This window comes from Typha angustifolia, chromosome 14, assembly GCF_048772165.1.
Source record: "Typha angustifolia cultivar Huaian chromosome 14, ASM4877216v1, whole genome shotgun sequence".
In the NCBI taxonomy this organism is placed as follows: domain Eukaryota; kingdom Viridiplantae; phylum Streptophyta; class Magnoliopsida; order Poales; family Typhaceae; genus Typha; species Typha angustifolia.
In genome coordinates this window covers 3183186-3247199 of record NC_133252.1, presented here as the reverse complement: position 1 = coordinate 3247199, position 64014 = coordinate 3183186, and the positions used below count along the sequence as shown (strand labels likewise).

The 64014-nt window shown below is 34.9% G+C and overlaps 6 protein-coding genes across 6 annotated transcripts; 2 read left to right on the top strand and 4 right to left on the bottom strand.

The window, feature by feature from the left end:
- Positions 1-6842: 6842 nt before the first annotated feature.
- LOC140775489 (CBL-interacting protein kinase 29-like) lies at positions 6843-8325 on the top strand. The gene has a single exon (XM_073118825.1). It carries the CDS (start codon positions 6940-6942, stop codon positions 8170-8172), a length of 1233 nt encoding a protein of 410 aa, XP_072974926.1. The 5' UTR covers positions 6843-6939; the 3' UTR covers positions 8173-8325.
- Positions 8326-16740: 8415 nt separating this feature from the next.
- On the bottom strand, positions 16741-19149 carry LOC140775488 (CBL-interacting protein kinase 18-like). Its single transcript, XM_073118824.1, has 2 exons — positions 18979-19149; positions 16741-18584 (listed from the first exon to the last, which is right to left on the bottom strand). Exon 2 carries the CDS (start codon positions 18254-18256, stop codon positions 16916-16918), a length of 1341 nt encoding a protein of 446 aa, XP_072974925.1. The 5' UTR covers positions 18257-18584; positions 18979-19149; the 3' UTR covers positions 16741-16915.
- A 6408-nt stretch (positions 19150-25557) lies between these two features.
- Positions 25558-33044, bottom strand: LOC140775840 (uroporphyrinogen decarboxylase). Its single transcript, XM_073119298.1, has 6 exons — positions 32754-33044; positions 32063-32184; positions 29755-29865; positions 29162-29350; positions 27844-27969; positions 25558-26401 (listed from the first exon to the last, which is right to left on the bottom strand). The coding sequence occupies exons 1-6, from the start codon at positions 32860-32862 to the stop codon at positions 25886-25888; spliced, it is 1173 nt and encodes a 390-aa protein (XP_072975399.1). The 5' UTR covers positions 32863-33044; the 3' UTR covers positions 25558-25885.
- Positions 33045-33944: 900 nt separating this feature from the next.
- LOC140776810 (5-amino-6-(5-phospho-D-ribitylamino)uracil phosphatase, chloroplastic) lies at positions 33945-40142 on the bottom strand. Its single transcript, XM_073120673.1, has 11 exons — positions 40009-40142; positions 39796-39909; positions 39525-39593; positions 39292-39396; positions 37760-37814; positions 35957-36030; positions 35307-35390; positions 35091-35231; positions 34845-34910; positions 34640-34749; positions 33945-34256 (listed from the first exon to the last, which is right to left on the bottom strand). The coding sequence occupies exons 1-11, from the start codon at positions 40099-40101 to the stop codon at positions 34091-34093; spliced, it is 1077 nt and encodes a 358-aa protein (XP_072976774.1). The 5' UTR covers positions 40102-40142; the 3' UTR covers positions 33945-34090.
- Positions 40143-44801: 4659 nt separating this feature from the next.
- Positions 44802-45870, bottom strand: LOC140775651 (transcription repressor OFP17-like). The gene is made up of 2 exons (XM_073119036.1): positions 45429-45870; positions 44802-44863 (listed from the first exon to the last, which is right to left on the bottom strand). Exons 1-2 carry the CDS (start codon positions 45868-45870, stop codon positions 44802-44804), a joined length of 504 nt encoding a protein of 167 aa, XP_072975137.1.
- A 16275-nt stretch (positions 45871-62145) lies between these two features.
- Positions 62146-63466, top strand: LOC140776369 (transcription repressor OFP3-like). The gene has a single exon (XM_073120047.1). It carries the CDS (start codon positions 62507-62509, stop codon positions 63416-63418), a length of 912 nt encoding a protein of 303 aa, XP_072976148.1. The 5' UTR covers positions 62146-62506; the 3' UTR covers positions 63419-63466.
- The last annotated feature ends 548 nt before the right edge of the window (positions 63467-64014 follow it).

The following is a 64014-nucleotide window of genomic DNA, read 5'->3' as shown; positions in this document are numbered from 1 at the left end:
GAGTCTTTAGCTTGGCTAGGATCTCATCTAGTATTTGTCTAAAAGGGACACTAGTGTTTTGCACACCCATCGCAACTGAGGCCTAAGACTTTTGCGTCCCTTCCAAGCGCTACTTTGAGGAGGAAGCCTGACACTATTGGACATCCTCACCTCTTGTCGTTAAGGGTGTAAATGAACTTGAGCGAGCTATGCCCAGCTCGGCTCAACTCGAAAGGAAGAAAATCTCAATTCAGCTCGAGCTCGATTTGAGCCGGAAAAGTTTGGCTTGGCTCGACGAGACTCAAGCTCCGCTCGATAGCTCGTGGGCGTAACAGGCTTAATGGGCTAGTTTCGATATGTGACTAACATCTAATAGTCTTTATGGAAAAAAATAACATTTAGTAGGTAGGATTTGGACCCAAATCAGTTGGGTTTATAAAAGCAATCTCAACCAACTATGCTATCTAATATTTATACATTTATTTTCGTATATTATCTCACATATTATATATCGAGCCAACTCGAGTCGAGCTAACTCTAGCTTAGGTCGGCTTGATTAGCTTTTCGAGCTCAAAAATCCAACTCGGCTCATTTAGAGCTCAAGTCGAGCTCACGAGCCTCACAAGCTGACAAGATTTCTTGATAGCCCTACCTGCTGACGTAAGAGGCTCTTTTACTTCTAACATGTTATTCTTCCTTTCTCTCTCTCATAAAAAAAAGAGATTATTATTTTTTCTTAAAGTTTAGAATGTAAAATATTTATCGACAGTTTTTATCTCGCATAAAAGAAGATATTTGTTATTATGATATCAAGTATAATATTTAATAACTTTTAAATCATTTTAATAATTTCTACAAGAGAAAACTAATCATTTTTAATATAAATTATATTTAATTATGATTAATTAGATTTAACTAAGAGAATGATATTTTTGGAAGAAAAGAAGAACACAATGATATTTCCAAGTGGTAATCATAGAAAATTCCATTTTTCTTTTTCTTTTTTTCACTCTGGATATCAAAAGGGCAAATCCATATCACTGTGAATAACTCAACCAGCCCATTAGCATCCAGCTCCTGCTCCAAATTAGTCATATTATATTATATTAGTTATACATACTAAGTGTGAAAACCGTATGATTTGATTAAAAGACGCAATGGCATGTCAGCTTCCCAGGAGTACAATAACACACATAATAATTGCATGTAAAAGCTCCATCTTATTCTCAATCATTAGCATCGAACAAAATGATGACTGTTTGAAGGTATTGTTCGTCTACCTGTTTGATGGAAATAAATCTCTTTTCCGCGTATCCAGATCGATCATAAACTATAAATAATAATACCAATTAAGAAAAAAAATGCATGCAACTCCATCTTGTTTGTTTTGAGTTAAAAGGATCCCTCGGAACTAATTTAAGGATTTTTAAACTGGTTCGATAACTTAAACATCTTTTTTTTTTATCTTTTTAATATCTAATTAAGTTTACTTTTCAAAAAATTAAGATTAAAAAATAAAATTAATTAATTGAGTTTAGGAATAAGTTTCAATCCAAACAAGGACTAATAATTTTAAAAAGGGATGTGCCACAAAAGGAATAAGACTCAAACCTAATCACTTAGTAATCAATGACGAGTATGATTGTTGAACCAATCCTAAGATTGATGTAAACTTGATAACGTGAAGTGGACTCAAAGAAGATAATTGTGGAATTTTTTGGTTCTTCGTGAAGAAGGTCATGTCATTCTATTAGCTTCAATAATTAAGTATAACTTGGTACACAAGAAAAAGATAAGGCAAGAATCCTAAGCAAACTGAATTATAAGGAAGCAAAGTATCAAGTACAAGTACTCATACATAATAAGAGATGGAGAGAATAAGATAATAATCGTAAAAGTAAGTCTCCCGCTTGGCCAACTGTGATATTATAACAAATCATAACATCAAGAGTCTTGAATGGCAAAGTTCAATAGAGCTAACCGAGGCATGATAATAGGCTCATAAGGGACCGTGTTAGCGGCCACAATGAAACCACAAAAAAGACCCAACACGCACAAACTAAAAGAAGACGATAAAGAGAGGAGATAGGAAGAACGGATCCGATGTTAAGGTCTACATACAACACATACTAGCACTAATGCAAAAAAAAAAAAGAATAGCCTTTTGCATCTAAAAACGTTCTTTAACCGTGTTCAAACATTATTTTCACACCACAACATCAAAATTAACAAAAAATTTCTATATTTACTTGTAAACAAATGCCATAAACTAAAATCCTTAACTTCAAAGTCAATGTTCCACTTAAATTTTTACTGAACATTTTATAACTCTTGCATATGCTTATACATGAAATTTAGTCATATTATATTAATAAAATTCTATTTAGAATATAATTTGTCAATTACATGAATATATCCTTACAATGGTAAAAATTATAATATGAAAACCTAACATATTGAAATGAATTCCTACCTATTTCTAAACAACAAGATAAAATAGAATTCATTTTAAATTCTACTATTTGCAGAACAGTAGAATATTTCCGAAATAAAATCAATTGAATTCTAATCAAATGAAATTAATAAAAGTCCATTTGGATTTGGTTCTGAACATAGCTTTAGTAATTAGGATGACACTTCACCACCTGATTAGTCCTTAATGTATCAGCCAACATTTTTATTACTTTATCAAGTTGGGCCAACTTCTTGTTTTGTTATTGGACTATTCACACCATGTTGGGCCTTTTAGCTTTGGTCGACAGATTATATATATATATATATATATATATATATATATATATATATCAACTCTCTCTAAGTTAAACAATTTATGAATTTCTCTCTCACCGACCACCGTCCGGCATGGCCCGACCATCACCGTTGAGGAAACCCAGCTGATGCCGAACCATCTGTTTGATGATGCTTATCGTTTCCGATGTCATTTATATATTATTATTTTTTTATTCATGAAACTTTTCTTATTATAACAACTTCTCAAGTTTTTAATATTTATATTTCATTTTAGTTTTTCATTGCTAAGTTGGTTGTGAGAAACTTTAGAAAAAAAAGGACAAATAGATGAATTAATTCCATCTCAAAAGTGGTACTTGGTAAACATTTTACTAGTAATGATAAGAATATGACAATAAGTTCACAGAAAAAAAAGAAAATCTAATATGTAAGTAAACAATTCTCTAACAAGGAAATAATAAAGCAATTATAGAGGATGATTATAATATGGAAAATATTTCTAGTATTGAAGAACCTATTGCTATAAAAATTTATGATCCGGCATGAGATTGATCTAAAATTAAGAGACTTATTAGTAGAAAATGGATCAATACAAATTTCAAGACAAAAACAGTAGGCATTTTTCAACTAATTATTATATATAAAAATGATCAAATGGTGAAAACTTTGATAGGAGATGATTAGTGTATCCAAAGGACTCCAATTGAAGTATTAAATTATATATATATATATATATATATATATATATAAAGATAGTTTCTTTTCCAAATGTATATATTGCATATAGAATATTATTTGAGATGAACAATGTCAAAATAAAATTTTAAAAAGAGAGAGAGAGAGAGAGAGAGATTGAACTATATTAATAATATCATCATATACTAGAAATTAAAAAAAAAAATTAGTAATTTTGCAACTCAAAGACAAAGATAAACTCCAAAATGGAAGACAAAGAGAATTTGACTGTAACCCAAGTGAAGGTGTTCTCCACATGAGCTCATTGTACCCCCCCAACCCCATAGATTAAAGGAAGACTTTTCCTGACAGAGAATCTAAGAGTATATAATGTTTGAAAACAATAGTTTAGTCTGTGATTAGCTGCAATAATGGAGTACTTTTTATTCTTTTTCCACCAAGATGCCACCAATTGCTCATCACAAAAAGACACCAACTTTTTCCCTCCTGTGTTGCTTGCTGGCTTGGAGTTGATGATCTTATAATTCACATAAACAATTACATTACCCAACCATGAAACACGACACCATCAACTCAATGAGAAGTAGTCCAGGCTGAGAGATTTACAAGAAACCAAAGAAGGAACATGGAAACTTGATAATGATGCTGATGATGTAGTAGTGAAAGGCAATACAGTTCATTTATTATTATTATTATCATCACCATTTTATTAGTTTGGAAAGAATTCTCTCTCTCTCTCTCTCTCTCTCTCTCTCTCTATCTTTCTTTCACTCATCTCATTAAATTAAACAAGTTGGATGAAGATTTGTGCCACTTTTTACATGTGTCTTTTTGATTTTAGAACAATTACTTGCGTGTTCAAATGATTTTTGACAACGATTTGGTATGTGGGATGAATTATTGAAAGAAGACTATACCAAGATAAAAATTATTACCTATTAATTTAATTTCAAAACTTTGGAGGTTTCATTTAAAAATGTCACATATCTTATGGAGAGATAAAAAATTTGGTTAATGGAACAAAAAATTTGTTTTAATTTAACCCTTTAACAGTGAAAAGGTTAGTATAGTTTTGATCATGTTTAAAATTAAATAAAGTGGGACTATAGAATTATAACGATACAATTAGAATGGTAGGATGTGGTCAATGTTTTGAAGCACATCTGAAAAATATTTCAAACTTAATTAAGAAAAGATCGACTTAAAACCTTAGTCTATATTAATCTAATTTTATATTTAAAAAATAAAATAAATATTATTTAATATAAAAATAAAAAATTAAGGAATTCTGGCCTAGACATCGGAGCGTGTTGCTGAATAGCACAGTCATTCGACACTTCTATGTGAGAACTATATTCCTCTAATTCGATCAAAATAATAGATAAACAAATTGAGAGAAAAAAATAACTAAACTTGACTTAAAATTTTGTGTAATATAGTTTTTTTTTTATAATAAAGAAGTTATTTATACATAATTGACGCTTTTGATATCTCCAACATTTGTAACCTCTCAAATAAATTCATCGCGTTATAGTCGTTATAAAATTATTAAAATTCTTATAATCATTGAGTTTTAAATTTCTATAATTACTAATTTTAGATTTAATTAAAATTATAAAATTAATAATAATCTCAAGAAAATATGAAAAAAATATCTTTAGATGAGCTAACCCCTTTTTTTCATAAACTTTTGTGCAAGATAATGAAAGCTATAGAAAAATAGAAGAGAAATTATTATTCTCTTCAAAGACCCCAATAAGGAGTTGATACCCAAAATTCAATTCAATTCAATTCTTCCACCCAATAAGTAGAAAATAGGTAAACATAGGAATGGAATTAAACCTTGGCCATCTTTTACGAACGTGCAGGATCCACCAACTAAATTCAGTTCTTCCACCCAAATCAATGGAATACATCTTTAAATCCAAGAAAATATTCCAATGTTATGTTTCAAATTCAAAATCTCCCTTTTGTTGACCTATAGCTTTCATCATCAGCTATTCGACCACTTCTAAGCAACTTCTCATCCATAATTTCAAAGTGAAAGAAGAAAAGAAAAAGAAAAAGAACCTTAGAAATCCCTCCAATTTCATTGCACTTTAAGCAGTCGTTGGATTCTTCTTCTTATGCCAAGCATATTCCAACTCTAAAGAGAGTAGTGAAAGGACCTACCTAAAGGCCTTCAACAGTTAGCAGCCACACACTTGCAAGATAAATAGAAACATATCTTATCCTTTAGTTTATTCCTCATGCCTTATTTTAATATAAAAATAATCCAGCATCCCGGTCCATTCGATTGTGTCATAAAAAAACTTATAAATGGAATAGAATGAGGATTCATTTTAAATATATATTATAATTTTTCGTTAGACATTTGACTGTAGGAAAAGCGGTAGGTGCCGAAATAAAAATATAGAATAAGACGGTGATCGGTGGTGATAGTTGAAATAAAGAATTAAAATAATTTAATTGAGTTTATTACTCTTTTTACTACTTCAATGTAAATAGATATTTATTGTCTAGATATGTTATAGTCATATTATATTAAGAATCTAAAGAGCATTTGCATTTTTAGATAAATGGGCGAGATATTCTTAATTTTTATTCCAGCTAAAATATGTAATAAAATATTAGGAATAAGAGGTTTTATTCAATTTTCGTATTCTAAATCCGTATTGAGGTGTTTGCATGAATTATTTCACATAATTAATTTTTAAAAGGTAGTGTTTAGCAGAAATTAAATTTAAAAAAAAAAGATAAATCAAAGATAAAATCGATACCATCCACGTGTCCCGTGGGCGGTGGACAAAACCATGCAATCCGCCTCTGTGGGCGGTACACCGTAGCTGCCTGTGGTCCGAACCGCCGTATACGGAAGTCTCAGCGGGACCCACGAGATGTACGGTTTCCGGGAACCCTGATATGCACCCTCCCCTATCTGATAACCGTCCAAGTGAGTATCAACGGCCGAGTGTGGATAGGAGCTCACATCGTAGCGCGTATGATCTCTCTCGGATCTGGGCCGTCTGATCCCTAACATGAAGACTGACTGGCTGCCAATTTCCAGGAAGCAGCAGAGAAACTTCATAAATGAACATGTGGTCAAGACCACTCTTGCTCCACAGCCATGTTCAAAATAATTAGGATAATTAATTAATTAATTAATTAATTTTTTTTTTAATTTATAAATTTATGTACTAAAAGATGAATCTTTATTTTTAGACGCTCCATTAAGTCTCTAACCCCTACTTCTTGAAACTTGTCAATTTTCTAATTATAAGACTCCTATACTTCTTTAATCTCAGCCGACCCTTTGGACTCACTAGCTTTTGTCTTATCTATCAGCTCGCTGTAACCTAAAAGCTCACGAGGGTACAACTGAACGCAATAGTACCCATTTATATCTCCAGCCCGCGTTCCCGTATAGCATCGTTACCTTTTCGAAAGGCGGAAAGTTCGAACTACTTACCAAAATAGCTCCCCCAAAAAGACTAGCATCTCCACTACTACGCGATGGAGCCAGCGACTGTTCCGGGCTCCGGCACCGGAAAGCTCATTGCTGGGCGCTACGAGATAATCCGTCTCCTCGGCCGCGGTGCGACAGCAAAGGTTTACCTTGCTGCCGACCTCCACACCGGCGGGTCCGTCGCCGTCAAGTCCATCTCCAAGCATTCCTGCGCCTCCCCCTCGTCGATCGTGCGAGAGGTAGCTATCATGCGCCGGCTGCGTCATCCCCACATCGTGCGCCTCCTTGAGGTCGTCGCCTCCCGCTCCCGGATCCACTTCGTCCTCGAGCTCGCAGCTGGAGGCGAGCTCTTCCACCGCCTCGAATCCCAAGGCAGGTTCCCGGAGGACCTCGCCCGCCGCTACTTCCAGCAATTGATCTCCGCCGTCGGATTCTGCCACGCGCGCGGCGTCTTCCACCGTGATCTCAAGCTCGAGAACCTCCTCCTCGACGAGAAGGGTGATCTCAAGGTCACGGATTTCGGGTTGAGCGCCCAAGCCGACCAGATCCGAAACGACGGGCTATTCCACACTCTATGCGGGACGCCCGCATACGTCGCCCCGGATATCCTATCCAAGAAGGGATATGACGCCGATAAGGTGGATATCTGGTCCTGCGGAGTTATCCTATTCCTGCTCATCGCCGGATATCTCCCCTTCAACGACCCCAATCTCATGGCCATGTACAAAAAGATATACCGCGGAGAATTCCGCTGCCCAAGCTGGACTTCTCCGGAGCTCCGCAACTTAATCGAGCGGATCCTAGACCCGAATCCGAAGACGAGGATCTCCTTGGCTGGGATTATTAACCACCCATGGTTCAAGAAGGGGCTCGATGAGGAGAAATGGACGGCTAAGATGCGGTTCCGCGACGAGGAGTTAGTGAAGGAGGAAGCGGGTCGGGTCTTGAACGCCTTCGATATCATATCGTTCTCGTCCGGGTGCGACCTATCAGGTCTGTTCGATGTCGCCCCGGACCGGGAGCGGTTCGTCTCCGGCGAACCGGCCGAGTCGGTAGTGAACCGGGTCGAGGAGGTGGGGAGAATAGAGGGGTTGAGAATCCGGAGGGGGAAGAAGAAGGCTTTGCTGGAGTGGCAAAACGGTAATCTGGTGGCCAGGGTGGAGGTTCACCGGCTGACCGACGACCTATCGGTGGTGGAGGTGGTGAAGGGGGAAGGCCCCAAGGAGAGACGACTATGGCGGGAGAGAATCGGACCGGCCCTTAAAGTCCCGGCTTTTTAGTTGAACCCGGTTTTGTTCATACAATTTCAATTTAGATTATCTATAATTAGTTTTCATTAATCTTTTACCGGCGGCACTTCCGGTATATAAGCTGGTGTTTTTATAGTCACCAGCACAAATTATGTACAGACTTACCAATAATAATTGAATTCATTTCTCTATGTTTGTTGTGTTGTCATATAATATTTCTATGATTTATATAGTCCATACATAGTCATAGTCATAGTCTAGTGTGATAAGATGACAGTCAAATAGCCTGCAATTAGCCAGCTAAAGTGACATCTTAAAAACGATAGGTGTCAACAACCACCACCACCTTCACTTTAGTTCTTCTAATTCCAGCTACGAACTCAAATTGGTAGACTCTTTTGATGACTCAGTCCACTTGAGGAAGTCAAAACCTTTCTATTAGGGATGGATGCATCTGGCTACTTAATTAAAATGCAAGTAATTTCGTCTCAACTTCTTAAATAACCTGAGAGATAATATTATAATGGAGTGATAAGAAGATGGCACATGGGGAGAGATACGTCGGTTGTTAGATCTGATAGCGAAGGGTATTTATAAGGTTAAGAATGATAAGAGAGAGAGAGAGATGGGGGGGTAAAATGATGTGCATTTTTATATGGCTGGAACTTTGGAGAAATGTTGTGAGTAATGTTGTCAGAGGTGACCAAACTGGAAGGCATGGAATACCATGTGTTCATAGGTTATCACATTCATCAAAGAGCTGTCAATGTACAGACTGCAGCCAAAATAATAATATTGGAGTGTTGTTTCTTAGGAATCTTTCTGGTACCTTGTCTTTGTGTCGGTAAAAATAGGTCATTTAACTAGACTAGTTAACTATATAAATCTAGGTGGAATGTAAGGCTTTGTTTATTTTATGAATAAGATTAATTTTAAAATAGTTATTATTTTAATTATTTTTTAAATGAGATTTTTATGTTCACTCGTATTCTGAAATAATAGTGTAATAATTATCTTCTGATGTAATATAAAGTGAAAGAGAAAGATGAGAAGTACACTTTGATTTGATATAGAATAAGTTGACGGGATTAATTTTAAAGAAGATAAATTAGTAATTTAGTTAGTTTGTAGTATAAGATATAGTTTTGATAAATAGTATTTATATTATACATTATTGAGCTGTTACTATAAAATAAGGCGTTGTATTTTAGAGTAAGAAAAAAATTTATTCCTGAATATAATAGGAGCTAGAAAAGAGATATTTAGCTAATAGAAAATGGAGAAAGTATTCACTTTTGATATTTTGTTAGAAAAATAAACTAAAAAAATGACTAACAAAACTAGTTCAATTTTCTCTTTTTTAACTTTCTTAAAAGAATAATTAATTTATTGTAGTGAGATACTTTATTAAATTTTATTTTTTAGCAACTAAACATATCCACAACGAGATAGGAAGATAACTATTAGTATTAAACTTATAACACACCATGGCTTTGAGTAGTAGAAATTTGGTTCAAAATATAACTTTGAGTTATATCTCCACTTGATCAGTGATTTCTAAGAAATATTTGTTATTTATGAAATAAATTTTTTATTACCCTTAAAGAGTGAAAGAGTGACTAATACTTACAATTAATTTTGCAAAATATTATATAATGCTTAATGTTGAATTATTTATCTTAATCTAACAGTGCCATTGTATATATATCCTATGAAGAGATTATCAGAATAGGGTAAAGACTGAACCTAAAAAACTCAAAGTCTGAAGCTATGATCAAACTTGAATATAAATTTTAATCCAATTATAAAGTTAGGCTTAAATTAAAATAATTTTAATTCAAGCTCAAACTTAAATGAGGCAATCAATAATTAATTTCAAACTTAAATTAATTCAAGCTCTTAAAATAAAGCCTAATTTAATGGTGAAGATATAGGAACTAATACAGTAATAATAAATATCATATTATGAATTTTGGGTTTTATTAAGCTGGCTCATGATCAAGTTTAAGTAGAAGTTAATCCCCATTCAATCTAGTCTCGGAAAGATAAGAATCTTTTGATTGCCGTAGCCCCCACTTCCTGTCGACCGTACGGTGCATCACGTGCAGCTGTGGACCACCTGATCCACAATGGACGGTCCACATCTCTCGGATGGTCCATCCCTTTTGTCTTTATAAACTTTGGCGCCTTTATATCGTCGTCTCAGTAGTCAAATCGGCGAAAAGATCACCGTACACGTCACATCAGGGGCCCCCACGGACGACTGGTGTGCAATCCTAAGCTGTCTTATAAGTTATAAGAGATGGTGGGGGGCAGATCAACCGTTGAAAGATAGGCTCACGCAATCCTGTCTACGGCACTGTGGGCCGTCTGATTTAATGCCAGGTTGCGGACTTTTGGATAAACCCCTCTTTATTAGCATTTTCTGGGATAAGAAAAATGTGATAAATGGGGGGCTATTCTACATTCCTTCTTATGATCTTATCACTTGGGATAAGAAATTTGGGATAAATGAAAAAGTTATCTCACTTTGGGCAAATGACATTTTTACCCTCAAAATCTCTCTCCAACTAGTATTTCATAATATGTGCTTGGTGAAAATGTTTTGATATTGTTCATCATTTAGTCACACATATTTGTAATAATATGTAAATTAAGGTGAATTTTATCAAATCGGTTTGGAGAATTCAAGAAATTTTTTTAATATGTAGAATATAAAATTATAAATATCTACTGTGCATAAAACCAAAGAAAGAAAATAAGGTCGAGAAAGAGCTGATTTTGGGAAAAAGAAATTTATCGTCTGCCTCTAGTTCTCTCAATCGTCACCTACACTAGTGGTCTATCCCTCTCCCCTACCCCTAGCCTCTTTGGCTAGAGAAGAAGGGGAAGACTAGTTTTTCCTCTCGTGAGGATTTTAATTGTTTTTCTCTTTATTTTCTTCCTTATCTTTTTGTCACTTACCATTTTTCCTCTCATTTCCTAATTTTTGTTATCGCCACTCCCTTTGTTGTTATTGCCAAGGTCAGCATTCGCTGTGTCATAGAGGTCGTTGCGTCCTTTTTCTTTGTTGCTGCCTCCCCTACAATATCATCATGCCTCTTATCGTCGTTACTGCTTCTACTCCCCTCTATGCCCCCACTCTTTTCCTTTGTTATCACTTCTCTATACCACAACCATTCCTCTCCTCTTCAATGCTTAGCCTCTTCGTTATCGCCATTCCCTTACTACTCTCCCTTGCTGCTGAACTTCTCCTTTTTGCCACCATTGAGCCTTAGGAGCCATCGTTAGACCGGCTATGGTCAAAGCTCATAAAATTAGGAGGAGAAACTTTTTTTTTTTCTATTTCTTTTCTTTAGATCTATTGCTTAGCTAGTGTGAATCCATAGTGATCATGATAGAATTGCCAAAGCTTGATCTTTCAAATGATATAGCGACTTGGGCAATACTTTTTGCTTTATTTAATGTGCCCGTCGGGGCTCGATGCTATGAAACAAATACTTGGGCAATTCTTTTTTCTTCTTGTATGAGACTTGTATTATTTAACTAAATAATAGAATAACTTACACTAGTAATAGCTATCTTTTTCTAGTACTAAAAATTAAAATACTTCTTTTAAAATTAGCCTTAAAGAAATCCTAGTTACGATAAAAGCATTATCCTTTAGCCAGTGATAAGTTCTTACTTTTATCACAATCGTTATTCATGTTCTTTATTTGGTTTAGATCCATTTAGGCATATATAACACGTCAAGGAAATAAGATTACAAACATCTAGTATGCATCAAATCAAAAGAGCCGAAAGATAACAAAATCAATTTGATCACCTCTTTTCCTTCCTTCATCCTAACTATTGTAATCAGGACGAAATTGATTACGTGTGATCACAAGTCCATCTTGTCATGCGGCTGCGGCTGTCTCAATTGATTGAGACGTATAATTAGGACCAAAGTTTGGTGGGTATGAGGAGTGTGGCATGTGGTTCTGGTCGAGTTCATGTTGAAGAATGAATCAAAGCTTAAGGTTATCCAAAGATGGTAGTAGTACATTGGTGATGAGGATGGATGCATTGGCCGACATATTTTCCATCGTATGACATAGAGTAGTGTGACATTATGCTGTTGTTTTTAGGTTAATTATATTTATATCTCTCTATATTTATCTTCGTTTTTCACATGCACATTCTAAACTTTATATATATATATATATTCACATAGATCTCCTAAATTTTTAAAATAATATATATATTTATATAATTCTCTTAATCTTTGCGATTTAAAAAAAAAATAAACCGAGCAGCAGTGAACTCAGTTTAGCCGACTTAAGCACTTAATTTACATATGGTTTAGGTTAAATTTATAACTATTAAATTTGTCGTGCAAAACTAATGGTGATTACTATAAGTAATTAAGATAAAATGACTAAATTGCCCCTCATCTTTAAATTAGAATGGACCATAAGAAAGTTTATTTACTAAAGTTTTTAAAGTATAAATGAGAAAATTGAAATCAAACCAAACAATTGAGAATGTATCTCAAACCACATAAAGGTCCAAAAGATTGATATTATATTCTTACAATAAAACACAAGAAATTTAAGTGAAAAATATAACTTATTAACAAATATTTAAAAGAAAAGTTGGAAATAAAATTGAGGGGGATAATTGCTCGTCCAGCTTATATGATTAGTCTGTGGATAAGTTATGATCTGTAAACCATTTTGAGAGAGGAAGACATACTAGATACTATTACTTAACTGTAGTTTATGAGCTAATCTTATAATGAGACAAATATAATAACTTAGTCAATTATATATGAAGTAAAGAATTCAAATTCGAAGTCTTCTTCAAATTTTCTTTGGGTTTTTTTTCTTTTTCTTCATCCTTTTCGTTGGAGGTAGCAAACACTGCTGCACTGGCAAAGATGAAGTGTTTCCTGGACATATGGGAGCCTTTGTCGTGTTCTTGGTAAAACTTAGATAATTAATAAAGATGATTACGTATTAATATGAGAGAGAGAGAGGATGCTTACATATAAGAATTTAGATTATGTAGCTTTATCGTCAATTTTTTTTCCTCAAGTGCAAAGTACCAAAATCAGTCGATGACATAAATATTTAACGAGAAAGAGGAAAAAAAAACAGATTAGATTTATAATAATTGATATAATAAGAAAATTATTCAAAAAATACTATGTATGTTACTATTGTGTAAATTTCTTATGTTTACTCCTGTATATATTTATATATTCTCTAGTCTTTTTTAAATGAACACTGCTATGCTTGTAAAAAAGGCCGTCGAAAAAGCCCGTGAGTTCATGAGGCTTGTGGGTCTGGCTTGTTTAGAGCATGGTCGAGCTTAGTTCGAGCTCTAAATGAGCCAAGCTGAGCTAATATATTAGGCTCGAATGTGTTATTGCGCCAAGCTCAAGCTCGGCTCGATTAGGCTTGACAATATAGCATTATATATACTTATATATATTATAGCAAACGAATTCTTAGACCCTAGATCCATCGATTAGACTCCCATGATCTCGTCCTCTCCTCTTCCCTCAGCCTCTTCCCTCAATTCTTTCCTATGTCGGTGACACTTAGTCACTGTCTCTGTCCACCTCCATGGCTTTGCCCTCCCTACCCTCTTACACCTTCATTAAGCTAGCGCGACCAGTGAGCGAGTCTCTTCACCTTCATGTAGCCTCATCTCACCTTCGCCGCCACGTGGGGCACCGTCGATACCACCGCTGAGGCCCTCTCCCTTGAGCTCTCTGCTCGATTCTTCGAGGACAAAATGAAGACAGGAACGACCCAAGGCCCTTTATCACTCTTCTTTCAAACAAGCTCTCCTAACCACTAGTCGACAAAGGAAAAGCTCATCGATGCAAAGGTCTTCTTCTTCAAGCTCTCTACTTGATGTCGAGTCCCTCTTCGGTAAGTCTCTACTCAATTTGACACTATTCGGGTCTAATCGGATCAAATCACGAGGATATCGGGTTTGATGAATCAAGTATATTCATCTTTTAGTTAATTCATGACGTAAGCCATTAAGACAAGTCTAATTATGTTTTGTAAATTCTTAAGATAAGTCTAGTTAAGTCATAAAACTACTAAGGCAAATTTGATTAAGTCATGTAAACCTCTAAAATAAGTCCTAGCTAGTTTTAATCGTATAAACCTTTAGAGTTATTCTCAATTATAAGTCATTATACCCCAACATCTATATTTAGAGGATGTGGACTTCTTTGTTTATTCATTCAAGCATCCAATAAAGAATTAATAATTATATTTTAGCCTAGACTATTTTACAAGTAAGACTAAGATAATTTAGAAGTAAAAGTAAATTAATTTTAACCATTTATCTTTTTAGAAATAAATCTAACTTTGAATCATAATTCTACCTTCAACTCATAGCCACCATCACATCTACAAACCACCCTACCTTACGACCGTCCACCACCATCGTCTGCCACTCTCCGACAACCGCTGCAACGTCGGATAATTATGAATATGTCTAATTCTCACATTTTTTCACTATTTAATTTTATCTTTTCATTCCAACTTCAAAATCATTTCTAAGGCTCCCTCTCATTAAAATATCATTTTTTATTTCTAGATCAATAAAGATATGGTTTATAATACTTTCTAATTAGGCTGAAATAAAGACGGCGATGATGCCAATGCCCTCTCACTCCTCATCGATGTCCGACCCCCAAATCCTTCCATTGAGTTAGAGATGAGTTGAGTCTAGCTAAGCTTTTCTAGCTCTAGCTGGGAAATTTAGCGGTCGAGCCGAGCTGTGTTGGGCTGGGCCAACAGTTCGATGTGATTTGAGTATTATCTTAGTTAAATCTTGTACGCCCTTTGAGCTTGAGGTTTGTTTCTTCATGCTGTGTTAGTAGTGGGGCTTTTCAAAACATCTCCCTTATGTATGTGCATCAAGCTCGTAACATCTTAGAATTAATGAAATTATCGGCCTACAGGTTTTTCATGTATTAAAAAAACAAAAACATTGAAGAGTATCTAAGATAGAACTCCTAGTTTAAACCCGAACCTTCCTGGACTAAAAGGACTGAGATCCAACATTGGGCCAAATTTCAACTTGAAAAATCCATTATAGAGTTTAAGGACAGCCTTAAACATATTCCAATTAATATTGATTTTAAATTTCTCCCTGACTCCACTTAATCAAGAAAATAGAAGAAAAAAATTGAGAGAAAAAAAAGATCACTGTTATCTATAAGCTTTAGATTTTAAAGTAGGTTGCGAGTTTAAATCCTGCCAAACATATTTATCAGTTAAAATATAAAAGCTCTGCTAATTAAAGTCAAATCCATCTATAAAAGCTTTAGATTTTAGAGCTTTTAGAGTAAGCTGTTAAGAGAACAAGAATGACTTCAAACTTGACATCTCAGCAACCATAGTCATTATTCCTTCAACCTAACAAAGCACTGATTTAATCAAGAAGATTAACAAAGGCACAGGTAAGGTGTTTTGATAACCTCCTATCATTCTAAAGGAATAGTGGGATCAGAAAGAGTTCAAAGTATGAGTACTCAACCTCTCAATCACATTTAAAAGTTGCTTAAGATGATGGTGATCACCAGTTGCATTCATCCTTATGCAGTTATGTGAAGAGCTCTGCCCTGAGATTGTGTGCATTGAAGCTCATCAAATGTTCTTTTTTCTCTGAGAGTTATCAAATGCTTTTCACAGTCTCAGTTAGGTGAGAGAGCAGGTAGGGATTCTTTGCCAGCAAGTTTACTCAGCCACAAATAAATCGAAGAATCTAATGATCACCAGTTACTTGCCAAAAGCAACCTGTTTCATCTCTTTGCATTACTCAAGTCACTGTTTCTCTTAACAGTTCTTCTTATGGACAGGTCATTGTTTACAGTTGCTCTTGGGCAGAGCAGCTCTCAAAACATCTCCAGTTTTGGTGGAATATTTTCATGAAAGCAAAGTTTGTCTAGAGACATTTATTCTCCATTTTAATGGGCCTAAACACAGATTGTCATTATCATTGATTAATCAAATGGGACATTATTTGATCGAAAAGGATGCTAAGCTCTTTAAAACAATTTATTGACCAGATTATTAATGAGAGAAGTGGCAAACTTGGATGTTCCAATCACCTGGAAACTAGTAGAAAAGTAATGGAGAAGAATCCAATAGTTGTCAATTTCACTCTCCTATTAGAGTATAAGAGGACACCTTTACCCCAGCTTTCTTTACTCAATCAATTTCTTATAACTTATAAACTGAAAATGGAATCACTCAGCTTCTTAAAAGATTAAAGGAAACAAAACAAAATAGATACAGAAAATGAACACCTAGTATGTTAATTGTTTTTTTACACGTAACACCATTCATGTATATCTAGACTACCTTCAGTAGAATTTTGATTATTCTAAATAAACACTTGCTGTAGGGTGACAAAATAGGAAACACTTTCTTCATGTATCAGGATGCTAGTTTTGCCACTTAATGCAAAAGTCTATGCCAAGATCTAACAATTCCTGGATGGGGTAAAACATCATTAACTAGAAAAAGAGGCGCGCCTCTCCTACGACAAACCCGTGCAACAGTTTGCTGGAAGATCAGACGGTTAAATATGATGAACATGTATTGAATTAAGCATCCTTCACGATCTCAGAACAAGTACACAAAGTTACAAGATAACAAGTACACCATGAAAATATGAACTAACATACATAAAGAGATTAGCTAAACAAGGAACAGTAATTCCCTCCAGTTACAGAATTTTGCCCTTCTCGCCATGTTTACGGTTGATGCTGTTGTTGCTGCTCACCTTGCCAAGCCCAAACAATGTCCTTAAGCGCTGGTCTTATGTCTTGATTCCACAACTTCTGATATTCAATTGTATCCCCATTGGTCTTTTTCATCTCCACCAAATGGAATGTAGGAGTTACCTCAAAAATCTCGGCATCCATAGCCAAAACCCCCTTTCTTCCTTCTCTTGAACCTTCAATTTTCAATACTCCTCCATCCTTCTTCTTCACTTTTAGCCTCAAACGCTTTGCAATATCCTCCAGCTTTGAGATAATTGTAGAGGCCGGCTTGCTTGATGTAAATCTTGCTTCTTGTTTGTGGTCGTTCTCCTCAAACAAGCCTGAAAGATCAAATCCTACTGAAAGGGAGATGATATCAAAAGCATTCAAGTTAGCAAGTTTCCCGGCCTCCTGCTTCACATCAAGTGTGCTACTATCGGTGGAGCTAATTACTGTACTAACATCAACAGGAACAATTTCTTTGGTTTCCATATTACGCCGGATTAACTTGCTATCAAGTCCTTTTCTGAACCAAGGATTTTCCATGATTTTTGCAATTGAGATCCTAGTAGTAGGGTTAGGATCAAGAATTCTAATTAGAAGTCTTCGGACATCCGCGGAAAACCAATTGGGACATCTGAATTCTGCTTTTCCAATCTTTCTGTACATCTCCATCAGATTTGAGTCATGGAAAGGGAGATAACCAGCCATAAGAACAAACAGGATCACCCCGCAAGACCAAATATCAGCTTTGACACCATCATATCCTTTCCTATTGATCACCTCAGGTGCAACATATGCAGGAGTACCACAAGTAGTGTGGAGCAAGCCGTCTAGCCTCTTGGACTCAGCAAGAGCACTCAGACCAAAATCAGAAATCTTCAAATTTCCATTTTCATCAAGGAGAAGGTTCTCCGGTTTTAGATCACGGTGATAAACCCCTCTACTGTGGCAGAAATCAACAGCACTAATCAGTTGTTGGAAATACTTGCGCGCAACATCTTCCTTGAGCTTGCCTTTGGAAATCTTGTTAAATAATTCTCCACCCCTAACGTACTCAAGGACAAAGTATATCTTAGATTTGGTAGCCATCACCTCATAAAGCTGCACAATATTAGGGTGCCTCACCAATTTCATCACCGAGATCTCTCTTTTGATCTGATCAATGAGCCCAACCTTCAAGACCTTCTCTTTGTCAATCACCTTTATAGCAACACTCTGAGAGGTTATAAGATTCCTACCATGGTAAACCTTCGCAAAGGTTCCTTGTCCTAACAATCTCCCTATCTCATACCTTTGCATCAAAATACTTCCTTTATTTTCTGTTCCCATTTTTATGGTATCTCTAGCACAGGACTAAATCCTACTAACTCCCGCTGAGATCTTTGCACAAGCGGGATTATCAGAAGAGAAGATTTCAACCGTCTTCACAGAGGTGGTCGTGATTTAACACAACCGTGTTTGTAAAATTACGAGCTCCATCGTGCGTTTGCACACGGAGCGAAGGCTGGCCATGTATTTGTGCTCCAATCTCATCAAGAATTAGCCAAGTCAAGCCAATTGGGGCTACACTATCATTTACATCAAAAGGGACTTTCCTCGCGTTTAAGCACATCTTTCAGCATTCCCTAATGTTTGTCTTCCAATTTCTAGCCCACGACTGCCAATAAAAGGAACAATTATATATCATATCTACGGATGGTAGACAAAAGATTTCAAACCAAGCAACAGTTAAATCTGAAAAGCTTAAAGATTCTATTCTTTCCAAGTTCAAAGCAAACTTTACAAGCTTACATCCTTAAATTTTTCACCGAATTAGCTCCAGGAGATTAAAATAAGAACATAGAAGACATTTGTGTTGTGTTAATAGATTTTCCACACTCAAATATGATCCAGAATCTAAATAAGGAACAACCCCTCAAGCTTCCAAAAATACATCAATATGTTCAAAGATGAGTCTTTTCTTGACAGAACAAAAAAAAAAAGGAGCTCATTTTCTTTTTCGACCCAGTACGAAGGAATAAAAATGGCGACAACTACAAGAATAAGAGTACCTATTCCCGGATACAGACGCTTATGAGGAATAACTCCTCCGTTGGCGAGGCGTTGATGCGATGCGATCCGAGAATGGAGGATTCTTGAAAGCTTGAAAAGGAGGAAGCAAAGTTGGAATACCCTTCGGAAAACTAAACGCTTTGCATCCCTTCTTATTCGCCTTCCGAATAGCATCAAACTATGCCCCCGGCTTATTCCAATTTGGAAGCATCCTACCTCTCCGCCAGTCCTCTCAAATTACCAAACTACCCCTAGCTTCCTCCAACGGTCCGTGGTGGGACCCCTGACAATAATTGTACTGCTACCAATCCAGGGCTCGGTAAACTTTAAATCAAACCTAGAAAAGAAGGAAATAAAATACATTTCAGATAGGTATTTTTCATATATAATTACTTATAATAACATCAGTTGTTCACAACGGGCCCCATTAAATCTGACCCATTTCAATAACATATCTCAGTATCGCTTAATATTAACCTTATTAAATTTGATTATTTTGTTTTTAATTAGTCATTGTAAAATAAAAAAGAACACTTTAATTGCTTCCAAATTAAAATTAATGTACGTCTGCGATGTATTTATATATAGATTAGGACCAACCACGTATTCATATCCAGGAAGCTGCTTCAATGGCTTAAGGGTATTTTCTTCTTATTTAATAAAAAAGAAAATTAATTAATTAATTAATTAAGGGTATTTTTTTTGTTAGCAAGGGAATCTGAACTTATAATAGTCACACATTGTATACTCATGTTGTCACATATATATATATATATATATATATATATATATATATATATATATATATATATATGGGGTTTGTTTTATAACTGGCGCGTGGTACCATCAACCAACATGTCCTAGCGCCTAAACCAGTAACATCCTGAAACGTGTCCAAGTCCGACCTCCCTTAGGTTGCACCACAAGCACAAGTAATCCGTGACGGCAGGACACTGCACCCCCCCTCCTTCCATGTAAATTTTCAAATAGCACCCTATTTATTAATACTTTTAATTAGCATCCTTTCTTTAAGTTATTTATAATTTCTCTACCCATTCATCTCCGAGATTAAGTTCTAAAATACGTAAAATAATACCTTTGTATGATTTCTCCAAAAACTTCCTCCCAAAGCTAAATTTGTCTTAAGGTAAATATTTAGATAAAGTTATTTCAGGTCGGTTATATTAGAAATTTTTCTCATAGTTATTAATTTAGTAATTTATTCACGTGCATATTTTTTTGCTTTTTTTGTCCTTTTCTACCTCGGAAGTAATTTTATGTAGGTTGTTTGTGGTATGAGCTTTAATGATAGTCTTGATCTATTGGAATCGTGATGGAAACATAGAAAGCCCTAGTATCGTGGTGTTTTTGTGTACTGCTTTATTTGTGTTTGGTACTATATGCTAACCGGCTAAATTATGGGATTAAATTATTTAAAATATTTTATGTGGATGAAATGAATAAAATCTCACATAAGAGTGATTTCTTAAATAAAATTTAAAAAAAAAGAATTTTTATAAATCACTCTCTATATTTTATCTATTTTATAGTTCGCACCCCATCTTTGAGGATTTTATAAATCGACCCTTCCTTTTTTCCTATAATTCTCATTTAACACCCTAATATTATTTTAGCTAACTAATATCGATCAAATTACTAAAATATCCCCGCCATTTTCTCTCATTTTCTACATCCTTCCACCATCTTCCCCACTACCTCCTCCACCGTCCGTTGTTGTTGTCGCCACCGCCGCCACTTTCTTTTCTCATCTTCCCCCTCCCCCTCTCCTCCTCTTTCTCCTCCTCCTTCTTTGGAAAGAGAAAAAAGAGAACAAAGAAGATAGGGGTAATATAGGCATTTAAAAAATAATTATATATATTACAATGGAATATTCTTTTTTTAGTACCGTCTAAATTAAACCAGGGTATTAAATGAGAATTATAATAGAAAATTAGGGGTCCGATTGTAAAATCATCAAAGACAAAGTATAAATAACAAAATAGATAAAAATATAAGGTGTAATTTATAAAAATATAAAAAAAAAAGAACAATTTTACTAGGGAGTTACTGTTGGAGAACACAGACAGACACCATGAGCTCCAAATCTCTCAAAATTCTTGTCCCCTTTGTTGGATTCCTTTGTTCTAATGCGACTTAGACATCTGATCAAAGTGATATCCTAATTGTGGATGGCTGGAATTCCATGTCATCACTCCACGGGCCCCTCTTGGACGAGCTTGTATCCATTATTGTACTTACCAAATACTAATTGAGGTTGGGATGTCTGCAATTAAGTGGATCTCAAGGATTTACCTGGAGCTTTCACCTTAAGATGTTGGACACGTCAAAGATGGTAGTTTGATCCAGGAGTTGGCTGACAAATGTCTTGTTTGGAGTGGTTGGTGTTTCCACGTCAACGTCGCCATTTAGTCACCACATTGTCGCACATCGGGAGTGTTTGTGGCTTCCACATGTCGTGCATCCGGAAGATGTCATTACTATTGGATGATAGTGATTAAGGAAATCTCGGAAGACTTGCAACCGACCCTTGTCCTTCCTAATTCACTTTTATCTTGTCTATTATGTAGTGGGTTATTACTAGTAATTTCAAAATTAATACTAGTCTAAGCTAGACCCATTTAAGACGTTAATTTTTGGGGAGTGATATCCTATCTTTTGCATTTTATTATCATCCCTATATTTTATTTTTATTGCTACAATTTATCCCTTTTTAAAATGTATATAAAAAAATCCCTCTTCTTGTTAACCTAAGTTAAGATCTCGTCCTTCGTTAACAGTTAAACATTATAAGAGCTATACATTAGAATACACATATTATTCATCAAAATTATATTTTATATCACACACCTATTTATTTATACTTAATATTTTTATCCCATCAATCTACTTAATATTAATCAAAGGCCTCACTTTGGAAATAACAAGTAGAAATAAATTTTCTAGAATTGCTCTTAATTCTGGCCTAGTTCACATAGGGAATAAAGCTGAAATAAGAATAGCAATTTCTATTTGTTATTACCAAAATAAGAGATTTATTTTATAAATAACTATTCATATGTTTATTTGTATTCTAGAATAAGAGTATAATAATTTTATTTGATGTGATATAAAATGAAGAAACAAATGAAAAAAATTATTTCATTTTTTATGAAATTATGATACATATTATTTGATTTGATATAAAGTAAACTGATGGGATAGATATCAAATTAAAGATAAATTCCTAATCGGATTAGTGTGTGATATAGTATATAATAAATAATATTTGTATTTAGAATATGAGTATTATGATTTTTAATTATTATTCTGAAATAAGAGTTTGTATTCTAAAATAAGAAAAAAAACTATTCCTCAAATAAACAATAGTTGAAAAGACTAATGATAAGATATTTTTGAGACAATAAAATAGAAAACATATGAATGGAATACTAAACACTCATATTGTAAGGTGCTAATGATACATAATAAGAGCAAAATGTAAACATAAATTACAAAACTCCGTAAAATAAATCGATAGGATATATATCAAAGGTAAATTTCTAATTGGACTTAGTGTATGGTATAGTATATAATGAGTAGTATTTGTATCCTAGAATATGATTATTATGGTTTATAACTATTATTTTAAAATAAGAGGTTTTATTCAAGAATAAGGAAAAAGCTATTCTTCAAGTGAACAGGAGTTAAAAGACTAATTGTAAAGATATTTTCAAGACAATAAAATAAAAATATAAGGATCGAATACTAAATACTCATATTGTATGGTGCTAATGATACATAATAAGAGCAAAATATAAACATAAATTGCAAAACTCCTTAAAAATAAAGGTTATAAGTATCATCTTTGGTATCGGAAAAAACGATACGTGTCGATTATACCATCTAACCTTTTTGGACGTTTTAAATCGGCTGATGTGCTTAAAATTTAAACCACCTACCATACGATATTAACTTCAACAAGGACAGGCACATCTCCATGCCATTGTTGGACAATTGTGCTGATAGAATATCACATGGGACCTGACCAAGTTTTAAACGAAAGGGACCTAAAACAACCACCAAGTGGCTCATGTGTGCCTGCTGCTAAATTCCTGCTACAAGTTCAGATCTCAAAGAAGGTGAGGTACACATCCAAACAAAGACAATGTGAGGCAAGGACTCAATAATTCTCTCCTTGGTGTAATTGCTTTTACCTGTCACAAGTCACCACTAGCTAGTTTTGGTTCATTGTTTGTATTTTCTGGACCAGTGGTCCCTTGAAAAAAAAAGAACTTTTGGTGCCAATTGATTCAATATTTTGGAGTAACATAGATTATTCTTTTGCGCCATTGGACAAATGTAAGAAGTTGTACATAGAAGTATTTACTTTGTTCAACCAGACGACAACGGTAGTCAAGTGGTTAAGTTCTTCTATACATGTATAATTAGCTTACGGACTCATGACTTATAATCAAAGAAAGTTACTTTGTTCTGGAAGACTAAAAGTTCACGAATAATGCACTAGTTTTAGGGTTTTGATGTATGCTTCTTGTATTACTAGTGATGACAATCAATGATGCTCTACTACTACATGTGGTTGTTGGTGGATCCAAGAATGTAAGATAATGTTCTATTTTTCATGTTTAATCTGGCTGTTTTGTCGTACAATCAAATATCATAAGCTGAGATCTATTAATGCGTGAGATAATTAAAATAGTACATTATGTACTCCTACCACTACCAGTAACTTGGAGTTTAGACCATGCACTGAGAATAACTACAAAGCCAGACATGATCCAGAATTTTAGGAGTAATTTTATTTTATTAAGATTTGTTACATGTATTAGATGTTATTGATAATTATAATCAATAGTCTTAACAATATTTCATCTATCAAGGCAGATGCATGCACCTCCTGAGTCAAATTAGTCTAATCTATCTAGATTAGATCGAATGTTACTGTTACTTTGTGATGAGGCATGGATATTTTCTCATGCAACATTAGATGAATACGTAGAAGATGACTGATAAGGTTTTATAATATATGTGACACATACTAATAACAAATAGTATGATCTATAAATATTTGGAAGTCATATTTGACTTGACTACAGATGTTTATAAATAAGAATTATAGCATTTTTTTTTTTGATGCATGAGTAGCCGCCCATGTTGAACAATAAGAATTGCATTATATCATGGGATACCACATGCAAGCTTGAATACTGTTATAAATTATTGTTCCTCTTTGTTAGTTTGCATGTATACATCTGTGAATGTGTTCTTTAAAATACTGCGATCTAATTGTGCAATATTTTAGATATTATTTCCATGTGATATTTATCAGCACGCATTTTTATTAGATATCATGCTTTCATAATGTTCTCTGTTGATGAATTTCATATACCAAAGTACTGGTTGAAGCATCCAAGGAAAAAAAAAATTTAAAAAGATGGCATTAATTTTTGTATCCAAGTTCAGTTGATTTTAGTTACTTCCTGGTGGCTTCATCTGAAAGAAGTGAACAATTGGTGTGTAAACCCTCCAAACTGAACAATAATAGAGTAGTTGAAATAATTAACTAAATTAAGAACATGAATGTGTTTGAAGATATTCTAGCTACAAAACCACATCCTCGTCTTATTCCCATGCAAATAAAGAATGTAATTATGATCAAGCTGCACAATTGATCTTTTTTAATACTTCTCTTGCATGCCTGACACCTGCTTTGTGCTCAGCTGCTAACTGGAGTAGGCCTGTACTGTTGTGTATTTAATGCATTCATTAATCAGAACTTTTGGCTGCATCATAGCTTTGTTGATTGTTCATTCTTTTCTTTTCTTTTTCAAATTCCTAATTAATTCTTTCATCTGGTTTAATAATAAAAGTGGTACAATTAATGGAGAAGTTAAAGCCTTTACAACATCACAACGACTTGGTTTCAATTTGCAAGATAACTCCAAGATTTACTGGCGTATCTTAAAATGCTTAGGTTGGAGAAAATCCCTCCATGATTTCTTCTTAATTTAGGCATTACTTTATGTTCAAATAGTCTTCATTGTAATTAGATCATGGCAGTACTTTTCAGTAGCCCTGGATCTAGCACTATAGGACAGTATATGCCAATTCATAAAAGATTAGCAACTGAACACAATAACAGCAGCAAGATATGGCCTTCTCCATCTTGTGCATCTTCTCTTCTCCTACTTGTTTTCCATAACTTGGTTAAGCTTACTGAAGTAGGAGGAGCATGCAAATGGGAGTTCATGATTGATAAGGAAACCAAAGGAATCAAAGAATACTGCTAATAAATAGACAATGTTCAGTACGACTACTCATTGAATCAAAAGCTTATCCTCACTATTCTTGATGGACCATATGTAAAATGTTAAAGAGAGGAATTGGAGGAACAAAACAAAGTTCGATGATAAGCTACAGTATGATCCTTCTTCCAAAACACACTTGATGTGTTTCCACTGTCACATTGCATCTTTGTAGATGAACCTAATGAAAAGTGTGACACTAGGAATTGAGATCATAAAATTTTAATAGTAAAACAAAGATACCGCTAAAGCATGTAATTAACTCTGGTTTCACCAATATCATCAGTTTCTTGAAACTCCGGCAAATTGAAGTCTTACATACAAGATACATCAAAAAGAGGATGGTCCTGATTCTCTGGATTTACAGAATTCTGCATGAATGTGTAAATTGTGAATCATCTTCTGTCAATAAATAGTGAGCCTAGATTACACCTAAATGCACTGAAAAAAGAAGGTAGAAAGTGATACAAAATCTTTCATTCTTGGTCCTCTCCAATGCTTCTCTCTTTTGGATCGATCCTGAAGAGAAGTGTCATCAACTATAGAGGCTAGGAAAGATAAAATCAACAAAGTGATAGGCTCCTCAGTATCGGATCCCTTTTGCAACTTCAAAGAAGTGTGCTACATTTTCCTCAGGGGTTCCTACTACAATGCCATGGCCGAGGTTCAATATATGCCTATGATTGCCTGCTTTTGTTACTGTATCATAAATACGCTGACTTATAAACTCTTTTGAGCCAAATAGGACACCAGGATCCACATTCCCCTGGACTGCTATATTGGTTCCCAATCTTCTACGACCTTCAGCCATATCAACCGACCAGTCCAAGCTCACAACATCGACACCTGTCAAGGGGAGTCTCTCTAATAAGCCCCCAGACCCACTCGCATAAAGTATTAATGGCAAATCTGGATGTGTCGCCTTAACAGTATCCACAATTTGTTTTAAGTAAGGCAGGCTAAATTCCTCAAAATCTACAGGGCTGAGTTCTGTTGCCCAGGAATCAAAAATCTGGACTGCTTGTGCCCCCTTATCTGCTTGATACTTTATGTACTTAGCCATAGAGCTTGTAAATTTCTGCAACAAAGCATGAAGAACCTGCGAAAAGAAAATTGAAAGTTACTAAATTTTGTTAATACAAGTGTACAAAATGATTCGAAAGGAGCACTGAGTAAAGGAGTTCTCTACAGCATGAAAGTGGGAAGTCTAAGGCATATATATGGAATACTTTGAAGCTTCCCCATTAGACTCGCTAACTATGGACTAAGTGATGCATTGATACACGTGCATCCTTTATTCAACATTCCATAGTACAAGGATACACACTCATATGATAAGCAATCAATTTGGACCAACTACATTCTTTTTACCCTCGCACCACTTGTTTCAGAAATTATGTGCAAGCACATAATCTACAACTTGCCTGCCTTTGAAATTTTCTTTTTGAGATTGCCTCTTTCCAACCTTGATCCATATATTTTCTCCTTCAAAATTCAGCCTTTGATTCTACTGTCTTTTTACTTGACTATCACATTTTTCCACAGCCTTGCACAATATTACAACACAAGCCAGGCCATCATCAGGATTGCTAGTTCATGCAACAATTTTACTTATCTCACATACTTTATACACATCTTCTTTGTATTCACTCATGAGACAATAGCATAGATTAGAAATGCTATATCTGCCCATTCTGCAGCATAAGATAATGCTTCAGATGTTTGAGATCATGCCACACAATGCTTCAGGCCTCATGTTTATTGACGACTCATTATGGATCTCCGAAATGACAATATTTCCTATTACATAAACCCTAACCCTCACAAGAAATTATTCATCTTCATTATAAAAGGAATATTTCCTCTTATCAAGCTCCGAATGACTTCTGCCACACAATTTCCCCATAATGTTTAAATGACATAAATAGTCTTTTACTCTTCAAGACAAATTGATCACTGAAAATTTTTGAAATGACCCCAGCCTTTCAGATTAAATTCTGAGAAGTGTCCGAAAATACAATATATGCTTTAGAAAATGGATCACATACCAGACCACACTTCAAATACAAGTAATCAGCCAGAAAATTGACAACTATTCCAACTTAAGAATAAGTGACCAGTGTAATTGACTATCTCAAGCTAATCTGACATTACAGTAATGGACAACAGCTGAAATAATTGAACAACACAATGCTTTATGCTTGTAATTGCTCTAGATATGTAATAGCAAAATGAAACTCCTCTACAGTAGATCTAAAAACAGAACCTTTCATTTAACCAATATATGAACCATACACAGTAGCCGATTTGTGATCACTAACTATATACCATATGTAGTAGCATATCCGTCAACATAAGTATTTCTATGACAAAATTTTCTTTTTCAAGTTGCCAAGCAGAGCATAATACTATAATAGAAATATAGTGTATGATACTGTATATGTCCCTGCTGACATGTAACTAATATATATATATAAGATTATCTCAAGTTTTAGATTATCTGGAGACCACTTTAATGAATAAAATAGTTACAACTTATACCTTTGGCTGAGAAAAAGCTAGTTTCTTGATCTTTGAGAAGTGCTTAGATGAACCGCCTTCTACCACATAAGATGCTAAGGTGAATGGAGCCCCAACAAATCCCAGTACAGCAGCTTCATTATTAACCTGAGAAGGCAACATGTCATATAGTGATGCATACTTTTCAGGAGAGTGAACTACACATACTATTCAAGGTACATATGGATTCGTTAATAGTATCTATAATAAATTAATTTGTTGAAATGCTAATCTCAGGATGGATCACAAGACAGCAATCCAAACTATATACACTGAAAAAACATAGCCCATATAGAGTACATTCTACATTCAACTAGTAAGAAGAAAATGAATCTGAGTGATGGATTCTCTTGGTTCCAGTTACTAATCAAATAACGTTCTTGCTTACTTTCAATCAGATAGTATAATTCTGAAGATTGTGCTACTAGAGTTGAGTGTTATAACAAGTAATAACTCTTATTAAAGGTCAGATAGAAGACATTTTCATGAAAGTTGTTTTCCCAATGACCTTCACCTGCGATATGAGCTTAAAATCCTTCAAATCTAAAAGCTAGAAAACTAGGATTAAGATGCATTTACATCTATACTTGGAATTAAATCAAATATTTGACATGAGTAGTAAACAGCTCTAGCATTGCAAGTAAGGAACACCAACGGAAAGCCCTTTAAGATGGTTCAGACACATCCAAAGAAAACCATATAGTGAATGAAGGATGTGTGCTCGACTTGTGTGACGTAATCCTAAGGCAAAAGGAAGACCAAAGGACCCAGTTAGATAAAGAAAGAACTTAGATGGCCTTTCTATTGAAAGACATTATCCCAGACAGAATTGGATACGGAGTAAGGACAATCCATTTAGCAACATCAAAGAAGGCTTTTTGTTTCATGTTCTCATTGCATCAGCTCTTCAGAGTAGATCGAGTGTCAGTGTGTTGCAATATGACATAGTTATCAAAGAGAAAATACTCGGTGCATAAACATAACAAATCATTAGACAAAGATCATCCTCCAAAGAAATAATGGATATTTATGTCTCATGACAAAATGATTAGTGACTGCAGACATGCTCAGGTAGTCCAGTGTGTCATGCTGGTTACTTCTGAGATAGGACTATACAGCATTCTGCAACTCTTTTTAGGAACTCTAACATATTTTTATAGAGGAACCAGACAGAAACCAACAACAGTTTGTACCTTGAGTAAGAGTACTCAAAATATTAAACACTATGCAATCAGCTCATAAATAAACAGTTATGAATTACATTTTCCGATGAGGGTAATGAAAAGGACAGCCTACCAACCTCTCCTCGCAAAATAGTCAACGCCTCCCCAACATATGGAACTGATTCCTCAGGAACAAACTCTGTCACTTGATCTACATCAGCAGCTGTTCTTAAAGGATTGTATATCACTGGTCCTTTTCCTTTCACAATGTCAAAAGATATGTTCATTCCAGGTAGAGGGGTAAGGATGTCTGAGAATAAGATAACCTAACAAAGTAAAAATGTAAAATAGAAGTTAATCACATAGACATCAACTGCAGCAAGTGCTACCACAGTTGTAAAATTTATTCTGAGAAGAATGAATAAACTTGAGATCATATAACTCTATTGGTAGTATATAACATAGATCCACCAGTATGGTGTTCAGTAACACTGTGATGCCTCAGACATGTTAGAAATAGTGCAAGGATATACTCTTCGCCACTACGTCATATTAATGATTTATGAGAACCAAGAGTTGTTGCATGCATATACTACAATTTATTTTTTAAGATTCATATAATAGACTAATGCAATTCCTTCAATATTCATCAATACAGAGTCATGCAAATGCAATTAGAAAGCAATGACAAGAAAAAAGAAAAATAGAAGACCATAAGTATGTATCTTACCCCGTCAGGCTTGAAAACTTTCCATGGTTGTAGAGAGATTTCAACAACGAGATCAACATTTTCTGATCTTTCACGGAAAGAAGGATGCTTCTCACAGAGTGTCTGATAACTCTGTAAGTAAAAATTCAAACCAATTATCAATCCAAAAAATGAACACACTTTGTGCACGACTACAAATAAGCTATCAACATGAGAAAGCAAATAAAATCATGTAATATTATATTGTCAGAACCACAAAGAAATAAGTGCATTAGATAATGAATCAAATAAACATTTAATGTAAGTGAAACTTTAGCTCAATGATGTGATAATTGAATGAGCGTGAACATAACATTCAATCTTAAGAAAGAATAAAGTGGGATATACATTTCCGCTAAAGAAATTGCCTTGATAGGAAGGAAAGAGTTGAATCTCCTGCTTTAATCTCATTAAAACAGATATAAAAGCTATCATCAAGTAATTTCTTGTTAGAAATCTTAAAGCTTTAACAGGAAAATATACGATGTTTACAAGTTGATGGCGTATGATAGATACAAGCATAGATGTATATGTTACAAATATTTTGTGAGTGAACAAAATAATATTTTGTCTAGTGCTACATTGCATAAACTGTGACAAGTGAATCATGAGAGGTTACACTGTTTTGCATAGAAGACTTGGTGATTGGACAATTACAGTAGGGGCACTTGAACGACCCTAATGGCGTTTGATGGTTGTTTGAACTTTGTATAACAGATTTTCCAAAGAGCAACCATTCAACATCCGTTTGAATGGGTTAGAATGGACCTCTGGGTACCAAACGATGTTCATATCACATTCGAACACATGAAGGAAAATTGGAGGGCATTCAATGCCCAACAAGCCATTTGACTGCCTTGCAGAATACAGCAAGAAGAAATCTGATTCGAAATGAGCTGATTTTGAGAAGAATGGAAGCCAATGCATTAAGGAAAGTTTTGGAGTCATTTATGTAAATATTTGAAGGATCACCTTTGGAAAGCTTCAAATGAGATTTAGGGAAGACCTAATTCTATTGGAAGAAGGGTTCATCTTTGAAAGAGATTTTGGTCGGACCTAGTCCTATTAGAAGAAAAGTTATCTATATAAGCAAGATGCAACTATTGTGTTTAACAAGCATTTGGATAAGCCATTTGGAGATCTTTTCCACATCAAAACTCTATGAGCTTTAATGGGAAAGAGGAGAGATTATTTTTGTCCAAGATCTTGGAAGTTTTACTATTGGTCATCTACATTAGCATCTTGCTGTAGTAAGATACGGGCTTTTCAATTTCATGAGTTTTAGAGGAGTTAGTGATCTAGTGCAAAGAAAGTAGTTCATCACAGAATCTAACGAGCAAAAACAACTTCAACCATTAACTGTAGGTGCCGAGAGGAAGGGTGGGTATATCTTGTATCTATATTTGATAGTGCATTAAGTTTGATCCGTGGAGGAGATTTATATTAGTTGATAGGGGTTTTTCCATGTTAAAAATTATGAGTGTGTTTTCCTTTCAATGTAAGACTCTTACATTGAACTTGTGTGGACTGACTTAGGAAAATTATAACCTAAATTCATCTTGTAAATTAAATTAATTTTTTTGGTATATATATGTATATGTACATGATGAGAAAAAAAGTAACTGAGAACTTGATCTTTCTATTGGATTGATTAAGAGTTGACTGAAGGACTATTAGCAAAGAAAAAATAAACCCTTATTGCAGTGAGAAAGAGGATAATTCACAGATGGCTCTGCAAATTCACCACAATCAATTTGTAGTTACAATATTTGAAATTATATATTCCAACTTGGTTGTTTGAAACTAACTCATCTCAAAGGAGCTCATGTCCAGCTCAAGAGGTGATTGCTTCATGACAAGCAAGTTCAGTTAGCAAGAAAACTGTGGTTAAAATATGATCGACTGGTTCTTGAATTCTTGCAACCAAGTTTTGTTGAAAGACATACATTATCCAATGTCCAACGATATATAAAGCAGCACTATCCCATATTTAGTTACATTCGACTAAAACCTTTTTTGTCATCCTTGCACCCTGAATTGGATTTATCGTCGTTTACGATCATTTAGTAATTTCTTCTACAGATATCATAGATATATCTTCTTCTGGTTAAAATAGATATAACTTCTGTACAGATATATCGTATGTTGATGACTTCAGAGAAAAAAATACCGTTAAAGGGGGGAAAAACTAAGGGATCTTTGTGTAAGATGCCTCTAATAGGAACTCCAATAGCAAGAAAAACTAGGTCGCTTAGGAAAATGGAAGAGGCGAAGCATGTATTAAACCTGCCTTCATGTACCTCCCCGCTTGCCTCATTAGCCAGACTGGTGGTCTTTCAACTTTTTCCCCTCGAACAGCATTTAGGAGGAGTGGCTCAGCTAAAGTTGCAACTTTCGGCTCCGCAATTACTTCTGAGATAAAAGTAAAAACGCTTTAGTTACACATAAATCACAAGTAGAACACTAAAGTAAACTGATTCAGCTAACTCAATTTAACAACTTTTCCCATCTTTACTGATAAATTAACTGCAAAACTTCCTAAACACATACATAATTTGGTGTGAGGAGGTGGAAAAGCACCACATTCATCACACCAAAACTTTTGGGCTTGAGCATCACTGACGGGTCGCATTCGTGTGGTCAACGAATTTGATTAAATTGAATCATCATGAACGATCACTAACCACCAGTGAGCTTAACCTTGCTTTGTAAATTCCTATCCATAACCTACATTCTTATTCCGATCCATAACCTACATTCTTATCTACAACCTTTTAAGGACATAATATAGATTCATCCATAAACCCAAAAATTGATAAATTACCATCGACCTTCATAATTATACGCACGCTTTCTACTCAGTAATCGTGGATAAAACTCAAACCCTAGCTCGAAAGTCGAAGCAAACTACTCTCAGATTATGTCAGATGGAGCACCAAAAACAAGGAAATCAAATTAGAACGAAACAGAGACGCGATTACCTCCAACAGTGCAGCGGATTGTGCTAACGCCAGATCTAGAACGAGAACAGGACGTAGATTTATAAACAACAGATGGAGAAGAGAGCGATAACGAGCTGCAGATAGACATCTTTCCCCCTCGAGCAAGAATTAGAACAACTCCTCTCCTTATCCGCCTCCGGAAGAAGCTTTAACTATTCTCCTTCAGGAAATTTTCTTTAAACCCCCTAAATTCCTCTGTAATTCGCCTTCCCTCTCGAGAGAAGTCCGTCGTTGGTCTTCGAGGGACGAACGGAGGGAAGACGGGATGAGGGGAATCCAAGGTGGATAACGTAATTCATTATTCCAAAATTACCCTCGGTGGAGCCATTGAATTCGCCATAGTGTAGCACGAAAAGGACTGAGAAGAGAAGGGTGTTTTGGGTAATTCGGCGAGAGCCTATCCGCTTCGATCTCCGGGATTGCGTTGCGGATAACTTATCGACGGACGGATTAATTCCTGGATAGATCTCCTTTGGCATCACACAAACAAGTGGGCCCCTATCGCTGTACATAGAATTGGAGTATGGGACCCAATTTTTGCACTGCTAATTGAGTATTGTAGTTGATCTGAGCATTAAACCAAGAGATTTTTTTTATCTTCAAAGTAACATAATTACAACATAAATTATTGAACCCTTTCAAAAATAGCACACCTTTAATTAGATCTAATTAATCACAATTAAAACTAAAGTTAGAGTAACAAAAGATCCTAACATAAATTACTTCCAATAGTTCTAGAGCTATAATATTACTGACATCACAGTAAAAAATCAGCGATAAATATTTTATGTATTGTACTTCAGAGAAGGGTAATTTAATTATTTATATGTATTTGTTAAAAATATTGTACGAAGATTCTATCAAAAATTAAGCAAGTTTAAAATAATTAAATTTTTTTAATAATTATTATTATATTTTTGAAAATGTAATAGCAATGCTCTGATATATGTGTCTCGGAACATATTTTAATATGTAGGTTGACTTTGAAATTCAAAATTATTTTTTAATGGATTCAAATAGCTTATTATATATCTTAACAAGAATACATCAGTATATTATTTAGATTATAAGTATTATTTTTTAATCTCTTCTCTACCTAGGCACTCGCCGAGCACCTAAGCGCTGCAAGATCCCTCATCAGCTCCACCTACCAACCGTGATCAGAACAGCTAAGAAATGAAAGATTTTAATTCATTTCACATGAGAAAGTGAAAATGTCTGAGGTCCATCCATTACATGGCGAATAAGAAGTTCTCTGCATTATGTACATGTAAACAGGTACAAAATGAAGGGTATGTAAAGAAGATGGAACAGTATCAGATGGTGTCTACTGTCAGCTTCCTCTTAGGAGGTGACTTCTCTATGATCTGCTTCTGCAAATCCATGAAACCTGATCCTCTGTGTGCAAACAGTCTTCTGAGGTTGATCACCGAGAGCTCGCGGAAGCTAGCAACCGCAAGGTCAGCCTGTACCAAATCATACCTGTAGAAATGAAATGGAAAGAAAGCTACAATCATCATATAGATAACATGGATATCACTTTGTCCAAATTTCCTCATCAAATCACATGCAGTAATTTAACATAAGAAATCACAACGGAAAACGGCCACTTTAAGAAGTTGCACTAAATCAGGAGTACCAGCTGAAACTCCTGTAGTACATTGACCGTAAGCAAAGCAATTCTCAAGGGATTAGATGAAAGGTACTTTAATGATGTAATGTCGAGTTAGAAAAAAAATCTCTTATTTAACAAAGCAGCAAACAAACTATGATTTAGCATAACCATATAATCATAATGATATGACAGTTCCTGAAATCTCTATGCAAAGTGAAGAAAAAAGTTAAGAGACAAAAGTAAGACATACGCAGGATGAACACCAATCAGAGCTACTGCCATCATTGTACAATTATGAGCAGCAGTGATGCCTCTAGGATCATCCTCAAATACCACACATTTGGAAGGTTTTCGGTCCAACTGTCACAAAAAGAATTTTCTTAGTTACATAGCATTGAAACCTAAAGCAGCAAAAAGTGGCAAGTATTGGAGGAAACTCGAAATCCTCTCCGGACCTTGATTGCAGCTGAGAGAAATCTATGAGCCATTGACTCCATCCCATCCTCCTCCGCTACAACAGCCTGCCACAAAGAGAAGGAATCATAATTGAACAAAATAGCAATATATATTAATATCATCATACTGCCGCTGAAGTGATACCAACAAGCGGGTGTGAGATGCAACATGATAATCCTCATAAATAGGTATAGGGGAAATCCCTTGTAGTAGATAACGGCGACTAGTAAAAGCAATGGACAAACCTGGAAATATTTCTTGAGCCCCATCCGTTGCAGAGCCTCGACCATATGTCTCCGCTCAAGGCAAGACACTATTGCGCAAGGAATGCCTGCTGTATGCAGCGCATCCAGCCATTCTCTTAATCCTTCCACTGGGCCATCAAGCTGGACAAGGGAGCTACTAATAAGCCGCTACAACTACCAGCATTCATAGAGATAATAACAAAAAAGATACAGAACTTTAAGAATGTTCTCATAATATATTTCTGAAAGCCGCAACTTCAATCTTTCCAATTCGCTTTCCTCTTTCACCCAGCGTAAAACCTGAACTCATACAAGAAACCAAAGGCATATAATGACAGGAATATGATTCATAAGAAGTGAACTCACAGCTGTGAAAGTGATACGAAGAATGAAATAGCATTATAGCACCACATAAGCACTTCATTTGTGTTAAATGCACAAATAAAAAAGAAAAATCAATATAAATTTCCTTCCAAGGAAACAAGTGGAAGGAACTTTAGTTACTTTACATGATTTCTGCAGATCAATAAGCAGATAGCTGCTAGATTCGCAAAATAAGTCTACAATAAAATTATAGGTTTCTTGATGGCCAAATACATTTCCATATTGCAAAGAAAAAACATTTGTTCTATTGGGTGGTTATGGAGTAACCAATTTAGATATTGATGGAAAGACATGAAAGATGGCTACTTAACTCAGCTCCAAATCACCACTGTGATTGGGTCGTACTAACCCACAATGGAGGATATGAATTCGGTTTCCCCTATAGCCTATGGACTCATACACCCAAAAAATAAATAAATAAATAATAAAATATTAATATTCCAAAGATATGTCCTGCTACTTCTATACAGTCAGATTCCAACCTTTATTAGGACATGATCAGCAGCCGCTTGAAGAATGGTCCTCTGCATATGATCATCACAAGGCATGTCCTTCCCTGCCAAGAAAAAATATTGAAAATAAAACATTGCGGTATATAAAAGTAATGGTTTTAACTTTTAAAATATTGCAATACATGGGAAAAGTAAGAGTGGCATCGAGCCATCAATTAATTAAAGGCAAAAATTAAGAGGCCAGAAGAAAACTTCTAGAAATATAGGACAAACCATAAAAAGAGGGATATTTGTGGCCAAAATTCTTCAGTGTTAGGTTCTTAATATGAATCCAATAACCAGAAACGAGAAAGCAATTGTATTAGAACATGCTCAACATTATTATATGGAAATAATTCCATACATGAAACTAGAAAATAACTACTAAAACCTTAGTTACAATAACTTGGTGTTGATGTGTAGATCCTTTTCATCCATTACGGTCTCCATCCAGGAAGGTCATCTACAACCAGGTATTGTCATATCATTTATATTTCCTGCCTCACATCATTTTTCCTTCTTTGCCCTATCAAAAGGCATCTTAGACGTTAATGAAATCATTCTTCCTTTCTAATCAACAAATGGTGCCGTTGACTGTCGGACGTGTCCAAACTCCAAACCATCTTATTGATTTTTACACAAACTATTCTTCCTGGGAAATACACCTGCTTATTCCAAATACATTAATCCGCTCATCCCTTAGTTTATCTTTTGTAACGAACCCCTATATACTCTTCAAATCCTCATCTTGGATTCCATCTAATTTAATGATTTTATGATGCCTTATTTGGACAACACTTTGATACAATAAGTTTTTCTCTTTAGCTCAAAGGCATATAATAATAGCATAACATGCTGAACACACTCATCCACTCAACTGTTCTATTATAATTCTAAGTGCAACATCCTTATCAATCTCATCTTTCTTAGTGGCCTAGAGATCCAAGGTAATAAGAACATTTCCTTTGACATATTCATTATCCATCAAGAATAATTTCTTCCCTATCTTGATCACACATCTATACAAGTGCATTCTATGCATTGTATAATGCATCCTGAAACATTTAGATTCTCAATTTCTTCCCCACTTCCAACTTAGTTTGTAACCCTCTGAAAACGAGGTCATAAAAAAAAAAAAAAAAAAACTCTCTATGGCAACTTATTTTTAATAGTTTTAGTTAGGTCATATATAACTACTACAAACAATTTTGAATTTAATTCTGAACTTTGATGCTATCGTACAGTTGTAGAAATTTCACCCATCTCTTCACGATTACCTTTACCCTAAGTCAAAGCTTTCGGCAGACAAGCCAGACATATGCTTGATCACATTGATATAATTAAAAACAATTATTTTCTTCACCAAAACCTACAAACTAATTCCTTAGGAACTATAGCATAAGCTTTCTACATATACAGATGTCATATGCAAGTCCCTCTGTTCTTCTCTACGCTTATCTCTATTGATCATGTCAAGCAAATAGCTTATATAACCAATTTATTTGGTATAAAATGAAGATTTCCAGATACACTCTTATTCACACCTTATATTTTGACTCCATAAAACTCAGGCTGTGAAAACAAGAAACTTGGTTGAGCCAAAATTTTCGATCTCAATATACACAGGAGGGTGACATTATACATCAAATATCAACTAGAAGCCAGAATCAAAGCTTCATATTTTGGGAGTAAAAGTCACCTAGCAATGAAGTCATAACCAAGAGAGTACACTCTTTATAGACTCATCAAGAATATGGTAAAGCCAAGTAAATTGAAGTATGAAATGAGTTTTACCCTCTTCCAAGGCAAGTTGTCTCCAAGTATCCAACTTGAGAGAATGAGTATCGGCCTGAGAATACAAACATAGATGTGATTTCGTAGAAGGTGAGGAAAATAAACAATAGACGAAAGCATCTAGAAATTTTTAATAAAAGAATAGCAGGAAACTAAAGAATAAGATACTTTGCAATTTAGAATGATATAAACACCTTGTCAGCACACATGTGCATGCACAAAACCAACAGAACAGAAGTCAACATCTTAGAGAATGATTAGAATTAAGTACAGAGATAACTCCACCAGTTCTATAACAGAAACTGTACAGGCTCATTACACAAAACCAAGTCAATGTTGGAAATCTGACATATTTTCAATAATATCATCTACCACAAAATAAAGAAACAACTACCATAGAATTTGTGAGATGAAGATCTAAGTGAACCTTCTGAGTAGAAAATTTTACAACCTTGACATTCTGATCTACAAGTCAGATTACAAAAGAATAAGGAGAAGGAAGTCACCATGACAAGACAGAAAGTAGAGGAATGGGAAGCAAACACATCGTTGATCACATTTTTTTATGGTTGCAGAGTTGCAAGAGGCCATATTAAAACCCAAGATACCAGCTAATGGCCTAACAACTAAAGGGTGTTCCAGAACTTCCCCCCATAAAATAATAATGAGGTACAATTTGCATAAAGAAGAATATGATTGTACCAATATCATTTCTACCAACCGGAATGGTCAGATTATATGAGAAACTAACTTAAAAGTAGGAAAGAATTTGAAACCATGTGATGTTGTAGGATGAACACATTTCCAAGAAAGTAGATACTGGACCAGTAAGAAGTAACTCAATTTGAGCAGGTGCCTCAAGATGGTAAGAAAGATCAGAATGCTATCTGCTTAAGTTTAGGATGAGAAGACAAAATAAGTAGATAACCATTAGCTAACATAGGAAGTTGTCCAAAGTAGAGTTGAATGCTAAATATGTGGTCGCCTTACAATCACAATAAGTTGGAACCTGAGGGCGTGTCCTTATGGTGGAATTTTAAGCAAAATGACACTGAACAAAAGATGGATACAGTACATGCATTCTCTTATTTTCTTTTCTAAAGGTAATAAGGAACAACATGGAAAGCGGTATATATACAATGACTTCAGAAATGGACAGAATACAAATCATATATGATTGAATGAAAAAAAGCTTCCTCAGTCACATTTTGCCTAAATTACTTTGGCTATAGTTTCTTTAAGCTTGACAGTTGACATTAAATGGAATATCAAAGACAAACAAAGACTGGTGGACTCAGTATACAACTTTGTTGTTGATAACTTGGAAAAAAAAATCTAGGAAAGGAAGAAGAGACAAAGTTAAATAATGAGATCTCCACCCTCCCTGATAAATTTGATGCATGTCCCTTTCCGTGGTGTAAGGTCAATAATTTCTAACTTATCAGTTTGGTGTGCTTCAAGAACTATTGCTATAAGAAAATTTCAAAAGGTACACAAATAGTTTTCTAGTAGTCACATGAGCATAAAATTACCACAACATTGTCCCATGAGAATATGAGCCCAAATGCCTCATCTGGCTTCATAGCATGCCTTATCCGCTGGAGGAAGGACTCTTGCAATTTGTCATTCAAATAATCCTACAGAAGAACGAAAAACTGAAAACCTAAAAACCTTTTTTCTTGCTTTCTCGTAGCAGTTTGCATAATAACAAGGAAATAATACTAATTAGTAAAATTAGCAGTATCAAACACCAGAGCTTTCTTACCACATCCACCTTTAGTGGACCATCCATTCTAAATGTCTCAAATCCTTCTCCATATTCAGCTCCAATCGCCTAACAGCAATTGATAAAAAAAATTAAGAAAATAAGCAATTTTTGCCCAAATTGAAACAAACAAATCAAAAGGTAACAGCAACCAATACCCAAAAAATTTTAAAAAAAAACTTGCCCATTGCTACTAAAACAACTTCCTTTTACAGAAACCAATTAAAACAAAACCTAGCAGAAGAAATCAAACAGAAACGAAACCCCTCACCTCCTCGATGAAAACCGGTTTGGGTATGGCCGGAAACCCATTCCCAGAGTCCTTCCCGTCGGACCCAGATGCCCTGTTTACAATCAGCCTTCGATTTCTTGCAGGCCTCAATCTCTAGCAAAAAGAACCCAAAAAACGATGTCCACAAATTCGCAACAAGAAAAGAAAACGACAATTGATAGGAGCAAAAGGAGGAGGAGGAGAAAGGCTTACAGAAAATTGAATCTTTCGAGGGAGGGCGGTGCGATGAGGAGTGGGTATTGGAGGAACCAAAGAGGAAGAGCTTGTAAAGCTACAGCAGTCCATGGTTTCGCGAGAGCCAAAGAGAAAGCGTACGAGAAGCTCGTGGAAGCTTTAAATACCTTAACAGTCCCTCTCGGAAGTAAATTAAGTTTTATTTTATGTTGCAATACCATAAACTAGACTGAGATGTATTATGTTATTTTTATACAAACCAGAGAGAAGATTGCAATCTATACTGGATAAACATAAATTAAGATATAGATAAACTTTCTATTTTCTTAATATTGTTTTAATTTTATTTTACATAAAAATCATACTCTCCAACAAAACAACAGACAGTATAAAATATAGCATATCGACCCTACTCAATTTGATAAAGATCATGTACGTAACAATAAGGAAAGGTTACAGTAGAAATCACTAGGTGGGTTCAACAACACCTCACTAATCTAACTAAGCTATGAGTTACAAAGTTATTTTTTTCTAGCTAGAGCAAACCTAACTAAGCTATGAGCTACAAAGTTGTTTTTTCTACTTGTATAGCAGACTTAAATTGATGGGAATTCCTTCGTTCGCCAAGGCAATCTTTAACTAGCAAAGCCAATTCCCAGGGAATTAACTGATATTCTCATTTGTTGAGCATGATTACCGGGTCTTAGCTATCACTAAACAACTAGACATTAGATGCAGACGCCTTTAGGAGGACTTCTTCAATTAGTAAACGCATCGCGAGCAACTCCCCATGCAAAGCGTTACTATAATTACTTAGAAAAGAAGTTTTGCCCAAGTAGATATCCGCCAGGAACTCTAACATAATAAGACATGCACCACCTTCATTTGAGCCCTTCCGAGCGACATTCGTCCAACCCACCAGATTACCATAGTGGATGTCAATCCTAACTTTGTTGTGACAAGAGGGCGAGACTGGTGAGATTGGTGGGGCGCGATGAGGAGAGGAGTTTCCTTTCCAATGAGTAAAAATTTAGAGTAGGCTAGTACTCTGAGTAGACAAGGTTTTTCCCCTCCAAAAATAAGTTTGTTTCTAGCTCTCTAGATGCTCCAGAGAAACATTGAAGCAAAAGGCTAAGGCACTGTAGTCCTTCAAGTGATCAAAAGTCCTTACAATCCAATCCTCCAACAAGCTGAGCTTGAGCGAGTCGGCTCCAGCTCAGGCTCGACTCGAAATTAATTTCGAGCCTCAATTTTAGGCTCAGGTTCGGCTCAACTCAATTCGAGCCTGAATTGAGTTTATTATCAAGCCTTATTCATGTTGAGTCCGACTGAGACCGAACCAAGCCAAAAATTATTTAAGTTGAATTAAACTTAAGTGGTTAAATATTATAAATGTTTACTAAAGTTTAAAATTTTAAAATTTAACCTAGAATATTAACCTTAAATTTTAACAAGCCCAAAGGCAACCCTTTCTCGGAATACTTGTCAAGTCTCTTCGCCTCCTCTCATCGTTCTCAAGGACATCGTCAACCACGTCCGCCTCTACGACAAGTACCCCCTTGGCTCCGACCTTGGCTATGGTGAGTTCGGTGTTACTTGCCTCTGCATTAACTGGTAGACCTTTGAAACCCTAGCGTGCAAATCCATCCCCAAGCCAAAGCTCCGAATAGTTGATGTCGACGACATCCGTTGCGAGGTCGCCATCATGTCGTCACTCTCTGACCACCCCAACATCATCCCCCTTGGGGCCACATATGAGGACGCCAACGTGGTGCCCTGAAGAAGGACTCGGAGACAATGGGCCGATGGATTAAGGAGGAGGAGGAGGACACGGAGAGACTGAGTGAGTGAAAGGGATTAGGATTTGGGAATTAGGATTTGTCGGTATATATATCGAGCCTATCGAGCCAAGCCTGAGCAAGTTGGCTCTGGCTTAAGCTCGGTTTGAAATTAATTTCGAGCCTTGAGCCCAGGTTTGGCTGCTGAGCTTTCAAGCCAAGCCCAAGCCGCTCATTTATTTTAACACCCCTACAACTATCCTAGGGTCTAACCCAATCGATTGTTAGATTAGAATTGATTAGAAGAAAAAATGTCAAAAAAAAAAAAATCTTATTCACAAAAGTTTCTATTCTTTTATGAGGGGCTTTTTCTTTCTTTTTTTTCTTTTTTCTGTGACAAGACCATTGACTGAGTTTGTTTGGTGGGATAAGATCTGTGCACGAGGGAGTTATCTACCTGATGGAAATATCAACAAATGCATATTTAGTGCAATCTTTGCATCCACTTGTTATCTGGCATTGCTAGGAAACGAGGAATGGTACAATAAGTTGGTCTAATAGATCTTTCAATAAAATTAAAAAACAAATTGTGAAGTAGATAGTGAGACAGAAAGCATAAGCACAAATTGATTTTAATCGTTAAAGGATACAATATATTATTATTGGTTTGTTTCCTAATAACTTAATTTTTTTTTTAGATTTAATTGATTATTTAGTAAGATATCAGTACCAAGGTCGTACAAACTTATAGCACATTGAGTTCAAAAAATCTAATCATAATAACTCATGATCCAAATGATGAGTTCAAAAAATATCTTGTAATTGTTAGTCCCAGCATCCTGCTTGATCAAAGAAGCATTTAAATTTACTATACAAAAAATGAATCCAAACAGAGAGCATGAGCATGGATACATTGCATTTAGATTAAAACAAATATGAAATCCATATATTGCCATTCAAACAAAACCACCATCTAGACTTACAGGACTTAACAAGTAATTGTGCATAGACTTCATACATTAAATGTCAAAGGATAAAAGAAAACAAAAACAGAGCCAGGTAAATCCAACCAAGGAACAGAACATCTCTTGTTGTTTACAATAGCTTTGTCTCTTTGTAAATAGCCAAGTGACTTGCCTTCGCCTTGCTCATTTCCAAGAACAAGAGCAGCACATTCATATGAAGCTTTCTTCCTTCAACTTATCATCCAAAATCTTCAAAGATGACTGACAGATAGGCCCTATACAGAAGGAAAACTCACTTAACAATGTGAATGTGAAGTATATCAGGAGTAAAAAGTATTAGAAAATGAATGTAAATATATAAATTATTATTCTCTACTATCTTAAGTTTTTAATATGATATCAGAACTTCGAAATTATAAAGTCCAAATATAGTGGCAAAAGGAAAGGAGCATACATTCACAACGAACTAATGGAGATATTTACATGAAACAGAAGAGGATTAAACAAAGGAAGTCTTACCATTTGGTTGAAGCGCCTCCATCCGGGGGTCGACGAACAGGGTGCCCGAGACTCTTCTTCTCTGTCGACCAGTTCACCATTGGAGAGAGACCCCTCTCTCTCTCTCTCTCTCTCTCTCTCTCTCTCTCGCTCTCTCTCTCTCTCTCTCTCTCTCTCTCTCTTTTGCTCGTCTTCCTTGGTTTATATAACAATATGAAGGATATAAATTTGAACTGTAGCAATGCGGCGCATGAGAGGGCTTTCGTTTCATCAGTTTGCTAGAATGCGCGGCGATCGTTGGTCAAACGGTCAGTGGCAATTTGGGAAAGTCTGCGCGGGGATTTCAAAAGGTCAAGATTAAAAAGGGAAATCGAGGTTGCATCACCGTACAACGTCGCGTCGCTCGTCGGCGGCGGTGATATCGCGCCTCTTTCTTGGTCGCCGTAATTTGAATGACAGGAATGCCCCCCAACTCATTTTTAATTACATCCAGAACTAAACTATACCTCAGTCCTCAGGTCCTCATCCTCTCATATATTCTTTTATTTATTTTTTATGACATTATGTTTATTACCTTAATAAAATTTATTTATTTATTTTAAAAAAAGAGATAAGTTAAAATTAGGGGTAGCAATTGGATCGGATTGTATTGGGTTGGTGCTATTATGTTGGGTCAAGCTTAAGCTAATACAAATACAAACACATCATATTTATTAAATATATTAGAATATTAAACACTAACTCCCAACTTGTTTATTAATACTCATTTAGTTTAAGAATAAGGCTACAATACTAGAAAAAAATTAGCTAATACTCAGATAAGTTAGTTGAATATTAGTATAAAAAATAATAATTATATTTGATACGATATCAAAGTGAATTTGTATTGAAAATTAGTGATATTTTAAATCAAATAACAAAAATATCCTTGATTGGATATAGTGTAGTAATAACTATGTGTTCTCTAATCTAAAAACAAAATTATAATTTTAAATTATTATTAAATATATTTTTAAATATTATGAAATAAAAAAAAAGAATAATAAATTAGTATACTAGAAAAATAAAAAAATAACTCTACACCGGAATAAAAAGACTTGTTACAAAAAAAAACTATATATTTATATTCCATATGTGAATGGGAACTTAAATTATATGTAATTTTGATACCTACTAGTGGAAGATGTAAATACTTCAAAATAATTTTCGTTATCTTTCTGATTTCAAGGCTGGAGGCATATACTATGGAATTTAACATAGTTAACAAAAGAGCCATAGGATCAATTAATACTGTAATTGCATTATTGAATGCCTTTGAAGAGGCACATGTCTCATTTAATATGTAACACAATAAAATTAATGCTTCATATCCAACGCAAAACACCTGTGAACATGCCTCAAATCCACCTGCTAATCGTGCTTATAAATAGCAGTGCCCAATGAGAGAGAGCATGACTTAAATATTCAATTACTATCACCTATCTTCTAAAGAAAGATCTGAGAATGACTCACTCCCAAATTAACCAATATTCCTCCTTTCACTTGGCCTGCCAAGTGAGAGCATCACTACCTAGATGATGGCTCCATTCACATTCCTTTCTGCCACAGCAACCAAGGAAACAAACAAATACACTGCAATGCAATGCAATATTGAGTTAAAGTGGTAACCCAAAAACTTTAAAAGCTTGATGATTTTTATATTTTATGTTCTAGATTTAAACTCAAGATCTCTGCTCTGATATCATAATAGCTCACCAACTATTATGAAAACGGTGACTCTTATATATTCTTTTCGGCGTCCGAGAGAAAAACTGGCTCTAGTTGTGAATCTCGAAAGGGGAGGAAGAACCCTAATTTATTTAAAATGCTTTTTTACTACAACGAACAACACAATAATTTGCAATATGATCATAACATATCAAAAAGAAGCAAAAATAAGAATTAATCTGAAATTTATTATAAATGCCCTATAATATGCTAACAGTAGCTGACAAACAATTCATTATTTTATAAAATTAAAAATTGAGAATATATATAGAGGATAAATTGTTATTTTTCCAGTAATACCAATTCTGGAAGTACTCACACAACAAATAAGGGACTTAATCAGAGGGTATAAGATGAATTCCTCAATAAGAAGAGGGAGGATAAAAGAAAATAACATCACTTAATTATTAATTTACTTTTAAATTATGACCTACAGTAGTATCATCAACCACCTCATGAGCTTCGTCGCCTGAGAACAAATCCTTGCAAAGCTCGCCATAAAACTTACACACCAACTCGACAAACACTGGACACTTAAGATTATCCCAACAACTCAACAACTCCTCCACATCCATCAAATCCCTCACCTTCCTCTCCTCCACAAGCATCTCCATCAAGTAACTCTCAAAGCTCATACAAGCCTCCTCTATCTCATCAGGCACTTCCAATCCACTCTCCTCCCTCCTCAGCCTCACCATCTTGATGTACGCCGGCGTCACCGGCGATGAGAACGGCGCCACGACTCTCTCGGGCTCCGATAGGCTCGGTAGCTCCCCGATCTTGTCCATCTCCTCGGATCTCATCGACATCAGCGGCCAGAAGACGGCGCGAACCGACCGGAAGTTCCTTCTCCGGCGACGTCTAGGGCTCATCTTCTCCACGACTCGGTGGAGGTTTCGGAACTTGAAGGCACGTAGAGAGATGGGTCTGTGGAAGAGAGTTAGGGCTCCTTTGCATGGTGTGAAGAGAGAGCAGTTAGCATGGCTTGGGGTTGGCATATCGGATGATATTTCCTTTAGAAATTTGCAAGTTAGAAGATGTTTATATATATAACTTATAAGGAAGGTTTGGTGGTGGAATTCACGTATATGGATGGTGGTCATCATGAAGGGTACCTAATAATTAGCTAAATAATTAATATTGTTTAATATCAAAGAACACTCCATGCACGTAGAAGTTTTAAAAAACCTTTAACGTTTCTATATCCATTATTACACCAAGTTGAAACAACTGTGAAAGTATCTATTTAGTCTTTCTCAGAATATTTCACAGGCTAGTCAATAGTTGGATTATTAAATAAGAGAAAGAAGAAGTATAGCTTTACTGTACTTATATTTCATTTGAATATGATTACATCTAAACCCAAATTGTATTTTAGTACAGGAGAAAGAGGGATGCATGTAAGGTATTGTGGACTATTTTAGTACACTTTTGTTTTAGTAGACAGAGAAATTGTCTAAATGATTAAATTAATTTGATCCAGTCATAATGTTAAATTAATTTCTAATCCTAATTTTTATCTATTTAATTTATGCTAGACAATTACTCTGGCCTAATGGGCTCGATTGATCGATATTTTGTGGATCGTGTCAGTGACTTATCAACCCAATAGGCCGGTAATCCAGGTTGGAAAATATAAGTTCATTTAGTGACATTGTAAAATTGATTTGCTTCAACTTTTGGTTTATTTTTTATGTTACTTTTTAAAATGATCCACAGTATTAATTTACCAATTCTTTTGAAATAAGTGACACTTATTAATTCATCAATTATCTCAAGGGGTAATATTATTTTTGCAAATGACTCAATTAACAGTTGAAATTGTATAATTATTGGCCATTATGACTGGAATTAACAGTTTCTATGATCATTTTTGCTAGGATTTTTCACTTTTATCTCTCTTTATATGGTCTCTTAAAACTAGAAAGCATTCCTAAATTACCCCATTCAGAGTACTATATATCATATATAGCCTCATATTAATTTATACATGGATAGAAATTAGATTTCAATAAATTGTTAGTAAACACCATGTCTTAATTGGAATTTATGAAGGTTGATAGCCACGCATATTTCTCACAAGGAGATAGAGGTATAAACTACTGCAACCATAGTCAAAGATATCACAACTAGTACAAGATTAATCTGGTGATCATATCTTCTATGGATACTTATATATGCCAACATTTCATTGCAGCTAGTTACACATAACTCATGCATGCGAGTACTCCAAAAAACTTTGTTTACCAAACTTTATCCATTAATTGCCACCAATTAATGCAATAAAGAATACTCCCATTCTGACGACATGTTGACATTATACGTCCTATGAATCACCCAAAAATACTTCCAAAGGCGTATATATATTTGTATAGCTAGTTGGACTTGGTCGTTTGAATCAGCCATCAAAACCATTGGCGCACACAAAATATGGAGGCATCTCAGGTTCATTTTATAGCATGACATCCTCTTCTAATATCGGAGGACATAAGGGGGTGTAAATAAGCCGAACTTGAGCGAGCTGGGCACAGCTCGGCTCAACTCAAGAGGTAAAAAATTCTAGCTCAACTCGAGCTCAATTTGAGCTGAAAAAGTCAAGCTCGACTTGGCTCAGACTCTGCTTGATGGTTCGTGAGCTTAATGGATAGTTATAAAGGCCTATTTATATTATCTAATTTTAAATATGGGACTAAACATCTAATTTGAGTTGTTTTAACCGATTATGTTATATGTTATTTATATTTTTATTTTGATATATATATTTATATATAATATCATCTCACATATTATATATTGAGCCTATTTGAGCTGAGCTCGAGTGAGGTGACTTGAGTTTGGCTCAACTCGATTAACATTTCGAGCTAAAAAATTCAACTCGACTCGGCTCATTTAGAGCTCGAGCTAAGCTCAAGTCAAGCTCTAAACAAGCCGATTTTTTTTGATAGAAAAAGAAAGTATATATTAAATTAGGAAAAAAAATTACTAATTATTATATTTTAGTCTAAACCATTCACAAAAAGTTAAACGGATCGATAAAAGTATAGTGGGTGAAGTAAAATTAGGCCTACCTATGTGACCTAAAATATAATTTCTCCTAAAAAAAATCTGGTTCCACTTGTTCGTAAATTCAAACCAAGTGACTCAAAGCCTAAGCTGACTTCTTTTATGTTGTAGACTTATTTGAGCAAACTAAGCAACAAATATTCATAAAATATTCAGAAGTAGAATTTATCCTAATACAATTAATAACTAGAGGAATTAACTCATTCAAGTAATGTAATGTCATCACAATGGCTTAGTCCTCAGGTTGTTAAAATAGCTTATATTGTTAATTTGAATATTTTTATATTCGAATCGTAGCAATATTGGTTTAATTAATGTTGTGTGGATGTTTTATTGCTAGATTCTCACGCAGTCTAGATTGTTGGAAATTTTTAAATCTGGGAAAAGTCTCAAGTTTTAGGGAACTAATTCAACAATTTCGTAGCTTGTTAGACTTTTTCTTTGTTTGACGAAACAATCCATCCTATCAATGGCGTTACAATTCGCATAAGGATAACATCTCCAGGTACATGACGACGCAAAAACTAAGCCTTGACACGAAATCCTTGTTCTTCTTTTAAACCCCAAACTCTCCATTCCTCTTCTTTTCCATTGACCTCCTACTGCTTTCTTCTTCTTCTTCTGCTCCTCTTCCTCCTGCTCTCTTCCTCGCATCTTAAAACAACCATGGCGTTTCATTACAAGACTAGCTTTGTCGTTACTACCTTTCTCGTCCTCTTATTGCTCTTCTCTCATCAATCAACTGCGAGGTCGCTAGGCTATGATCACACGCCATGCGATACGAAGAAGACGACGACGATGAAGAGCGAGAAGTTCGCCGCGAGAGGTACGCCACTGTCGTTCTATTCTTTTGCGAGAGGCAACATACCACCTTCTGGTCCGAGTGGAGGAACTAATGGTGGCGAGAACTAAGTGGGAAGATGATTCCAGTTTGCTGCTATAATATTGCTTGATTTGTTGATCGATCCTCAATTACCTATACACACGTTATACGTATTTATATGTTTCTTATTCTTTTACACCCCCTGGTGGAATTTTCTTGATTGATTTGGAATTCTATACCATTAACTGATGAGACTTCACAGATCGATTTCAATGGATTATTTGGATGGGTTTCAGTTTGTGTGATAAAATCTGATAATTTGAGGTCAGATTATAATGGAATTTGAAGCTATATTGTGGTCTCATTGTTGTTATCAATCACCATCTTAAGTTCTACTCAGCCATATTAAAACCAATATTAATTGCACTTGGCTTAGTGATCTTTAATTTTTTACACACAGTGATCTACACCATTAATTCATCAATTATCTCTTTGACAAAGGACTCAACCCAGCAGTTGAGACTAGAGATTGTATGATAATTTGTTAATAATACGGAGTTATATGAGGGTAAAATGTTTCTTTTTTAATGGCTAGAATTGTGCTATTCGCCCATTAGCCTCAGATTTCTCTATGCCTTTGACTTTATGAGCAACGAAATAGACACGTATTTCGTGCAAGGGGATAATGGTTGGCTTTTGCAACCATAGTCAAACCACCAGATTCGTCATCCTAGACGACGTGGCTTTTAACTTATATATACACACCATATATACTTATGGGATGTTGACATTATATTAAAATACTTTCTCCACAAGTAAAAATGGCTTCCACATTGGGAACAGGTTGTATAAAAATGTAGAGAAATTTATTAGGAAACAATAAACTATCACCATGTTTTTATGTACCCTTTGAAACTAAGGAATTTGTGAGGAATTTTTAAAAAAAATTCAGGGTATGTATGTAAAAATGATAATAGTTTAGAAGATTTAAGTATAATTAACTTCTTCTTTTTTTTGTTATTGTTCAATTTTACCGTATCGATATTTATCATTCAATTTTTCAATTTTGCTTTTGATGCCGTAAAAATAATATGCTATTAGTTTTCCTAATGGATAATTATCATAGAAATAAGTTCAATTAATCATGAAAATAACCTTAATGTCTTTGAATAATTTGTTTTTTAAGTTTAACATAAAGGTAACAAGGGAATCGATCAAATTAGGGATGCTTGAGGTATATTGTCTTTTTAAAAAAAAAATTAAATATTTCGTGAGATGTTGTTAATGAAAATTAATTCAGAAATTTTGGAGGCATTGAAAGAAAAATATATATCCATACATTAGAGTGAATGTTTATAAAAGTCAAAGGTATACTATTTGTTTATAAAATTTAAAAAAATTTAACTTAATTAGCTCGTTGGATTTGTTCACTAGAATCATCTAATACAAGTTGCAAAACCATGGACGCAGACCAATCTTAGCCACCAGGCATGCACGCAACTAATTAATTAATAAATCAAGTTCAAATTCAAATTCAAATTCAAATTCAATTTTAATTCGGCGACAAGAGCTGGAATACTAAACGGGGAAACGGATATCTAGGAACATCTTATAGACATTCCTCTCTCAATATCCGGGGACATAAAAAGAATAATAAAGTATTAAGATTAAAAAAAAATTAAGTACCATCCGATCTAATTTAATGAGTATAATAGTTATGTAGTATATAAGTAATTCCATAATTAATATTTGAATTAATTACATCTACATCCCCTCGTCTATATTCGATTTTTACACATATTCCTAAATTATTTTTTTGTTATAATGTCCTCCAATACTTTTGAACAATTTTAAAGCATGCCTATCATCTTCTTTTCCCTTGCCACACATGGACCTTCTAGTTGACAACACTGCAGGTTATGAGATGCTCCCGCAACCGTCCGATGAGGCCTCTCAATTCTTTAATTTCCATTTTTTGGAGGCATTTCAAATATGGCGCTGACTTTGATCGGGTCTATTTCAATCCCTCTTCTCTTACTGACGATGAAACTAAGTCACTTCTCCGACAAAAGACCAAACAAACTGATTGGGGTTCATCTTCAATTGAGATTTTTATGTAATGTCACATTTCTATTAGTCTACCTTCAGCTAAATTATGGGACTTAGTTTACGTTACAGTCATATATGAGTAAATTAGATATGAGATGACCTTATGCTCTCTTCCATCCTCCTCTCCTTTCTTCTCATCCTCATCTTATCTCCATCATTGTCGTCGTCTCTCTCCTTCTCCTCCACCACGGATGACCTCCTCCTCCCTTTCTCCCTCCTCCTCTACCACCATTGTCCGCTAGCTTTACTATTGCCACCTTTGCTTGTTCCTCGACCTTCTTTTCTCCTCCCTCCAATCTCTTTCCGGCACCCAACTCCTTCATCACTCTTTATTCATTGCTACCTTCAACTCCCGTTTTACTCTCGCCTTCCGCCTCCTCTCTCTCTCTCTCTCCTCGTCCCCCATGGGTGCCTCTCTGACATCTCCACCTATTGTCACTTCCTCAATTCCCTCGCCCACTCCCTTGAGCCCTTCGATTCTACTCTTCTTTCGCACCACCTTATCGACCTCTGCTCCCTTTGCCTTGAGCCTGATGCTGGTCACTTTTCCAACCTCATCACGACATTCTCTAGCACCGATAATCTCCGCTTCCTTCTTGGCCTCATATGGGACCAAAGATAGAAAATAAATAAAAAGAGTATAATAATTACTAAATGTACTCCATTACTGTTGTTTGTTGTTTTACTTAGATCCACAATTTACGAGGATATGTAGGAGTCTCCATGAAAATCAAGTATAGTTAACGAGGTGTAGGTATAATATACCCTATTTATAATTTTAGTAATACCATGAAAATATTAACTACAATATTTAGTTACAAATTATAAATAAAAAACTCATGAATAAGAACTTTACATTTTTCTTTTCTTTTCCTTTCTCCGAGTTACAAAGTTTATCCAATAAATAGTACTACATGACTATGACAAATCCTTTTTTATATATATAATCCAGTAGACACAATTGACATATTGACACGTATTAAGTAGAAATAGTGTGTTCAAAGTTCAAACCCACCTTCACGAGATTCTCCCCCCAAACCTAATTCCAACCCAAGACTACTAGGATAAGGTCTCCACCCAATGACGATAACCCAAGTAATGCTGTACAATTTCATGTCAACTACTTAGTAACCATTGACATAGACCTTCCATTTAATTAATACAAGTAAAATTTCAAATTACCCCCATTTAGTTATTCTTAGATCAAATTATTCTTTTAGATTATTTATTTATTTATATCACTCTGTAACTTAGACCAATATAAAATTATTAAATTTTCTATTCAAACTTTAATTACTATAACACCTCTATAGCAAATATGAATCTTCTTCTATCTATATGATTAAGATGATTAAAATTTTATTCCATTTAAAAAAAAAAAGGTACATTGTGATAGTTATATGATAACTTAGCTTTGAATGCTTGCAATTTTAGCTCAGAGAAGATAGAAAATATTGGAAATATATTTTTATTTTATTTTTTTATTTGTTTGGCAGTTGAGGGGTAGATTAATTTTATAGATGACTCAGGGGTAAATTTGTAATTATATCGATGTTTGAAGTCAACGAAGAATTCTCCGGCCCATCTTCCTCGTTGAAATGGCCAACCCAAGCTACCTTGATCCCCAAGCTTCACAACCCTCTCCTTTGCATAACCTCTAGCCCTCTTCTTCTTCTTCTTCTTCTCGCTCGTCTTCTTCGTCGTTTTGTTCTTCTTCTTCTTCTTCGCATATCAACAAGCAATGGGGTTTCGTAACAAGGCTAGCTTCGTCGTTGCTACCTTTCTCATGCTTTTGTTGGTCGTCTCTCTTCAATCCACAGCTAGGCCATTAAATACGACGAGATCGACGACGACGGCGACGATGACGACGGAGGGCGAGAAGGTTGTGGCGAGCCATGCGCCGCTCTTCGTCCATTCTTTTGCGAGAGGCAAAATTCCACCTTCTGGCCCAAGTGGAGGAACCAACGGTGACAACAACTAAGTGGAAAAGATAATTATACTTTGCTAATATTAATTGCTTGGATTATTCCTGATTACATACTTATACACACACACACACACACGTTATATCTATTTATCCATGTACATAAATTTGTCCCTTATTCGTTAATCTTTTTATTATGAGTGCAATTTGTAAGTCATGTAAATCTAGCAGACTGAGATATAGTAATATAGGAATTTGATGGTTTGTGTTATCGACATGTTTACTTGTGGCACTTTATAGTTATATTATATTTTTAAGCGCATCTAAAAAAATAGATATTGCTTTTGAAATTATAAAGATATGATAAAAATATATATATTTATTCAACATATATTATTATCTTTATTTAATCAATATTTTTAAATACGTTGAAAAATTTATCAAATTCTTCTATAATTTTATCTCTAAAAAGTATCTTAATTTAAATAATAAAATAATAAATAATGAAGTGAGATATAATTTTCTCTTTTATTTAATTATTTTTTTATTCCAGTTAAGTTCGAATTTAAATTTAGTGCCGAGGAAGGAGGAAGAGGAAGAATATGTTGATTAAATTAATGTTATCACGTTTATTATTTTCACATCATATTATAATTGATTCATCCTTAGATATTAAATTTAACGAATTGTTTGTAAGCACCTTGTCTTAGAATTAATTAAAATTATATACAGAAATATTATTTAAAGAGAACGTGGTATCAACCACTGCAACAACAGTCAAACTATTAACCGGTAGAAGATTTGGAAAAATATTTAATCCTTGGGCGACTTGGAACGCAACTCCCAATAATTTATTAATATTGGCGGATAACAAACATATATAATTAATTCCAACATTAAACCAAAGTTATCTATTAATTGCCTACTTGTGGACAGAGAAATCTTGGGCATATCAATTAGAACACCGTGTCGAACATATGATGCCATTGCTCTTAAATTATCAAATAACGGTAGTTTTTATATATTATATTTTTAATATTTAATAAATTCGTAAGATCATAATTTATATATTCATAAAGTCAAACATTAGTTTAGTGATAAAAACAAATGTCAACCTATACATCAGTGATATATATATAATTTATTTAGAAAACACCCGATCTTCAACTCTTGTATTTTACTTTTCACACCTTTAAAAATACTATATTTTTTTAGTTTTCTTCACAAATAGGTATCCTATAAATAAGGTAAATTAATTATAGATATAAAATAATTTTAATACCCTTGAGTAAGTTTTAAAATTTAGATACAATTAAAACCAAAAAAAATAATATTATTAAATATTTTAGATATACTAAAATATTTCTTTTTTATTTTTAAGAGTAATTTATTTTATTAATTATTGTTGAATGAAACCATCGACACAAAGTAATGTCAGCCACAAAGCCACGCACGCAATTGATTAATAAATTAAGTTCAAATTCAAATAAAATTTTAATTCCGCGTCAAAGGCTGGAAAAAGTAAACGCGTGAATGGATCTCTATCTAGGAACAGTGTTTAATACCAAGACATCCTCTATCAAATAGTACGAGGCCTTTCAAAGAGAAAGATTAATTCTTAATTTTTAGGTCAACCATTATGGAAATATATTTTTTATTCTAATAACTTGGCGAGCACGTAGGTTATTCATGCATCTGGATAAGAAAGAGCTTTATCCGATACAAACACGCCAACTATCTAACAGCATATAGTAAAACCGCGGATAAAAATTTCTTATTCTAAAAGATTCAACCTATTAATTCCATTTGACGGTGTAACCAGTAGTCTTGCCATCTTGGATATTCCTTCTTCTCCAAGATACGCGCTTTCTAAGAAAATGAAGAGAGTTGACTTCGTGTACAGGTGAATCTCGAGAAAGTCAACAAAGAAAAAGAGAAAGAAAACTCTCCGACATGGGTTGTAGTTGGAGACAGCTGCAGCTTGTTGAAATTTCACTTAGCAGTCAATCACCTTCACCTTCGTAGTTTCTTCCTCTTTTACTTTTCTTTTTTTGGGTTTAGAAAGTACTTGCTAATACAATCTTTCTATTCCATTTTTTTTTCCTTTACACCTAATTAAAAGGTTAACGCGCGTTTATCCAACAATACACCTGGATTAACTTGAACTCTAACTACATGACGACCTAATTAACCCTATAAACACCAAAAGAATACCAACTAAATGCTATATATATATAGATATATATAGATATAGATATAGATATCGTGTCTAGTACTCTTAAAGAGAGCACAGAGGCGTTCCTTTTTAATGAATTATATCGATGTCTTGAAGTCAAACTGCGAAGTTTCCAACCCATCTTCCTGCTAAAATGGTCAACCCAAGCTAGCTAGCAGCTTAAATCCCAACCCTCTCCCTCCCATTAACCTCTTGTCCTCTTGCGTGCCTCCTTCTCCTTCTCCTTCAATTCTCCTCTCTTCTTCACATCATAAAAGCCATGGCGTTTCTTAACAAGCCTATCTTGGTCGTTGGTACCTTTCTGATAATGCTCTTATTGGTCTTCTCGCATCAATCCACTGCCAGGCCATTAGGCTACGATCATAAGCCAAGCACACCATGTGAGGCGGCGAAGACGACGACGACGACGGCGACGATGACGGTGGAGAGCGAGAAGTTTGCGACGAGCCATGCGCCGCTCTTGTTCCATTCTCTTGCTAGAGGCAACATACCACCTTCTGGGCCAAGTGGAGGAACCAACGGTAACAACAACTAAGTGGAAAGATAATTATACTTTGCTACTGTTAATTGCTTGGGTTATAGATTTACATAGCTATATATACACAGGTTATATGTACACATATTTGTTGCTTATTCTTATTCTTTTACGGTGACTGTAAATTGGCAGTCATATGTAAATATAACACAGGGGGAGAAGTAGTAGCAACTTTTATTCTTCTTTGTGCTTCTTATTCATTTTGTAATCTGATACTTCGAGATTATACAATGGAAATGTACTTACGTTACAGGGAAATTTACATGAGTTTGCCGAACTTTAAGTAATCTTTGTGTAATTTTAACTTCACTTAACCCTTAATTATCTAAAACTCTTAAATTCTCTTGCCTAAAATTACAATAATTTTTTTCCAAATAAAAAAGTAAAATAATATTAGAGAGAAATTATCTTTCTCCTTCTAAAAGTTACTTACTGTGTCTTACTTTTTAATTTTAAAATAAAACGCACATAAACTCTTCTATCTTCTCATAATATATCTCGATTATGGAAAAAATATTTTTAATTATTTTAACAAATTTTACTCGAATAATAAGATTATTAATATTACAATATACGTCCTGTTAACGATGGAGTTTTTTTTCCCCTCACCTTATCGTCCTATTCCCATGGCAAGCCTATGACCAAATCCTTAGGCTCTGGTGGCCACCTTGTCTCCTTCCTCTACTCCCTGAAACGTCCCTCTCCTCCCCCACTTCCCTCCTCCGCTTCGGCGCCGAGTGCTCCACCGACCACCGCCACTCCCAGACCCACCTCCTCCATAAATGCAGATGCCGACGGCTTTAATGGAGTGTGAGGTCTATTCAAAGTAGAAAATCGAGGCAGAATCGTAAAGAAAAGAATCTTTCAATGTAGCAAGAAAAGAAACCTTCGATCTCCATTTTCAGGGGTAGAGTTACTTGATCCTTTCTCTCCGAATTGTACAGTGAGACCTAAAAGAGCTTCTATTGAACGTCTAATCACCATCTAATCAAAGAGATGAGAGTGAGAATCTTTTCTATTGACCATTACTTTTTAGTCATAGTTTATATGACTAAATTAAGCTAAGAAAATACGATATCTAATTATAAACTAAGTTGACTCGAAGCATAATTATAATTTATAATGTGATATAAAAAATATGTTGGCTATTGGATGGGAAAAATATCTTTTTAACTTTAATGTTATTAGAACAAAGATATTATTATTAAACAAAACTAATCAGCTAAAGTTTTAAAATATATTAAAAATAAGCCGCTTTTGTAAGAAAAAATTAATTTTCTTAAATAGTTGCGAGCTTATGCGCATATAAGCCTACAAACACTTGTCTCATATTAAAAATAATGCTCATTGCTGTTGTAAGCCTACAACTATTATTTGCTACTTAATTTTTTTTTCTCTTTCAAAAGTTGTAGGTTTCTAAATTCATCTGTAATCCTACTATAAGAAAGAGCTTCTATTGAAAGTCTAATGGCATCTAATCGAAGAGATGAAAGAGGGAGAATCTCATTGACCAAGAGGTCTAAACTTTTTTGGGTCAATCTTGGATCATCTGCACTCCCATTTTTGAAAGGTGGTGGGTTGTTGGGGGGAGAAGAAGATTCAGAGAAGGCTTGAGAGTCTTCACGTCCTCCTCCTAAGACCAGAAGCACGAGTCCAACCTTTCAACCACCGACATCTTGAAAGCTTCTGACATGCATGGCTTTCTTCCTTAGATTCCACTCTTGCTCCCATTTCCATGTCGACCCATTCGGTGGGTTCTCGACGCACTGCGGCTGGAGATCGAGATCGATCGTAGAAAGGAGAGAAGAAAGCACACCTGTGACAATAAGTAAGGGAAAATATATCATTTCTATCTTCTCTCCAACGGCTGAGTTAATAGTTGCACTAATATAATAAGTGCTTAAAATTGAGCTAAGCCATAGAAAGTAAAACTTATTTAAAATATATTATTTGTATCTTTTGATGTAACGTCGATTGAAATGAGAAGAGTTTAGCTTTAGCAGATCTCTCATGAATATGAATATGGAGTCGCATAAATATATTCAGTTAAAAATTAAGAAAAAAGATTATTTTTAAAAGTAATAGAATATTCTTTATTGTGTAACTTGTGTTAGTATTTTTTGAGATATTAAAAGAAAAATATAGGGAAGGAATTATAAATATTCATACAATAGAATATGAATGATGATAGTATTATATTAAAATAAAAATAAATCTATGACACATGGTTGGCCCGCTATCAAAGTGCACGAGAGTTAGAGGATCTGGAAACATGTACATGAGGAGCTCAATATTTTAAGAGAACATATGGTATTCCAAATACATTTTAGGCGAGTTAAAGTCAACGAGTAGTATAATTATTATAATGATAATTATTTTATATTATTATTTTATCATCAAAGAATATGTGTGACCTATTTCATTCATGATAGACCTATATAATATGATAAGAGACATTACACTATTTGCACATTTTTAAGTAGTTGAGTCCTATTTTTATAGTGCCATCTACTTACTCAACATAGGATTAAATGAAAAATATTTTATATAGTACTTATATTATTATGGGCCCGCATTTAAAGTCGCTTAGCATGTGTATCATTTAATAGTTCACACTACCTTGTATGAATACCAAATATTTAATGACGGTAGAAAAATAATTGTAAGATATGACTTACAGCTTTAGCGGTAACTGATGATATAGGCTAGGGTGTCAATTTGAGTTGTGTACTTGTGATTCCACTTTATGCGATGATTCTACTACATATAATGATAATAAATATGTGCATATAAACTTACAATCGGAGTCCTTAGTTTGATGACGATAGATAGCTAATCGTATGCAGCAACATTAATGTATGAATAATATTATTGCTAAATGTATATCTCTCATTGATATTAGTGAGGATCTATATGAACATATTTGATACATGATTTATAACTTTATGTGAACATATATGTTATATGATTTTATAACTATGTAGGTATTTAACTTGTAGATTGAGAATTTGATTGAAGTTAAGACATGTGTTATAACTAAATATGTATTTTTATTTAATCACATCAGTCATGTGTTAGTATTATACCACTTATATATGAATGCGCTATGATGTTCATCTCATATTTATATTCACTCTTAGATTATTTGGACTATACTTAGACTGTGTGTTTATCATATTTTGGTAGAATATTTTTTTCTTTAACTTATATTATTTTAAGAGGACATGGTTTTTTATTATTATTATAAAACTGTGTATTTTAGATTATATATTTTTTAAATTATTTATACTTCCTTTTTTGATATACATTGTGGACCAATAAGTCATATATATATATATATATATATATATATTAGATGAGGGGTGTACAAATAAAAACAAAATATTGAATGTACTTGATAAATTTCTATGAGGTTTCCTGTCGGATGGGAAGACTAGTTTTATTTTATGGGTTCAAACCCATGATTCTCATTAGAGAGACATGAAAAGGATTAGGCCAAAGTTAGCCACCAAATTTCCAATTAAAGCTATCTAAACATATAGTTTGGAAGCCCAACAAGGCCTCTTAATTGATTCCAAACCCCGCGAAGCGCATCGTGATTCACCCGTGATCAGACTACTTGGTGCAATGCGATTCGCTCGTGGTTGAGTCGATCTCGGTGAATCAATCATGAAACATGAATTAAGAGCAGGGAGGAGGACAACGAAACAAACCCTAATAGTAATTTTCCCCGGCAGGATGTAGAAGTTAGATATCAATTTGTAAAACAACCTTGTGAATCTTTTGTTTCTTTCCCATGGCGATGCATGTATCAGAGACTGTCTGAACTACTTGGAGAAGGATACTCCAAAACCCCCATCAATCACCTCCTTGACTTGTGAGTGCCAAAATATGTCCTACTTGCCTCAGATCCATGGAGGATCTAAGGGTTGGATTCTACTTCACTGGATAATATTATTGGACCGACCTCTTGGCGAACTTCTTGTTGTTTTCTGGACCCAGTTTTGAGAAACATACGCATCAGAGTATATGACATCTATTAAGGATCAATCTACACCCAACTCCAAGTTCATGTTACCATTCTTGAGAACTAGAGCCACGTTAATGCCTGTTTAATGGGAATGAAAGGGTTTATGTCAATACTGCTACCGCCATTGTTAGTTCGTTATTTAACAAGTTAAGTTTCTATAGTAACATAGTACTAGAGCTAGATTTTTCGGATGTCAAAGGTTTAAATATTATCGGAGCATAAGCTTTTAAAATAGTTGGTGAGTTAATAAAAACCAAAAGAAACTAATAGAAACTAGTTGATTAAGACCGCAACGCAATTGGGTGGTTCTAACTTCCACAAAAAAGATTTGGATCCAGTGCAGAGGCCAATTCCCTCAGTGGTCAGGGAAGAGGGAAATGGTCCAAAGCTGATATGTACCCCCCTAAAGGGAAGTGTTATGAGATGAGGCATCTTTCTCGGCCCCCACGGCTCACATGCAAAGCTACACCTTTTCTTATGTTCTTAATGATACTCACTCTTGCAGAATTAATGGTGATGCTGCCCTCCAGATGCCTAACCTTCTTCTCTTTGCTGTAAAGCTTTAGCCTTTTGAGAGAAAAAAAAAAAGAAATAAGTGCATTGTATCAATGAGACTGCCCTTAATTTATAAGGCAAAGGCAATGGATGAGATATGTCAGAATAACTTATCCAATACACTTTAGATTTATTCTCACACCATCCTAAAGAGAACCACTTTTCTAAAGGGCTTATCATGGCATTTATCTTAGGATGTAAAAAGTGATGTAGTTTAATAGTGTTTAACATTGGAAGTATCACTCAAACATTTAGCATGACAGAGTACGACAAAGGTGTATACAGAATCCCCTTTTCTCGTTTGGCATTTATCTCCAAGTTTTTCCTTGGGAGTTCCAATTTCTAATACTAATATTCTATGTTACTCCAATAGTTCATGGTTTGTTATTTTCATAGGACTGTGAGAATTTGGTTTTATTATATTACCATGTGCTATTTGTATTAAAGGAAACAACTTCTTAAATTTTGGTAATGGTAAGATTGATTTTTTGAAATAGGATGCATATCTTATAAAATACATACAAGTTATATAAGAATGCACATAAGAGCTTATCTTTGTTATTTTAAAAATTGAATAATATTTTTATGCAAATGCGTCCGCTAGCATATAATTTATTTCTAGTACTATCTAAAATGTAACACTATATACTCTTCTAAAAGGATGAAGATTATAATATTTTTAACTAGTTCAGAAGATAAAATTATACACTTTTAGAAGAGTTTGATGCTTACTTATTCTTCCTCTTTAAAAGGGTTTCCCACATATCACCACCGTTGAATTTTCTCCGGTTCCTTTTCCTAGCTCGAGTGGCTAAAGGAGAAGAAGAAATTTTCTTTCTCCTAGTTGTCTTTTCACTATCCTCTCCCTTTTCCTCTCCCCTTTTTTTTTTTTTTTTTTTTTTTTTGTCTAAGCCTCCCTCTCCTCCCATTTCTTCTTCATCCACATCTCTCTCACCATCATCGTCATCCTAGCTACTACTTTCATATATCCTCTCCTTCGTCCATCACTGCCTTTTTATACCTTGCTACCATCGTCGCGTTCCTTGCCCTCCACAACTTCCTTTGCTCCTGCTAATTCCATTCCATTATTAGCTTCTTTCTCGTGATGCGTATACCCTTTTCCATTTCCTTTCTCTTGACGTCTTCTCTTACTTCACCCTCTTATCTGTCACTAACCTTCGTGAGCAAGCTCTCTCCTTCCTCCCACTCATATTAAATGCCCGTGTTGTTCCAGACCTCACTCTATTCCACCCTCATCCTCATTTCCCTATGCACTAATTACTCCTCCAAAGCCCTCTTCTTCAGCCTTTGTAGGTCAGCATACTTCCAGATCTCAAGCCTTCAATCCTAACTTTGCTATGGTGGGATGAAATTGCCGGTGGCTCTTTAGTGGCTGTTAAGTTTCCAATTTATTTATTTTTTCTATTTTCTACAAGGCCATTGTAATTACACTGGTTCAAGATCCCTAGCGGTCGTGATGAATAGATAGACGTTGATGTTTATGATTTGGGGTTGTCTTACTTAGATCTTGTTTGTATTTTTATACTGTACAATTAGTGGGGCTTTTATAATATCTCCCATTTTATCTGTTTATCAAGCTTATAAATTTGTTTGGAATTAATAAAATTACCGGTCTACGGACTTTTACCATAAAAAAGAGTTAATAACCAAATTGAATGCCTTTATTTTTCAGGGGAACAATGTGATATTAAGTCATTGTAGGTGAAATCGATTCCATTGACATCTAAAGACACCAGTAATTTCTTACTACTTCACGAATACTAAACATTTATGGAATGTTAGGCTTGGAATGCAACAAGGTGTCTCAATCAATGTTACATGATGGACGTTATACCTGACCTACAGATTTCTACTGTTTGTTAGGATAGCTCCTTAATATAGATACCTGTGATCATCCACTAGATCTTGTTATTTATGGTGAGTGCTTAGAAATGGAACAGGATCTAGACAGATTATAATGTTTGGTCTCAATCATTATGTTTTGCTCTCAAGCTCTCTCCAGTTCTCCTTAGACCCCACCACAAACTTAGAATGCAAGCCTCTTTATTAATGTCCAACCGTCCCCCACAGAGAGAGATCTTTTGAGCGTTTATGGTGTTCTTCAATTCCAAACCAAGAGAGAAACCTCTACACATATCTTCTCGTCATCGTTTCCAACCATAGTCTTTGTATTAGAGACAGAGACAGAGACAGAGACAGAGAGAGTTGTTAGATGGGCAACCATAAGTTTAAAGTATCTGACATGCTACCAAACTCGTGGTTCTACAAGCTCATGGCAATGAGAACAGCTGCTGGAAGTCCAAGAATCTCAGAATCCATCAAGAGGGGAAGCCAGCTTGCCACAACACCAAGGCCACTTCCACCACCCAACCAAGCCTGCATACCTAACAGAGCTTCCTACTACTTCACAAGCAAAGAAAGAGTACACAATCCAAAGTCCTTAGACACCCATTTTCCACTAGACCCACAAAGGAAATCCAAGCAGAGAGAGGCAACAAGAACAAGTCCAGTACTACAACCTCCTACCAAGTTAGTCTCATCGGTTTTCGCCAATTCTAGTCCGCGAGAGACCTTGATGCCGACCGACGCACCGTATGATCACGATGTGTACACCGAAGATGATCGCGAACGATGTAAACCTGTCGTCGAACAGCAATTCGACATGATCACCGACGACGGTAGCAGCAGCTCTTCTAATCAGTTTGATGCATTTGATCTCTTGAAAGCAATGCCAGAGCTCAACCTTAGACCAATTCTTACAAAGCCAATCAAAGAAGAGGTTGATGTGATCAGGAGTCCATCCAGGAGACTAGTGACAGGGGTTCACAGAGTTAAGACGAGGATGATCCAAGCTTACAGAAGTAAAAAAGAAGCAGGGCTGAAGGCAAAATCACAAGGGAGCAAGGTGCTGTTCCAGAGCTTACTGGTTGTGAAGTCATCTACGGATCCAGAGAAAGACTTCATGGAGAGTATGATCGAGATGATCATCGAAAACAACATCCGAGCATCGAAAGATTTGGAGGAGCTACTGGCTTGCTACCTCACATTGAATTCTAGTGAGTATCATGAAGTTATCATCAAGGTGTTTGAGAAAATCTGGTTCAGTCTCAATGACAGCAGATAGTGAGCACTTTGGTGTTTGTGAAGTACTAATATATTTTCATATACTATATCTTCATGTGTGTTTGGATCAAGATTTAAGTTCTCTGTGTTCATCTAACTTTGATTTTTGCTACTGAACCAATTAGTTTGTTCAAAAGTATCATTCCCACATGCACATCTCTACAACTCCAATTGATGGCCCACTATGTATTTCTTCTTTGACATAAAGGCCTCTCTACCTTCTTTTAAGATTTGAACAGATTACAAGAAAAATACCATCGATATGGACAGGTGGTTTTACTAGCCCATGTACCAATTAGTTTGTATAATTTAGATTTATTCTGACTCCTTTCTTAAGAGATTTGGCCTAATTATTCTATCTACATATTAGTTTATAATTTTATAATCTATTAATATATATATATTAAGTTCTGTTGCACTTCAACTTGGAAGCATAGAAATATACAACCACTTGTCCTATTGCACTACATATCTGAGCCAATTCTATCCAAGGTGAATGGGGTGAGAACCAAAAGAGCATGCACACATACACACATCCTTATCACCTTTGCTCAAATACTACAAAGAGGACCAGAATCCCTTTATTTCCTATTTGTC

Bases quoted from the DNA above. Each gene is read 5' to 3' on its own strand.
- LOC140775489 (XM_073118825.1), top strand. From the start codon at position 6,940: ATGGAGCCAGCGACTGTTCCGGGCTCCGGCACCGGAAAGCTCATTGCT.
- LOC140775488 (XM_073118824.1), bottom strand. From the start codon at position 18,256: ATGGGAACAGAAAATAAAGGAAGTATTTTGATGCAAAGGTATGAGATA.
- LOC140775840 (XM_073119298.1), bottom strand. From the start codon at position 32,862: ATGTCTATCTGCAGCTCGTTATCGCTCTCTTCTCCATCTGTTGTTTAT. The intron at 32,185-32,753 runs GTAATCGCGTCT...CTTTTATCTCAG, and splicing joins AATCCGCTGCACTGTTGGAG to AAGTAATTGCGGAGCCGAAA. The intron at 26,402-27,843 runs GTATAAGTTGTA...TTCTTTTCGCAG, and splicing joins TAGCTTTTTCTCAGCCAAAG to GTTCTTCATGCTTTGTTGCA.
- LOC140776810 (XM_073120673.1), bottom strand. From the start codon at position 40,101: ATGGACTGCTGTAGCTTTACAAGCTCTTCCTCTTTGGTTCCTCCAATA. The intron at 39,594-39,795 runs GTGAGGGGTTTC...AATTGCTGTTAG, and splicing joins AACCGGTTTTCATCGAGGAG to GCGATTGGAGCTGAATATGG. The intron at 34,257-34,639 runs GTATGTCTTACT...TCATTTCTACAG, and splicing joins CTGATTGGTGTTCATCCTGC to GTATGATTTGGTACAGGCTG.
- LOC140775651 (XM_073119036.1), bottom strand. From the start codon at position 45,870: ATGAGCCCTAGACGTCGCCGGAGAAGGAACTTCCGGTCGGTTCGCGCC. The intron at 44,864-45,428 runs GTCATAATTTAA...ATTGCATTGCAG, and splicing joins GGTTGATGATACTACTGTAG to TGTATTTGTTTGTTTCCTTG.
- LOC140776369 (XM_073120047.1), top strand. From the start codon at position 62,507: ATGGGCAACCATAAGTTTAAAGTATCTGACATGCTACCAAACTCGTGG.